We start from the raw sequence: 72,089 nt of genomic DNA on the forward strand, positions 1-72,089 counted from the left end.
CAATGTATGTGAAACAATGAAAAGAATTGTGCAGCCGCCTTTCCTTCTCACCTGAACTTGAAAATATGATTGGCAGAATCGTAGAAATGCTGGATCAAGATCGTCTAGGGGCTCGAATCGAGATCGCGATCTTTTTACGATTAATTGTGCAGCTCTATACCGCTAGCGGAAGCAGGACGTCAGCGCGAGGAGTGATTGTCGCTGAAGTAGCAGTGCCGCGAAATTTTCAGCGCTGGGTCTATTTTTGCCACGCTGCTTATGCTCAATTAAAGTGACAGTGCACTGATAATGACCAATAACACATTGAATGATAGTAAAAAGTAGCAATTTTACCCAATAAATGCAGCAATATTATCAACTGATTTAGATTTAGGAAATCAAATGAATCAAATGTAAATCAATTTTAGAATCAGTTTTGCTTAAGTTGCACACTAGTGTTGAAGGAGAGGGGAAATAGAAGTGGCCGCTTTAAGACTGCTATTTATGGGAGTTGTAGTCCATAGCGAAGTGTATTGTGGGTAGTGTAGTTCGACACGCATGCTGAATGATGTGAGCTCGCTGTGTGCTGTGCAGTTGAAGCAATGGAATAAAGTTTTATTCGCCTTTGTTTTATGTTGACTCAAGTTATTCCTCAGCATGAAAATAAGTAAAAGAAGGTCATGCATTGATTACTTTTGTCCGTCCCATCTTTTGCACGAGCATGAATTGATAAGCTCTGCCGCTGGACATCGCTGAAGCAGAGAAAGCAACACTAGTTTGATCATGTATAAATATTAGTATAACTATATTGTAAAAATATTATAATTATTATTATTATATAGGCCTACAACATCCTGACAATCAAAAACAAAATCACATGATGTCACAGGCGATTGTCTTCTGAGTGCACCAGACATGAATGACCCTCCTTATAGAGCTCGAGAAACATACAGCACTGTGTGATCTATATAATTTGTAAAATAAAGACCTGCAGGTTAAGGAAACAGCATAGGAGGAAGTTGCCACGGGCCTTGGTGCAGATGAAAAGTTAGAAAAATATATGTATTTATATATAGAGGAGAGAGATAGGTAACTAGATACATATAACTATAACTAGTTATAACTAGTTACATATAACTAGAGATAGAATAATCTGTGCAACATCTGCCAAAGAGCTGCGCACTACAGACACAGTCGGTGTAAATGGCAAACGCCTGCGTGCTGCTTCTGCTCTCCATACGCGCTGCGCACACACAGAGCACGCTTGCGATGTAAAACAGGCATAAGGCCCTGTTTACACTAATACGTTTTAGTTTTAAAACGCATAAATTTTGCTACAGTTATGCTTCTGTCCACACTACCCCAGAGTTTGAGCCTCAAAAACAAATCTTTTTGAAAATGCTGAAGAAGCCATTTTAGTTTGAAAACGCTGCTGCTCTGTGTCAGTGTGAATCGGAAAACGGAGACATCTGAAAACGAAGGCATGGCTGCAGACATTTGACGTTTGATTGGGGCTTTTTCCTCAATATTAAGTGCAAATATTTCACTCTTGCATGCTTTCCTTAAGTTCAGTCTTCGCAAGTTTGACATGGAAAACAAACTCCCGAGGACACCAAGTAAAAACAGTGCAAGTTACTTCCACTGAGTGGTACGGTACGGTACGGTTTGGTTTGGTATACTTTTATAGCCGTTTCCACTGTCAAAAAGCGTACCGAACCGAACCGTACCGTACCGTACTACTTTTTCAGCACCCTTTCGAAAGGGTACCAAACACAAGAAAGGGTACCGAAAGGCGGAGCTAGACGCGCAGCTGAACGCTATTGGTTTACAGAGATACTTCATTCGCTTACGCAACAAGCCAGAATGAAAACAAAAAACCGCCATATTTAAAATACACGCACAGCCGAGAGATTACAGCGGAATTATTTATACGTCTAATAACGAGCCATGGTCGACCCGGGCTCAAACAAACCTTGTCGTCGTCTTGATAAACAGCCACAAAGCCATGGAGTAGAGCAGATTTACCCTGTGCCGCGTAGTTTTTTTACGAGGCAGTCTGAAGTGTGAGCGGTTTCGCTTTCTTCCTTGTGCTCGCCGTGCGTCTATACCTGAAATAACAAACCTCTTGAGCTGATGATAATAACATGCGCTTTATTATTGACCTGCTTTTGAAACCCGATACTGTCAGACACTGACAAACGCGAGAGTGAAGCGCGGAAAAAACAAAGGAGAAGCCGGAAAAAAGGAGCACATTCTTTTTTCAGCAAACGTGAACAAACTGCCTTGTTTAACTATTATTGTTATTATCAGCTTTTGAACTATTATGAACTCTGAATGATGGAATTGTACTCTAACAGAGGCTACATGTGCTGCTGAAGATTATAGACACAGATGAGAGGTTTACACTGACTGTAGGCTATATATTGTGTTGTTTTTGAACCGAAATAAGGACGAAATGTCTGTTGTGTGTAGATATTCTGTAATTGATAACATATCAGAGAGTGTAAGGGGCTGTTTGTGTTTATATATGTTCATTTATTTTTCATTTTTTGAAAAATACGTAAAAAATACCATACCGTCTCTGCTAAATATCAAGTTTTAATAATCAATAATGGCCATTATAAAATAATAACATACAATAAGTTTATACAATATAGAAAAAAAGTCAAGCAATCAGTCAATATGCAGAATCAATGAAGGCTACATGGTTATCTTATCTTTGCACTCAGCCAAAAACCCATTACCTGAGAACAAGTAATAGATTGAAAAGACCATTAGATAGAGACCAGATGAATTAAATATCACGTTTAACTATAGTGAGATGAAATCCAGTGAAAGATCCTTGATGAGGCCTGAAGAACCCAATTATCCTGCCCAAAGACTCACACACGAAGCCACATGCTTTCAAAATTGAGTCAGATACTCTGGTTGCCATCTGCCAATTCCTCTGCTAGAAAATAATAAAATCATGTGTCTTCTGTGACGAACACAGGCTAAAGCTGGAGAACAAAAAATGGCCAACCAACCAGAGGACTGTGTTGCTCCAGACCTACCACCTTATGGGCATTGACTATTTCAGACCTATCGGCCGTCATATTCACCTGTCTAACAAGCAGAGCTATTCACCTAAGGGCCTACTCCCACTATGCTATCCGAAATGTGCCCAGGCCTGTTTCCCGGATCGTTTGAGAAGTGTGCCCGGTTGGAAGAGGTGTGCCAGAGCCCGGTTCACTTGGGCTTTGGCGCTGTATGCTTGTGTGTGAGTGTAAAACACAGCAAGGCCCGAAACTGAAAGCGAGACGTGACTTTTAAGGGACTGTTTTATATGCGTTTATTAATTGTTCTTACTGTTCAATGAACGCAAACTGTCGTAGTTATTGAAGACACAAACCCCTCACTGCACAATAGCTCTGCACCTTCAGCAAACCTCCTAATACCTGCAGCACGAGGAATTTATGATTGTTTATGAGTGTCAAAAGTGGCTGATCTGTTCAGCGAAATATTTGACTGCATGTCACTGCATATCAAATGACTTTAATGACGATATAACTAAAGAAATCTCCACTGTGCTGAGTGAGAGAGCTTCTGACCAGTGCATCATCGATGACGTAAGCGTGCCCAGGCCCGAATGTATAAGAGTGCGAGCCGTCGGGGGAAACGGGAGGGGGGACAAGCGTGCTTTGGCCAAGTTCAAGGCAACTGTACATAATGTGAGTACACCCTTAAAGTGGCCAGTACACTAGACACAGATTGTTGCATCAATACTATTTGGCAGTTCGTGGCACCAATTTTGCAAGTGTACAAAGGGAATTGAAAGTCAGTTTGAACCAGATGGACCATCAGAAGATTCAAGATGCACTGTTGAGCAGTCAAGTCAAATGGATATTCAATCCACCATTTGCAGTTCACTTTGGACAGATCTGGGAAAACTTATCAGACTGGTAAAAAAAACAATGCTTTCATTGCTAAAACAACAAACATAGGATGATGATATGCTTCAAACAGCTTTGTGTGAAGTATTTTATAAAAAGGTTGTAAAAATGTTTTTATTTATGCGTTTAATATTTGTGGCCTCAAATGTGACACACTGCCACCCTGTGTGGGGTGGGGGTTGTTGTTGTTTGTTTGTTTGTTTGTTTGTTTTCTCTCTCTCTCCCCCCATCTTTTGGGAGCAGTAGGGAGGCGTATGCCAATTTTTGTTTGCTATGTTTTATTTTTCTCCCGTTTATGGTAGAGAGACAGCAAGGTAAGAACTCTGTTTTTCATTTTTTATTTTAGTTTGCGAGTTTAAAAAGTTGCTTCCTGAATGTACTGGGCAAAATTTTATTCTTTTTTTAGTATTCTCCCCTTTATGTTAATTTGTTGCCTGTTTCTCTGGCCCTAAAAAAAAAAAAAAAATAGGGTGGGGGGGTGGGGGGGGGGGGCACGTAACAAAAGTTAAATGCATTCTCACTGATCGCCCAATTATCAAGTGACCCAAATGACCTTGAGCCCCTAATCATCTCTTGCAATTGAAATCTAAACCTTTTCTACCCTCTGGACTTTTCAGTAAGAACAACTTGTACATGAGGAGGCGATGGATACCTTGCTGACCTCTTCTGGCAAATACGGACCACTGAATATCTGTCTTCAATGCAGCAATGACAAAAAATGAGAAGTATATGTATGTGCAGACTTTGAGTGTATATGTGGTGTAAAATTGAAAAGCACATACTATGGCGTGCCCACACACCATTACATATTTTTGCATACATGCACTTTACAATTTTACACCAAATATACACTCAAAGTCTGCAAACCTGCATACCTTTAAGTTTTAGAATATAATATATAATAAAATATATTATATAATATATAATAAAATATATTATATAATATATAAAAGGCTAATATAAAGCATTAGACGCTACATAGTACAAAAGCCAAAACTGACCAAACATCACAGTCTAATAATTAGTACAGACCAATTAATATGTTGGGTAAAATATTTTCATTAAAAGTTTTAAAAAATTATAAAAGTTTGATCACCTAAAGAATAAACTACAAAATTTGACCAAAATTTTTGTTTCTCTTGATTCTTCCTTTTTATTAAAATTGTATTAAATACAGGGTATGTACATAACTTCTTTAGTTGAATTCAATACCTTTTACTACCTTTTTTACTACCTTCAAAAAATTATTTAATACCAGCAGGACTTGCAACTGTAGTGACGTAAATGAAATACCTTTCCAAATTAAATAACACATTGCAGATAACATATACATTTAAGTAAAGCAGAGGGATTAATCAAGGTGTCACAATGGGCCTTTGTCTATAGTTTTTAATCAATGTCATATATGTCATCAATGTCAATAGTCGCTCTTCTAAGAACAGTTCAGTATAGTTACAGTTGTTTCTCCACTGAGCCTGGAACAGTGTGGCATGATTACAAACTGTTCTCGGCCCCGAATTCTTGCGACAGTTAGACAACCGTGCTGAACTGTGCTGATAAATTTTGTGTCAGGGCTCGAAATTAACTTTTTTCCTTGGTAGCACTGGTGCTCCCAACTTCAAATATTTAGAAGCTCCAGAAAAAATTTAGGAGCACCCACCAAAAATTAATCAGTGCCACTGCAAACTGTATATTATGGGATTTATTGTATTTGAAAACAACAATCAGGACTAACAAAAACAAGAAACAACAATCTAACTAATGCTGTGATGACTTATTGATATTTGTGCAATAATTACAAAACGAATGTCTAATAATTATAAAATATTAATGGTGATGATGATGACAATAATCGTAACAATGAATTACATTTCTAATGATCATGCTGCCTTGAATATGCCTGAATGCGAGTTATCTGCTATAGAGAGAGAAAGTTTTAATTGTATTGCCATTTCAGCTTCTCTGGCTGTCAGGGCAAAATAAAAAAATAAAAAAACATCAAGTTTACCACATTTTATAAATAACACTTTTCTATAATTATAAAAATATTCTAACAATTAAAAGTCATCAACAGTATGGTCGTCTTCTTGAATCGCGGCTGTTGCCAACTACAGGCCTAGGCCAGTCTTTAAATCTTGAGTCCTCCAGCCAGAGGTCTGAAAACTTGCATTTCCCCATGTTTTAATTTAATTAATGAATGAAAGCAATCTCGCCTATGTGGCTGGCAGCAAGCCAGCTGGGTACCCGGTTTGTTTCAGAGCGCGGGCAAACACCACCTCATGTGACAGCGCTCAGGTCCTACTCTCAACATAAAAATAAATTCACGCAAAATTTAAAATAAAGGCCTGCACTTAACACAAATCAAAAATTTATCTAAATAATTGGGTTTATACCTCGTCTTAAATACCTCGTCAGATGGCGTTTATTACTTTTTAATGCCCTTAATTTTGGGTAATTTAATGTACTACCTTTTACAACCCCGCGAACACCCTGTATATATTTTTGCGCAACATATTAGTTTTGGTGTGTAGCTTAGGCTACAAATTTTTGGACTGTGATTTTTTGATAGATCAGTTACAGTTTCGTCTTTGATACTGACTAATCTAATGCATACATCTATACAAATACTAATTTAAAAGAGAGATCTGTGAAGGGTGTGCTCATTTAAACTGAGCAAAAACACATATACTGTATATATATATATATATATATATATATATATATATATATATATATATATATATATATATATATATATATATATATATATATATATGTAACGGAATACATGTACTGGCGGTGCGTATTTAGAATACTATTCATGAGTAACTCTATTCCGTTACAGTTACTATTTTTAAACAGGGTATTTAGAATAAAGTTACTTTCCTAATACCATTGGAATACTTTGGACGATGCGTGTCTGGCCCATAATAATATTACTAAATTGCTGCCGAAACCATAGAAACAGAAGCTACCGTCCAGACTGCAATCACCAGCGTTAACTCAGTGACACTCACGCAAATGACCCTGTTCTCAGGCTCTCACGCCACACCTCCATTTTCTCACGCAGCAAAAAGGACGATCGCAAACAACGAACAACAACCATGATTTTCAAATAAACTGCATTTTTTGCCGTCATTGTTCGTGAATTCGCTGCTTGATGTTTCGTTTGCGCTTTTAGAGGTTTCGTTTACGCTTCTTAAATTTACGTTCGCTTTTCTAACACAAATGTGGGCGGGACTTATGGGCACCTTGAGTGTACAAATATGGAGGATTCAGAGCAGGAGCTCGAGGGGTTGGACCCGCAACCGAAGCAACTTTCTAGCAGCAGTAAAGGAAAAAATGCATTCACGTCTTGGAAGTTCAAGCATTTTTTCTCTTTAAAGAATGAGAGGGGTGAGCGAAACCTGACAATGCATTGTAATCTTTGCCTGCCAGCTAACAACCTGCTAGCTGCGTCAAAAGATTCAACGTCGAATCTGAAGAAACACCTTAAAGCAAGTTTTTTTTATACACTGTGTCTGTCTATTTTTGCTTTTTTAGTGCATTTGACAGTGCTAGTATCGTGTTAGTCAGGTCATTTTCACAGTTCATGTCGGCCTTCATTGTATCTAAAAAGATGTTTGCTTGATTTAGTGTTGTGATGGGTTTGCCGCAAATAAGGATAAAAGCTTTACATTTGGAATGGGAACGTCAGAAATTAAAATGTTGGATAGAACCTGTTACATTATCTGGGTTTTACATAAAATGTTTTGAAGTTTTTCTTTTCTTGTATACCTGATATTTTTCTGTGAAGACTCTGAAATACAAAGGGTAAGCAAAACTGCATATGATATACATATACTGTATATTACAGACAGTAATGCTCTCTATGTTCAAGCAGTTTTTATCTTTACTACAGAAATTGAATTTGTTGACGCTTTGATAAATAAACATTATTTAATAAACAATTATATTGTTTTATATATTTTTCCCTGTCAGTCAGTAATGTTTAGCATTAGAGGCCCTCTGTTTTCCTGCAGAGATTGCTACCAACACATAGTGTGACATTTAACAGACTTGTAGGCTGTTTTCAAGGGGAAGTATTCCAAGTATTTAGAATACAGTACCAGGATTAAGCAAAGTAACGGAATACGTAACAAAATACATTTTAAAGCAGGTATTCTGTATTCTGTAACTAAATACATTTACAAAGTATTCTCCCCAACACTGTATGTATGTATGTATGTATGTATGTATATATATATATATATATATATATATATATTTTTTTTTTTTTTTTTTTTTTTCTGCTACATTCATCATTCCATGGCGGGGCGCCACACCAAAATTCATCCCACCATGGCTACATTACAGCTTCTCATTCAAAACATTGAGTAATTGTTGTTTTTTTAATGGTGAGTTATAAATCTCACCAAAACACATTAAAAGGTAAGTGAATTATAACAGCACAAACTTTTCTGTCATTGTAATAGTGCTGTGCGTTATTTGTTTAACTTTAAGGTGACATGCTGATTGACTGACTGTCAGGTGCGTGATGCGTGGGGCTAGCAAACACAACGTAGGTTTCAGTTATGATGAACACAGTTTCTATAATTATACTTTATAGATAAAAGTCTATGGTTCTGCATACAATGACTTTATCTTGCTGGAGTTTATGGCCGTTTCACTTTACTTCAGAAAGCATTAATACCGCTCTGTAGGTCTATTGGAGAAATTCATATATATTATTAGCAAATCTTATAAATGTTGGAGACATACTTGTTACATAAACGCACTAAATCGCACTTCAGCAGCGTTTATTTGAAGGCGCACAGGAAAATCTGAGCTTGAGCAGCGTATATTTGAGGGCGTGCAAGAAGTTGTGCGCACGAGCAGAGGAAATCGACGCACAAGCACAGAGATTCACATGCTCATGTTACATAAATGCAATCTCGACTTGTAATACTGCGCTCACAACATTTCTCCATTTGTCATTGCAATAACGCCATAGGTAGTTGGTAGATTTGTGTAAAAGACCTGCTGCCAAAGCTGGAAAAAATCCTAGAGGAAACATATATATATATATAGCTACTTATGTAGAGATAACTAGCAATTTCCTGTCAGTCTTCTTTGCAGCCATAGCTTTTGATTATTATATATATATATAAATTATTATATGTTGAACTAAAAAAAAGTTGCTCACTTGCAGTGAACATTTCTGCTCTTTCTTAGTAGCATACAACAAAATTGATGCATCTACGCTCAACCCTCAGGGTTTAATGTGCACAAGCAGTTATCTAGATTATTTAAACTGAGCTCAGATTAGTTAGATAAAATGATCTTCAACTTGCTGTTTGGTTATTTAAGCGAAGATGTTTAGTTCGGCTTATTCTTGTTAGGCTTTGGACTTTAAATCCCTACTTTTCTACTTCATCCTTATGAAAGCCCCGTTTCCACATCTAAAGTGAACAATATTATGTTAAGCGTTATCCACTAAGATGTTGCTGGGGATGTCAACGGTATATATACGAGCACATTTGTTTGACAGCAGAAAGAGTTTAAGCCATCATGAAAAAACTTGAAAGTTTTTCCCCAGTTGTTGTTTCTTACATTAAGCCTTTCTTTCTGGATCTTAATGAGGTAGAAAACACTTCACGTGTTATTGTTCACTTTATCTAGCATGGAATCAGGACTGGTTCATTTAGTGTTAATCACAAGTAAAGTTTGACAGAGATTTGGTTTTCCCTGGTCTGTGTTAAGACATGTTAAGTGGTTCCCTTATAATAGGGGAGAATAAAGTTTAAAGTTATATTGTTAACTTTATACACTAAAATAACAGCTTGTTCTTTTGACAGCATAAATACCATGAGTATATTTATACAGAAAATTTTTATTCAGTTGTTGTTAATCACAGTAAGCTATAATCATGGACTTCAACAGCGATAACATGCTTAGCATGACACTGTTCACTTTATTTACGGAATCAGAACTCGTTCTTTTGATATTACTTAGTGTAAATTACAAGCAATGTAATATAGTGTAAATGCCAGGATTCTGTTAAGGTACGTTAAGCCACATTAAGCTTTTTCCTTATAATGTACTTCAATGGGAGAAAACGCTTAACGTGATAATTTCCACTCACTAAAATAAGAGCTCATACTTTTGACATAAGAAATTATGTCATCATGAGTAAAAGCCGAAAGAAATTTGGTTTTCCCCTCTTATTGTTAAAGTGCAGCAAGCCACGTTAATCTGTTTCCTTATAATGACATTCAAATGGGGAGAAAACGTTTAATGCGGTATATTAACTTTTTCTGTGGAATTGGGGCTCGTTCTTTGTACAATATTTAGTATTAATTATGAGTGAAGTTTGACAGAAAGTTTTTCTTGTTGATGGTTAGGTAACACAACATCAAGCCACGTTAAGCTTTTTTCATGTAAGTTAAGCGTTTCCATGTCCCGCAAATGAGAGACCATTGCAAATGAAGAATCGGATAAGCAGGCATTGCTGTAAACATGAACGTAGAACTTTGAATGCCACGGAGTCAAAACAAAGTTATAATGAGGTGGAATATTTCAGCACATAGTAGCTGCTGGCTCATACTAACATTTCCCATTGGTATTAAACCCGTGCACAACTACATTAGCATTAGCTTACTTCGTTCATGTGATTTAACATCAAAACAAAGAAAGATTTAATAATGATTGGAATCGCATTAACCTTGTTTTAGTCTAGAAACAATCTGGACGTTTGTGGTAATACAGAATCTTCGAAATGTTTTAAATTTAAACTCACCAGTCTAGTGATGTTACGTATGACACTGAAGCTTCTATTCGCGTATTGCGCATGCGACAGTTTCCAAGAGTCACGTGATCGATGACGATCCACATAAATTCATTACCGCCTCCTATCTCTCAAATGGACCATTAGCCGCGTTTCCGCAAAACTACAAAAATTACATTGTTCTGTTTGCCTTCTTATTTTCAGATAATGATATTGTATTTAAATGATGACTACATTTTTTTGCACACAAAAAAAAACTAATCAGGAAAATATTTTGGTATTAGTAAATGTACATTTTGAATAACAGAATTTTAGAAAACTCTGACTGATGTCCCAGGCAGTTTAGGGAGCAAAGTATGTTTGTACTCTAAAAATCCTGCTGCTTGTGTGTGCACATTTCCGCTGTCGCGCCGTCTGGAGGCTTTTTAATTGCAAAAATACAGTTGACGTGTTAACAATCTTTGTATATAATACACAAAAAGTCAATTACATTGTCAATGAAAACTAGATACAAAGAGACAGTAAGAAAGAAAAAAAAAGAACATGATTATAAATTTGAATAAAACCAAAGTGAATTACTTTAGGAAAGGCAGTGTTTTAACCAATTAATATATATTTTTTTATTAATAGTTGTAAAATCAAGAACATTGAGTCCACCTTTAGAAAAGGTTCTAATTATTGTTTTTCTTTTTTACATATTCTGTCCTATTTTTCCAATTAAACTTAAGTAGAGCCCTATCAATCTCTGTACACATTTTGGGATTAACTTATAAGGAGAAAGCGGGATAGACCAGCCTTGATATTTCTTCAGCCTTGGAAAGTAGAACATATCCAGGGATAGTCAGGTTCCTCTGAGACTAGTAATTAATATAGTTTTTACTTTCTTTAAACATTTAGAAAAGTTATTTTCAACCCTTTCAGAGAAACGTTTATTGATTGTAATACCTAAATATGTAATGGTTTGCTTGACCTTAATTCCACAAACTTCTGAGATATCAGAATGATAAATTGTCAAAATTTCAGATTTTTTCTGATTAACAGAAAGGCCAGAAGCATTGGCATATAATTGTAATGTCTGTAATATTTTAGGGACTTGTTTTTTATTATGTAAAAAGATATATGTATTGCAAGTTGACTTATTAAAAAAGTGTGGTCCACTATTTGAATACCTTCAACATTCATTTACCAATTTACCAAGCAATTTAAATACCTTACAGCTTAAAGCTGCGGTCACACTTGACTTTTCTTCCCATAGACTTCCATTCATACGCACGCGAATGCGTCAGACCAGAAACGCAAGGTCATGCATCAAGTTTCGCATATCGCTGCGGTGCAAAGTTCAAGCTTGGTGAATTCTACACGACAGAATTTCGCACACACAAAGCCCAGTGTGACCGCAGCTTAAAGCTGCAGTCACATTAGAGTTTGAGTTTGCGATATTCTGTCGTGCGGCGCTGCAAAAAGGGGCGGGATTAAACAAGCCTATTAGACATTTAAAAAAGCGAGCGATTTCTCCATGTTTTACATTTCTGCCGAGAGAGGTCGTGTTTTATTCCTCAATTGGTCTCATGCAGTCAAGTGATGCAATTTAGCAGGTTAGAGTTCACCAAGCTTGAACTTTGCACCGCAGCAACCTGCAAAACTTCACGCATGACCCTGCGTTTCCGGTCTAGCTGTGGTCACACTGGGCTTTTCCTCCCATAGACTTCCATTCATACGCACGCGAATGCGTCAGACCGGAAACGCAAGGTCATGCGTCAAGTTTCGCATGTTGCTGTGGTGCGAAGTTCAAGCTTGGTGAACTCTGACCTGCGAAATCGCATCACTTGACTGCGTGAGACCAATCGAGGATCAAAACAGGACCTCTCTGGACAGAAATTTAAAACATGGAGCAATCGCTCGCTTTTTTTAATGTCTAATCATCTTGTTTAATCCCGCCCCTTTTCGCAGCGCCGCACGTCAGAATTTTGACACACAAAGCCCGGTGTGACCGTAGCTTTAAACGTGTGTGGTTCTGCGGGCCTGCTGCTGGATATTCTGGAAATTCTGTCGTGCGGCACTACGTAAAGCGCAATACGTTTCAAGCTGGAACTTTGCACTGCAGCAACATGCGAAACTTGACGCATGACCTTGCGTTTCCGGTCTGACGCATTCGCGTGCGTATGAATGGAAGTCTATGGGAAGAAAAGCCCAGTGTGACCGCAGCTTTACGAGTAGTTGGTGTAGTGTAGTGTAGGCCTGTGTGTGGTGTTTCTTTCCCTCTCTCTCTCTGACTGTCTTTCTTTCGCTCTCTCTCATTGCTAAGTATTTGCAGGTGCAGCGTATTACGTTGGATTGGATCATGATTGGCTTTCGAGAGCATGGATTCGATGGCTTCCCGCTCTCTCTCGATTCCCCGCTTCATCTAAGTGGAGATAATATGATCAAGTGATAAAATGAGTGTTCGTTGCTGATATCTCTTATGTGGCGTTTTGTGAGATGTTAATTCTAACCGGAGAAACCCGGTTGTCTGTCTCCCTGTCTGGCTTGGAGCATGGTAGGAAGGTTTGGTGCCCTTTGGTTTATTATTTTAGTTTTTTCCTTTGTTTGTTAGTAGGGAGGTAAGTTTTCTGTATTTTATTTTATTATCTATTTTCTAGGGAAGTTTGATCTAATTTAGTTAGCTTTGTTTATTGTCTTTTATTTATTATTGATGTTACTTTTGCTCCATATTTCTGTAAAATAAATCATATTTTCTTGTTAAATCTCAGTGGTTGTGTTTTGGTTTATATTTGCTGAGAGAGCGGGATTTTTTTTTTTTTAATCCCTGTTATTTTTGTTACGTTTTGGTTAAACCTCTCATTGAATAAGGATTTTTAATTTAATTCGTAACAATTGGGGGCTCGTCCATTTGATTTTTGTTTGTATAAATAACAATTGAGGCCCTGTTTGCTTTTTGAGCGTATACAATTGTTGTTTATGTAGTTTATCTAATTTTGGATTTGTTTGTTATTGGCACTCTCAATTATGCTGTATCTGATATTTATCAGTTAAATCTGTTTATTCAATGATTTGAAAAGGAATTTCAGATGTATGTCTTGATTCGTTATGGCGTTAGATATTAATGAATGCATTTCAAATCCAAGTGTGCAGCAGTTTAATAAATTCCGTAAGAGAGATTTATTGCAGATTGCAAATGTTTTGAATATCTCTGTTGTAAGTACAGCTTCTAAAGAAGTAATTAAATCTGCTGTATTTGTTGAATTGGTTAAACAAGGGTTGTTGTGTGAAGAGAGTGAGCAAGAAATTGAGATAGAGAAGAGCGCTGTTGAGGCGGCTGTGTCAGCTGATTCTGTTACATTTGAATCTGATCTTGTGTTACAAATAAAACTTAAAGAATTAGAGTTGCAAATTAAACGGCAGGAACACGAAAATCATGTTCTGCAAATTCATGAACTTGAGATGACTCAAAAGGAAGAAAAAGATTGTTTACTAATTGATCCACCTGCTAGAGATGAATGTACATGAGCTGTTTTGTTCTATCCATGTAAGCATATCAAGCTTGTCCCTCTTTTCAGAGAGTCAGAGGTTGACATATTTTATTGCGTTTGAGCAAATCGCTGCAAAGCTGAAGTGGCCTAAGGATATGTGGGCATTAATGCTGCAATGCAGTTCAGTAGGTAAGGCGCAGGAGGTTTGTTCTTCTTTACCCATTGAAGAGTCTTTGAATTATGACTCGGTGAAAGCTGCAGTGTTGCGGGTTTATGAACTTGTCCCCGAAGCGTATAGACAAAAGTTTCGCAACTACACTAATTCTGTGAAGCAGACATTTGTTGATTTTGCACGCGACAAGAAAGTTTTGCTGGGGAAGTGGTGCGCAGCATCTAAAAAAACTACTTTTGAGCAGTTAAAAGAACTAATTCTGCTAGAAGATTTTAAAAGTTGTTTGCCTGACAATTTAGTCATTTGCCTTAATAAACAAAAAGTAAATTCTATTTCAGCTGCGGCAGTGTTGGCAGACGAATACACACTCACTCATAAAAGTGCTTTTTCCTCAGCTTCTAGCCAAAGTTCTGGTGTGCCAGTGCTCGAGTACACCGAGAAGCCTTTGTTCACGCACTCAAAGTTTGGTGCGCGCTCCAAGTTGCGTAAAGAACAGGGTAAGAGTAATGAAAATAGAAGGGTTTGTTTCTATTGTTTAGACTCGAATCACTTGATTGCTGACTGTAAATCATGGAAGAAGAAAAACAACACTGTAAAATCTAAAAGTGTAGCTAATGTGGTTTTTGAGACAGTGTCTGACAGTCATAATCAAAGTTTTTCAAATGCTTCTGTTTTCTCTCCCTTTGTGTTTAAAGGCACTGTATCAGTTAATCCTGATTCTGCGATGAAAATCATTAACATCTTGCAAGACACAGGTGCTGCTCAATCTTTTATACTTGATAACGTGTTACCTTTTTCAAGTGAAACTTATTCAGGGACTTATGTGCTGGTTCGTGGCATAGAGTTGGGCTGTGTAAAAGTTTCTCTTCATAATGTGTGTTTGACATCTGATTTGGTTTCAGGTCCAGTTCAGTTGGGAGTACGTTCAAAACTGCCAGTAGAGAGTGTCAGTTTAATTTTGGGGAATGACCTGGCTGGTGGTAAGGTCTTTAGTCATCCAGTGGTGGCCCCACGCCCTGTTTGTAAGGTAAAACTTGGTACCCGATTTCCTTCAACATTCTGTGCGTGCACAGTTACTCGTGCACAGGCGCGAAACAGTGGTGGTGATATTGATTTATCTGACACATTTATGTCTTTTGCAGACAATCCAACGAAGTTTAAATTATCTATTCAACCTAGTGTGTTTAAAACAGGTGATCATACTGGTTACGAGGCTTTATCGATGGGGAGAGAACAACTTGGAAAAGCCCAAAAGTCTGATCCTTCTCTTGTGCGCTGTGTTGAAGCTGCCAAGGGAAGAGAGCGACACAGATGATGGGGTACAATACTTCTGGGAAAGAGGCATTCTAATGCGTAAGTGGCTGTCACAAAAAGCTAAAGATGTGGGTTTTAGTCCAGATTGCCAAATAGTGTTGCCTTCTGAGTATCGAACAGCAGTTCTTAAACTTGCTCATGATCACACTCTATCTGGTCATTTGGGCTTTAATAAAACGTTTACACGAGTGGCTAAGTATTTTTATTGGCCTGGTTTACGTTCTGCTGTGTCAGATTTTTGTCGTGCATGTCACGTTTGTCAGATTGCTGGGAAACCCAATCAAAACATCCCTCCAGCTCCTTTGCAGCCCATTCCAGTGATGGGAGAGCCCTTTGAGCACCTCATTTTAGATTGTATTGGCCCTTTACCAAAATCAAAAAGTGGTTATCAGTATATTTTGACGTTAGTGTGCGCTGCAACGCGCTATCCTGAGGCAATACCATTACGAAGTCTTAAAGCAAAAACCATCGTGAAAGAGCTGATAAAGTTTTGCTCTACTTTTGGTTTACCTCTTGTTATTCAGACGGACCAGGGAACAAATTTTAAATCAAAATTGTTCGAACAAGTGTTGCAAGAAATTTCAGTCAATCATGTAGTGTCAAGTGCATACCATCCACAGTTGCAGGGTGCCCTTGAGCGATTTCATCAAACGCTCAAATCAATGATGCGCGCTCATTGTGTGGAGTCCAATTCAGACTGGGCTGAAGACCTTCCTTTACTGATGTTTGCGATCAGGGAGACCTGCTGAGCTTATTTTTGCACATAGTTTACGCGGACCTTTAAAATTATTAAGCGAACAATTGGTTGCTGACAACGTATCTCACTATCACGGAGCGACAGAGGAGGCTGACCCGGGGTCTATGTATGTACTGTGGTGCCGACGGACATGTCAGGCTGGACTGTCCCATTCGTCCAGCACGTCCCTTGGTGAGTGTGTTCAGTTCTCCCATTGAAAAAATGCATCCTCTCACCACCAATGTCCAGTTAACTACCCCTTCTGTATCTGTTTCAGTCACGGCCCTCATCGACTCCGGGTCAGCTGGAAACTTCATCTCGTACGCCCTCTGTCGCCACCTACAACTTAACACCGAAGCCTCGACGTACGTCTACCAGATCCAACCCATAACCAACGCTATCCATTCCCAGGCACGTATCCATCGCAAATGTGAACCTATCAATCTCCAAGTGGGATTACTCCACAAGGAGGAGATCCAATTTCTGGTTCTGGAGGGTGCATCGATGGACATCATTCTAGGGCGCCCGTGGCTGGTGAAGCACGATCCCATCCTCTCTTGGGGCACAGGAGAAATAAGGAGATGGGGTGAAGACTGCAAAACCAGATGTTTTCCCGACCTACCTGTTCAACGTCAGAGACCCCTTACCATCTATGTCACGTCTGTCGAAAGTCCAGTCGCTAAACGATCCATTCAAATCCCGAAGATCTACTCCGCATATGAAGACGTTTTTTGCCCCAAGAGAGCTTCCCAGCTACCTCCGCATCGGCCATGGGACTGCGCAATAGACCTGCTTCCAGATGCTCCTATGCCCAAAGGTAGGATCTACCCGTTGTCCCTTCCGGAAACTAAGGCCATGGAGGAGTATATTCAGGAGGCACTGAGTCAGGGGTATATCCGCCAGTCCACGTCACCCGCTGCCTCAAGTTTCTTTTTTGTGGCCAAGATCATCGATTATCGAGTTCTGAATCAAGGTACCGTTAAATTCCGGTATCCCCTTCCTCTCGTCCCTGCGGCCCTGGAACAACTCCGATCAGCCAAGGTATTCACAAAGTTGGACCTCCGTAGCGCGTACAATCTGGTTAGAATACGCGAGGGGGACGAGTGGAAGACGGCGTTTGTGACCCCTACAGGGCACTACGAATACCTGGTCATGCCCTATGGTCTGGTCAACGCCCCCTCCGTATTCCAGAACTTCATTCACGAAGTCCTCCGGGAGTTCCTCCATATCTCCGTCATAGTCTATATTGATGACATCCTGATTTACTCCCGGAGTGAGGCCGAACACCGCCACCACGTTGCGGAGGTCCTACAAACCCTCAGAGAACATCAGTTGTACCTCAAGGCTGAAAAATGCTCCTTCCACCTACCATCTGTTCAGTTCTTGGGGTACATCATTGATCAGAAAGGGGTTCGCATGGACGAGGGGAAGGTCACCGCCGTTGTCTCCTGGCCAGAACCAACAACTGTTAAAGAACTCCAACGATTTCTAGGGTTTGCCAATTTCTATCGACGTTTTATCCACAATTACAGTCTCATCACCGCTCCGCTGACCAACCTACTCAGAAACCAACCCAAGAAACTCTCCTGGCCTCCCGAAGCCGCCGCAGCTTTCCAAACCCTCAAGCAATCCTTCACTCAAGCTCCACTCCTGACTCACCCAGATCCTGAACAACCGTTCGTGGTCGAGGTAGATGCATCGACCACTGGAGTGGGAGCCGTCCTATCACAACATCATGGCACACCAGCATTACTCCATCCATGCGCCTATTTCTCAAGGAAGCTCAGCCCGGCGGAAAGAAACTATGACATCGGAAATCGAGAGCTACTGGCTATCAAGCTTGCCCTGGAAGAATGGCGACACTGGCTGGAGGGAGCCAGACATCCTTTCCAGGTGATTACAGACCACAAAAATCTCCAGTACCTCAAAGAAGCCAAGAGACTCTGTCCTCGTCAGGCCCGATGGTCCCTGTTCTTCTCCCGATTCCAATTCTCAATATCTTACCGACCGGGGCCAAAGAACATCCGAGCCGACGCACTTTCCCGAATTTATGATCAGCCGGAAATCATGGAGACCCCAGCCAGAATCCTCCCAGAGCAGATCACAGTCTGTCCCATCACCTGGTCCGCTCCTACAGTCGTCGCCACTCCCGAATCCAGGACTCCGCCGGGCTGTCCCCCCAATCGTCGCTTCATTCCTGAAAACCAACGGGTAGATCTGATTCATTCCACCCATACATCCTTGGGCACAGGGCATCCCGGGGCCAACAACACCCTCTCGCTGCTATCCCAACGCTTTTGGTGGCCGAACATGGCGAGGGATGTGAGGAGATATGTTCAAGGCTGTAGAGAGTGCGCTATATCGAAGAGTCCTCGCCATCTACCTGCAGGTAAACTCCATCCCTTGCCCATCCCGAACCGCCCCTGGTCACACCTAGGAGTTGACTTCATGACAGATCTCCCATCATCTGAAGGTAATACCTGCATTTTAGTCATTGTCGATCGATTTTCCAAATTCTGCCGTCTGATTCCTTTGAAGGGTCTGCCCACAGCCCTAGAAACCGCCGAAAACCTATTCAACCATGTCTTTCGATGCTTTGGAGTACCTGAAGATATAGTCTCGGACCGAGGACCCCAGTTCATCTCCAGACTTTGGAAAGCCTTCTTCAGACTCCTAGGTGTGACCGTCAGCCTCTCGTCTGGCTACCATCCACAAACCAACGGCCAGACAGAGAGGAAGATCCAAGAAGTGGGGCGGTTCCTCAGAACATTCTGTCACGGCCATCAAAACTCCTGGAGCCAGTTTCTGGGCTGGGCGGAATACGCCCAGAATTCCCTGCGGCAACCTACCACCGGACTTACGCCATTCCAGTGCATTCTGGGCTTCCAACCTCCACTCTTTCCCTGGGATGGCGAACCTTCTGATGTCCCCGCAGTGGATTACTGGTTCCGGGAGAGCGAGAGGGTCTGGGACGACGCTCATCACCACCTACAGAGGGCAGTTCGCAGAGCCAAGGAGGTCTCCGACAAGAGGAGAATTCCAGGTCCTATCTATGCGCCGGGGCAGAAGGTTTGGCTCTCCACCAGAGACATCCGCTTGCGACTGCCCTCCCGAAAACTTAGTCCCAGATTTGTTGGTCCCTTCACCATCCTGGAACAGGTCAACCCAGTCACTTACAAATTACAGTTACCACCACAATACAGAATCCACCCCACATTCCACGTGTCACTCCTCAAACCCTTTCACGATCCTCTGATCCCCTCCACAGAGCCTGGCCATGAAGAGGAACCTCCTCCCCCACTGATGTCGGAAGTCGGATCCATCTATAAGATCAAGGACATTCTACGGTCCCGACGTCGTGGTGGTCATCTGGAATATCTTGTCGACTGGGAGGGATACGGTCCGGAGGAGAGGTCTTGGGTCCCCAGATCAGATATATTAGATCCCGCACTTATGGAAGAGTTCCACTCCAATCACCCCGAGTTTCCAGCACCTCGTGGACGTGGTAGACCACCACGGCGTCGGAGGTATAGGCCCTCAGGAGCGGGCCCTGGGGAGGGGGGTAATGTCACGGATTGGCCAGGCTCTTCCACCAGCATCACTCAACGATCACCGTCACCTGAGTATTAACCACACACAGCTGCACCCAATCACTCAGACTCACTACATAAGCACACACCTCACTTCACTCAGTGTCCGGTCTCGTTCCTACGAAGCGGACTCTGAGTGAACACCTCCTGGTAATCACTCACCCTCGATATCAGCAAACTATACTTACCTTCTCTCTGTTTCTCCTAGTCTGTCCAGTGTTCCCGGTATCCTGTCTACCTTGTGTCTATCGTCAGTCTGTCTTCCCCGCAAGCCCTCTGGTGTGTGCATTCGGTCTCCTTCAGTGTCTGTCAGCCAACCTGCCACCAAGGACCATCAGATTAACCAAACTCCAGTCACTTCTCATCAGTTCTCCTTGTGTGCTCCACTGTTGTAAATAAACACCGTAAATAATCTAATCACCTTGTTTGTCCGTCTGCTTCCCGTAACAGTATCACTGGTACCCGTGTCTGAATATGTGAGTTCTATTAGAGAACGTCTTCGTAATGATTGTGAAAAAGCAAGGATTAATTTAGCGGTCCATGTCAATATGCTGAAGGTGATGTGAAATGTGAAAGGTGATGCTGATCTACCTGCTGTCAAACCGAGTTTAATTGTGTCCTCTGTAGCTGAGTTTGATCAGGATTTCTCTGTACCCTGCGGTCGTTTGACAAATTTTTTATATTAAATGACTTGGATTCTCATTTAAGTTATTTATCTTCAGATCAGAAAAGCGATATTGTTGAGTTACTTGAAAATCATCGCTCTCTCTTTAGTGACATTCCTTCCCAAACCACTGTGCTTATGCATGACATAGATGTTGGTGATGCACGACCGATAAAACAACATCCTTATCATCTTAATCCGAAAAAATGTGACCTGATGAAAGCTCAGGTTGAGTATTTTGAGTTGAGTATGAGTCCCAGTTTGAGTGCATGGAGTACAATTTGTCTGTTAGTCCCCAAGACTGACTTGTCGGTTCGTTTCTGCACTGACTATAGGAAAGTCAATGCAGTCACAAAGCCTGATTAATTCCCATTGCCACGTATGGGAGACTGCATAGATCAAGTCGGTCCTGCCAGGTTTGTGACAAAGTTAGATCTTCTTAAGGGTTATTGGCAAATTCCCCTTACGTCACGAGCCTCAGAAATATCAGCCTTTGTGACCCCTGACAATTTTATGCAGTACTCCGTAATGGCTTTCGGGATGCGCAACGCACCATCAACATTTCAGCGATTAATGCGCATTGTGTTAAGTGGTGTTGAGAAATGCGAAGCTTATCTCGACGATATTGTGATCTATTCTTCTTGCTAGGAGGAGCATATGGTTTCTTTACGTTAAGTGTTTTCACGTCTGGTTAATGCCTCTCCAACTCTAAATCTAGCTAAATGTGAATTTGCCAAGGCCACAGTAGTGTACTTAGGAAAAAAGGTAGGTCAGGGACATGTGTGTCCAGTTGATGCAAAAATTGCGTCTATTGTGGAATTCCCAGTGCCAGGGAATAAAAGACAGTTGCGTCGATTTTTAGGTATGTCAGGATACTACAGAGGATTCTGCCATAACTTTGCTAGTGTTGTGTCACCACTAACTGATCTTCTGAGCACCGAAAGAGTTTTTGTATGGTCTGTTGCGTGTGATTAGGCTTTTCGAGCAGCAAAGGATTTGCTGTGTAACGCTCCTATTCTTTCAGCACCGGACTTTGAACGTCCCTTTAAATTGGAAGTGGATGCTTCTACTATGGGGGCTGGAGCTGTTCTAGTTCAGGAAAGTGCGATGGGTATTGATCATCCAGTGTGCTATTTCTCAAAAAATTCAGATGCATGTCAACGCAGATATAGTACGATCGAAAAGGAGGCTTTAGCACTGCTTTTAGCGTTTTAAGGTTTATTTGGGTGGAAGTTCGTTCCCAATTTGTGTGCTGATCATAATCCTCTTGTTTTTTTGGATAGGATGCGCAATTCAAACCAGCGATTAATGCGTTGGTCTTTGAAAGTCCAGGAATTTAATTTGGATATACAGCACAAGAAAGGTTCGCAAAATGTGGTTGCGGATGCGCTGTCCAGAGTTTGTGGTGCTGAAGTTGAGGTTGGAGTTAGGTGTGTAGATACAAACTGCTTGTTTGCATCTTTTTGGTGGGGAGGTGTTATGAGTAGTTGTTGTAGTGTAGTGTAGGCCTGTGTGTGGTATTTCTTTCCCTCTCTCTCTCTGTCTGTCTTTCTCTCACTCTCTCTCATTGCTAAGTATTTGCAGGTGCAGCGTATGGATCGGATCATGAATGGCGATTGGATTGGCGGCGGCTGTATTTAAATCTTTCGAGAGCATGGATTCGATGGCTCCCCGCTCTCTCTCTCGATTCCCCGCTTCATCTCAGTGGAGATATTATTGATCAAGTGATAAAATGAGTGTTCGTTGCTGATATCTCTTATGTGGCGTTTTGTGAGATGCCGATGTGACGTTGTTAATTCTAACCGGAGAAACCCGGTTGTCTGTCTCCCTGTCTGGCTTGGAGCATGGTAGGGAGGTTAGGTACCTTTTGGTTTATTATTTTCGTTTTTTCCTGTGTTTGTTAGTAGGGAGGTAAATTTTCTGTATTTTATTTTATTATCTATTTTCTAGGGAATGTTTGATCTAATTTAGTTAGCTTTGTTTATTGTCATTTATTTTGGCTGAACCTCACTCGATGTTATTTTTGCTCCTTATTTCTGTAAAATAAATAATATTTTCTTGTTAAATCTCAGTGGTTGTTTTTTGGTTTATATTTGCGGAGAGAGAGCGTGGGGGCACCAGGGATTATATTTTTTTTAATCCCTGTTATTTTTGTTACGTTTTGGTTAAACCTCTTTTTGAATAAGGATTTTTTATTTAATTCGTAACACTGGACAGCAATCGCTTGCTTTTTTAATGTCTAAACATCTTGTTTAATCCCGCCCCTTTTCGCAGCGCCGCACGACAGAATTTCGCACACACAAAGCCCAATGTGTGACCGTAGCTTTAAGCTGCGGTCACACTGGGCTTTTCCTCCCACAGACTTTCATTCATATGCACGCGAATGCATCAGACTGGAAACGCAAGGTTATGAGTCACGTTTCGTGCGAAAATCTGCGAAATTGCATTACTTGACTGCGTGAGACCAATCGAGGGTCAAAACAGGACCTCTCTGGACAGAAATTTAAAACATGGAGCAATCGCTCGCTTTTTTAATGTCTAATCATTTTGTTAAATCCCGCACCTTTTCGCAGCGCAGTACGACAGAATTTCGCACACACAAAGCCCAGTGTGACTGTAGCTTTATACTCTCACATGACGTCATGAACTGCGTCATCCGTATAGGTGTTTTAACCTGATTGGTTAACACACAGATAGACTAGAAAATTTCCACGTGGGTGCGTGCGTACAATTCCACAACAATATCTCAAGCATATAAACATCAGACATCCACTAGACTCTTTACATCTCACTCCAGACCTGTGAAACGGATCCACAATCAAATAGAACACACACAGTTAAAGTACAATCTGTTTCTTACCCAAGGCTGATTGTACTCTCAGCCGTCTTTATCAAAACTGGGTAAAAACCGGTATCATATACATTCAGGCAGTTATAATATCCTTACTACACAAAGTCTATCTTGAATAAAAAGTAGAATCACTTTAAAAGAATTAACCATAAAAATAGCAAAATCACTTTAGACGTTTTAGATAGTATTAACTCATAGAAATAACAATAGGAACAGTTGTTTCCAGTCAGCAGCCTTAAGTTCCACTCGAGGTCTCTGTGACCTCTTAGCTAGTTTGGTGGCTCCTGAAAATTGTTATTAGAGATTAATATATTAAGCAGTGTGTTAACCTTATTAATTAATCAAATAATCGTACTAATAAAGTAATGAGAAACAGACTGATAAGAAAATGATTAATACTGACCCATGCTGAGACATATTGGGAGGTAGTAAACCAAATCCTTTACAGTCACAAACCTAAGGGCTACAGTGATGGAGACACACTGACATCAAGAATCAGGATATGAACCTCAATCATGGTTGCTATAAAGAAAAAAGCTGCATAATTCATTCATGCCTCAATGCATGCTGGGTGCCAGCATAGGACAAAACTCACAGCATGCATTTGCAACATGAATAAATTATGCAGGTTTATGTTCTTACATTTTCTTTGACTGCCCTTGTTTTATGTTTCAGTAGATTTTTTTTGTATTGTTCTGGGTTGTTTTTTATTAGATTTTTATTTTTTGTTTGTCACCATTATTGAGATTCAAAGACTAATTGTTGACGTCTGCATGTATTCAAGACATCCTTGTTTTACAAACGTTCTCACTATGAATGTATAACAGCTGTTAACAACCATTGATTGCAAAAGCTCCAGTGGTTACAATAATAATAGTACTCTCTCTCACAATTAATGAAATTTAGAATAAGTACACAAATAGGCAAGGGTGTTTATGATCTCATAAGATTGATTACTGTTTTTTTTTTGGTTTATCATGCTATACATATTGTGTGAATTACACAAATAATTATAGCAACCAAAAAAAAAACTATTTTTAAAACAAGAAGTTCAAGAGCCCAACTAAAGCAGACGGAGACCTTCATCATAATGATTTCAAAGAGCTTTTGTTCACGTGACAGAAATAAAGTCAAAGTTCAATAATAAGTGAAGCTCCTGATGTATGTGGAGTTGTTTAATGATCTCTGCTGAGATCTTGAGAAAATCCATTTTATTGCGTAATTATTTTTATTTTTATTAATTATAATTTTATTTAGAGTTTTATTTTCAGCTGATTTCATCTTTAGATTTGGCTGTAATTTGTGTTATTTGGTCTTGTTGTTCTTTCCTTCAGTGATTCTGCTTGTTGTTCATCGATAATTCTCAATCCTCCTTTAGACACTTAATTATCTCATTAACTTCATCACTGCCTGATTGTTCAACCCTCTGTAGTGAGGACGCTAGTGAGGATTTTGCGCTGGGATTTGATGGGGTTAAATGTGTTGGATGAAAAATACAGACTGTGAAATGTATCATTAACAGAAATATTTTGTAAATTGAATTTAAACTAAAATAAAATAAAATTAATTTATAACAAAACAGGTTTTTTTTTTTTGTAAAGACCGATTCATACTTACCAAAACTAATATCTTTAAAGTAATTGTACAACATAATGACAATTCCAAAATAAATGAAACATAGTTTCTGTATGAAATTGACAAAATGAACATTTTACATCAACATTAGATTTGAACTATTCATAAAGTGTTTTATTAGGATAAATTTGTTGATAAACTTAAAAAGATACTTCTTTGGCCATGTTGGTGAGGAAATGTTTTTGTTGCAAAGACCATTTTTTTTTTCCATTTCCAATCTCTATGTATATTATTACAATGTGAGATCATAGGGGACAATGTAACAATCTTTTCAATTAAAAAAAGATATCTAATTTGTAATTTCTATCTTTTTTATTAGAAAAAACATCTCTGCCGGATCAGAAAAAAAGCTTTTTTCTAGGAGGGGGGTGATTGCTATTAAAGAGCATAGTGATTCCTGATGTTATATAGCTCATAATAAAATGGAGAAATTATTTGTACTTACTGTATGTGATATTCTGAAATAAAGTCAAAGTAATTCATTAAAAAAGCAAACTATTATCAAACCATTGATTGGAAAACAAAGATTTATTTGTATAGAAAATATTTTGAAATAAAATGATACCAAATAAAAAATATATGACGAGCAAAAGTGTTTATTATAGGCCAAAAGAAATTTTAAATATTTAATGCCTCCAACAAATGAAAATACTTCTTTGAAAACATATTCCAAATTGAATCTTCCTTAGATACTAGTTACGCTAATTTATTTTGAAAGCATAATTTGAAGAACAGAAATCATTACAATTAAGACCTCATTTATTATAAGAATTTAGTATAACAGACTTTTTCATATAGTGGATTTTATCTTGCCAGACAATCTGTTAAAGTTTTGTCAATTAGTTTACATGTAGGCTTAGGTACAGAAATTGAGCCGCGTAACAGGGATGAGCCAGACCCTCTGCGTTGGTGAGCAAAATTCTTCCTTTAGGAGACAGATCTCTTTGAAGCAAACTATTCAACTAAATTTTCTTTTAGTTTGCAATGATTGGATTAAAGTTAGCATCACAACTGGTTTTATCATTAGCTATATTTATGCCAAGGTATGATACTGAGCCTTTAACAACTACATCACACATTGAAGAAACAACTATTTTTAATGGGTAGTAATTAACATTTATTTAAGTTAAGATTTAAACAGAGGCATTGGAAAAAGTTTGGAGGGTGTTTCAAGCAGCTGCCACTTCAGATGAATCTTTCTTTAATAAGCATGAAATTTTTTTAAAATAAAAACATTTTCTAAAGTGTCAAAGGCTTCACTGTAAAACTTTGCTGTGAAACAAACAGCGACATTCTACAGTAAAATTGAGTATTTTCACTAAAACAGTAATATTCTGTACACAGCTCAGAGTCGACAATCAGAGTCAGTGTATGAAATCACACTTTGTGCCCCTTGTTCACTATTATGTACACGAATCACTATAGTTCACGTCACAGAGTTATGAACACAAATAAGTAATTTCAGACACTGATGATGCTGTTAATGTTGACAATCGCTAAAGAAAAGAGAAGCAATAAACACAAACAGTGACTCCAGTTGCAGCATTAAATAAAATCCAGTAAAATAAAATATCTTTAGTCTCAGCAGAGGATAATTAAACAACTCCACAAACAGCATCAGCAGATTCACTTATTACTGACCCTTGACTACTAAACAGCTCTCATTGAGAATTAACAGAGGTTTAGGTGTTTTATTTAGTTTAGTGTCACATAATGGAGGTCAGCGACTACTTTAGTTGGGCTCTTTACAGTTGACTTTTTAACTTTAGCTTTCTCTGGATGCTGTATCTTATAGTTTATAAAACACCTGTGTTATAAAGTCTTGCTCTGATTGGAACAGACTTATTAAAATCATAATAGTGTGATTTGCGGTGTGACAAACGTTCCACCGCAAATTAGTAGTGATGACTTCATGATTTTTTTTCAGTGATAAAATAGAAGGCTTTAGACAGAAAATAGGAGATATTAAACTTCCTGCACTGCCTTATACTTCAGATCCAGTACAAACAACGCCTCTGAATCTAAATAACCTACAGTGCTTTAAAATCATAGAACAGGAAGAGCTAGACAAAATTATAAATAGCTCTAAATCAGCTACGTGTATATTGGACCCAATTCCAACAAAGTTACTGAAAGAATTGCTACCTGTTATAGGAGAACCTCTTCTTAACATTATCAACTCTTCTTTATCCTTAGGCCATGTTCCAAATCCTTACAAGTTAGCTGTTATTAAACCTATTATTAAGAAACCACAACTGGAACCCAGCAACTTAGCTAATTATAGGCCTATTTCAAACCTTCCATTTATATCTAAAATACTAGAAAAAGTTGTTTCTGCTCAATTATGCTCCTTTCTGCAGACCAACTATTTTTTTTGAAGTGTTTCATTCAGGTTTCAGAGCTCATCACAGTACAGAAACTGCATTAGTGGAAATAACCAACGATTTACTCTTAGCTGCTGACCAAGGGTGCATCTCGCTATTAGTTCTACTCGATCTTAGTGCGGCATTTGACACCATTGACCATGGTATCCTTATTAATCGCTTAAAGTCTACAGGTGTCCAGGGACATGCCCATACAATGGTTTAAGTCATACTTATCTGACCGTTACCCAGTTTGTGAATATTAAATGGACAGCCTTCACAAATCAGCCCAGTAAATACGGGGTGCCTCAAGGATCAGTTTAGGCCCTTTGCTGTTTACAATATACATGCTCCCCCCTGGGAGAGACATTATTAGAAGACATGGGATCAGCTTTCACTGCTATGCAGATGATACTCAATTATATATTTCAACTAAACCTGACGAGACGTCTAATCTGTCCAAGCTAACTGAGTGTATTAAAGATGTTAAAGACTGGATGACCAACAATTATCTTCTCTTAAACTCAGACAAACAGAATTATTACTTTATTGGGCCAAAATCCTGTACACAGCAGATCTCACAACTCGACCTACAATTAGAGGGATACAAAGTTAGCGTTAGCTCTACTATAATAAAAGATCTGGGTGTCATATTAGACAGCAATTTAACTTTTAAAAATCATATATCCCATGTCACAAAACTGCTTTCTGTTCATCTGAGAAATATCGCTAAGTTACGAAGTATGCTATCCATCTCAGATGCAGAAAAGCTAGTCCTGCTTTTATGACTTCTGGCTGGACTACTGTAATGCTCTGTTTGCTGGCTGCCCAGCATCCTCTATTAACAAACTTCAATTAGTACAAAATGCAGCTGCCAGAGTTCTTACCAGGTCTAGAAAATTTGATCACATCACCCCAATTTTATCCTCCTTACATTGGCTGCCTGTTAAGTTTCGCATTGAATTTAAAATATTGCTTCTTACATATAAAGCTTTAAATAATCTAGCTCCTGTTTATCTAACCAATCTTCTGTCTCGCTACAATCCAACTCGCTCTTTAAGGTCTCAAAACTCAGGGCTTCTGGTAGTACCTAGAATAGCAAAGTCGAGTAAAGGAGGTCGAGCCTTCTCATTTATAGCTCCTAAACTCTGGAATAGCCTTCCTGATAAAGTCCGAGGCTCAGACACACTCTCCCAATTTAAAACTAGATTAAAGACCTATCTGTTCAGTAAAGCATATACTTTGTGCACCACTTAGGGGGCTTCCACACAGGTTATGCATCTTGTTGATATACACTGTGAACATCAGCTACGCTAACTATTTTCTTTATTCTCCATTTCCACCTGGGGATACTCTTCCCGAGGCCCTCAGACTATGCAGAGTCACTGATTCGATCCAAGACCAACGACGAGATGATCCCAAGGTTTTTTATATCCTGGACCTGGCCGAATCCTGAGCAGCTACTGTGATGGTCATGGAAGAGTGGAGAACATGAGACTGATTCCTGTGACGCTCCAGAGACAGACGAGTCTTCGCTGAGGCCAGCTTCCAGCCTCTGCCACTGAGACTGCAGCTCTGCACAAGACGTTTGGCCAGCGGAGAAATTAAAATGGTCGTGCCCAACTGAGCCTGGTTTCTCTCAAGGTTTTTTTTCTTCACTTCCGCCTTTAGTGAAGTTTTTTTTCCCTCTCCGCTGTCGCCACTGGCTTGCATGGTTCGGGATCTGTAAAGCTGCGCATCGTTGGATTTGCTCTTCAGTATTTGGACTCTCAGTAGTGATTATTAAACCACACTGAACTGAGCTAAACTGAACTTAAACACTACAAACTGAACTACACTGTTCCTATTTACTGTTACCTTTTATGTGAAGCTGCTTTGACACAATCTACATTGTATAAGCGCTATACAAATAAAGGTGAATTGAATTGAATTGAAATTACCCTACCTTTCCAGAAATTAGCCGGGATTGGACGCAGGTTATGATGATCCACGTTTAATCTGTATGGTATGGAAAGCTGGTTTTCCTATTAAACAAAAATATATAGGATATATATCTTATCATAATGTCACAATGTGAAACTAATAGACTTCCCAGCAAGCAATAGCCGTCATTTCACCGGCTAGGTGAAGTGTAGACCAGATCTAGCCCGGCTACGTGTAACCCAATTTTAGCCCGAATAACCTTAAATTTGGTTGCATGTTGTGTTTTTGCTAAATAAAGCTTATATATGTATGATACTCTATCATGTAAGAAAAGTCAATAACGTTTATGAGGTTCCTGCAAGTAATAGACGTAGTTTCAGTTTCTCGGTGAAGTATAGACCCAATCTAGTCCGGCTATGTGTAACCCATCTCTAGCCCAAAAAAAATTAAGTTTGCTTACCTGTTTTTTTTTTGGCAAAATACCTTGTGATATGTATGGTATTCCTTTAAGTAAGGAAAGTCAATCGCATATAAGGTGTTTGGGCTTTTAAATATATATGCTATTTTCATAGTCTAAGCGTAGCCTTGAATTAGCTCGTCATCCGGCCGGCTATTTATAGTCCACTGATAGCCTAAACTGATTCACTGTATTTGGCCGTGCAGCGCGTGGATCACGCACGCATTATCAGTAAGTGTTAAGGTGTAATTTCGTGACATGTTCTATTTGTAACCATAATTTAGCTTTGAATTAGATGGGCTTTACCCACCTCGCAAAATTGACATAAAAAATTAATTGTAGACTTACTGCCTTTTTATTTTTAATTAAAAATGAATATGGTATAATATATCTTATTTATAATATATTACATATATCTTACAGTAAAACAAGCCAGATCTAATCAGTTAAGAAAAATCAATGCAGTTCCGTACTCCATACGATAGATGGCGGTATTGCACATTGTCAAGTCGGCTCGGCTGAAATGGACCAAACAAATCAAGAGGAGGAAGCTGTTGCGGTTTGAAATTTGTAGCGCTAAGGATTGCGAGCGCGTGAAGACAGCTGGATTGTGACTGGTGCGATAATGGCGGAAGGAAAGTGTGGATTTCGGAAGTGATCCGGAAATGGAGGATGAGATGGTGGATGTAAATAGTGGTGGCAATGAATGGAAAAGTAGTAGAAAATCGTAACAGAAAGAAGTTGGGCACAAATATCTGAAACAGACAGTGAAAAGAGAAATCATAAGGCGAGAAGGAGAAGAGAAGAGTATAAGGTAATGCTGAAGTTTGATAATGATTCTGTGAAAGCCATCAATCCTTTGAAGCTTACAAAAACTCTCAAAGAAATGTTAGGAACGATTGAACATGTTAAACCTTAAGAGATGGGAAACTGATACTGTATTGTAAAGAACAAAAGCAACAGAAGATGGCCCTGGCTATGAAGACATTATTAGGACATAAGTAATGTGTTCAATCCCAGAAGAAAAAAAATGGATTAGAGGAGTTATAACAGGAATCCCAACTGATGTAACAGTTCAGAAAATCAAACGAAATATCACTGGGGCAGCAGTAAAAGAGGTCAAACGACTAAAATGCGTTAGAAATAACGAAAAAAGTAGACAGCCTTTCAGTAATGATCCATTTTGATGAAAACAAACTACCGGAGAGGGTGTATTTAGGATATTTGAGCTACAACGTAAGACTATATGTCCCACCACCAGTACGGTGTTACAAATGCCAAAAGTTTGGACACGTAGCGGCAGTTTGTAGAGGGAAACAGAGATGTGCGAGATGTGGGGGAGATCATGAATATGGTAAATGTGGGCAGGATGTAAAGCCAAGGTGTTGTAATTGCGGAGGAGAACACAGTGCGGGCTATGGAGGATGTCAAGTTAGGAAAAATGCAGTACAAGTCCAAAATGTACGATTGACCGAGGGAATTTCATATGCTGAAGCTATAAAGAAAGTAAAACAGAGAGAGAAACAGAAACCAGAGGAACAGAATCACAACAAAAAACAGTGACAAAAGATCATAATAAAGACAATGAAGTATGTATAGACAAAGTTTCATTCATTACATTTATAGCAGAAGTGGTAAATTGCTCTGCTCAGACTGAAAGCAGGACTGAAAGAATTAAAATCATTATCAGAGCTGCTGCAAAGTATTTGGAATTAGAGGATGTTACGTTGGAAATGATAAATGACAGACTCAAGATGCAATCAGGAACCAGTCAGACAGTATACAGTCAACCATGTGGAAATATATAATGGTATTAATAATTCTTCAATGGAACGCTAGAAGCTTAATTGCTAATGGACAAGAATTTAAAAAATTCATAGTAGATCAAGAAAATAGTCCTGACATTATTTGTGTTCAGGAAACTTGGCTCAAATCACATTTAGATTTTGTAATAAATGGATACACCTCTGTCAGAAAAGATAGAGACAAATGTAATGGTGGTGGGGTAGCTACATTTATTAAACAGAGTATCGGGTTTAGAGCAGTTGAGGTCACTGGGGAACAAGAGGTTGTGGTAGTAGAAGTATGGGAAGGAACTCAGAAAGTTAGAATGATAAATTATTATAATCCATGTGGTAAATTAAGTAAGGATAATCTAGAACTTATACTAGGGAATGAAGATCATAAAATGTGTGGTGTGGGGGATTTTAATGCTCATAACACGTTATGGGGGAGTAATAAAACAGATCACAATGGACTAATTATAGAAGATATGCTGGATTGGGGAGGACTGGTATGTATTAATGATGGAGGTTACACTAGAGTGGAGTTAATAAATGGAAAATACTCAAATTTAGATTTAACATTAGTTTCTGAAAGCCTAGCTGGAAGATGTGATTGGAAAGTATTAAAGCAAAACACAATCGGTAGTGACCATTTTCCAATAATAAGTACAATTGGATAGAGGTAGTTCGAAATGTGGGGAAAAGAATGCCAAGATGGAAATTTAGAACAGCTGACTGGGAAAATTTTAAGGAAATATGTAATAATAGAATGTCTGAATTAGATAGATGTGAGGATGAGGTGGAGGTTATTAATTCTAAACTTTGTGAAATTCTTCAGAGTACTGCTGAAGAAGTAATAGGAAAAAAGAAAGTCAATGGTAAGAAGAAAGCAGTTCCTTGGTGGAACGATGAATGTAGTGAAGCAGTAAGTAAAAGGAATAAAGCTCTCAAAAGAGTAAGAAGGACATTAAATTACAGTGACTTTATCAGTTATAAAAGAGCTCAGGCAATAGTGAGAAAAATAATTAGAATGGCTAAAAAGAAATATTGGAGAGAATATTGCGACAGTATTGGTGAAGATATTAATGTATCTGACATATGGAGGATGATAAGGAAAATGGCAGGAAAGCAAAGAAATAATAATAAACCTACATTGACAGAAAATAATAGATTAGTAATTTCTGATGTGGAGAAAGCTGAAATTTTAGCAAAAAACTTTGCCAGAATTCATAGTAATGCTAACCTAACTAAAGAAATAAGAGAAAATAGAGAACAGATCTTGATCAGGAATCCGCGGCTGTTGGATGACAAAGGACTATCTGGAGATACATTAGATAGGGAGTTTACATTATTTGAGTTTAAAAAAGCATTGGCAGGAGTAAAGAGAACCTCCCCTGGAAGAGATGAGATTTGCTATGAAATGATTAAACATTTATCAGATTATTCATTATGTATAATACTAAAACTATTTAATAAAGTATGGGAATCAGGGATTTTACCAGCAGAATGGAAACATGGTGTCATAGTACCAATTGCAAAACCCGGTAAGGATCATTCTCAACCTAATAACTACAGGCCTATAGCGCTAACCTCAAATATATGTAAATTAATGGAGCGTATGGTAATGAACAGATTGGTTTATGTCATTGAGAAGGAAAACCTCTTCTCCGCTTATCAAAGTGGTTTCCGGAAAGGGCAAAATACAATGCATTCTGTGATTTGTTTGGAAGCAGAAATTAGAAAGGCACAAGTTAATAAGGAAGTGTTGATTGGAGTATTTTTAGATGTCGAAAAGCATATGACATGATGTGGAGAGAAGGACTTTTAATCAAATTAGAAAAAATGGAAATTAAAGGGAAAAATGTATAATTGGATCAAGAATTTTTTGCTCAAGAGAACAATACAAGTTAGAGTGGGTTCTGCATTCTCCCAAGTATATATGGTAGAGAATGGAACTCCACAACGAAGTGTTAGTAGCCCCATTTTATTTAACATAATGATCAATGACATTTTTTCAAAAATAGAGTTAGGGATTGGAAGATCACTATATGCAGATGATGGTGCGTTATGGAAGAGGGGGAGAAATGTAGAACATGTAGAAAGGTGTATGCAGAATGCAGTTAATGTAGTAAAAGATTGGGCAGATGAGTGGGAGTTTAGATTTTCTATTGATAAGACTGAAGTTATTTGCTTTTCAAAAAAGAAAATGAACCCAAGTATAAGTATTAAATTATATGGACAGAAAATAGAGCAGGTATCGGTAATCAGATTTCTAGGAATGTGGATGGATGTAAAATTGAATTTTAATGTACAGTACATACTCAGAAAATAATAGATAAATGTAAAAAAGGAATAAATGTAATGAGATGTTTGGCAGGAGCTGAATGGGGAGCATGTCGTTTCTCTCTTAAAAGAATATATAATGCATTGGTAAGATCAACTATCGATTATGGATGTATGGTATATAGTTCAGCAGCTAAAACTCAATTATTGAGAATTGAAGCAATTCAGTCTCAGGCATTGAGAATATGTTGCGGAGCATTAAGAACAACACCAATTACAGCAATACAAGTAGAGATGGGTGAAATGCCTCTAAAATTAAGAAGGCTTAAAATAAAGACAAGATATTGGGTCAGCATAAAAAGCCAAATAGAAAATCATCCAGTAAAGGCAGTATTGAAAGAATGCTGGGAATATGGACAAAAAAAGATGGATAGTTTTGGATGGACAGCAAATGAGACGGCTCAAAATATGGGCATAAGTGACATCAATATAGCCCCAGCTGTGCCAACTCCTGCAATTCCTCCTTGGCTTTTTAATATACCAGTAATTGATTTATATTTATATGAGGAAAAACACAACTTGGATTTAAATATGCTAAATGAAAAAACATTGCAACAGTATATAAATCAATCATACTGCAACTATGTACAGATCTATACGGATGGTTCAAAAAATCCTAAATACGAGAAAACCGCAGTAGCAGTATATATCCCAAAATTCCAAGTTAAAATATCAAAAAGAATTTCAGACTGTCTTTCTGTCTTTAGTACAGAAATAGTAGCTATGCTTCTTGCTCTTCAGTGGATAGAGGAAGTGCAACCTTTAAGATCAGTATATGCACAGACTCTATGTCAGTATTAAACAGCTTAACTACTGGAACATCTAACGAACAAGACAGGACATGGTGAATGAGGTGATGCAAAATTTATTTAGAATCCGCAATGTGGACTTTTGTGAGCTTCTTGTGGATTCCTGGCCACATGGGAGTAGTAGGAAATGAAGAGGCAGATCAACTTGCAAAGAAAGCATTGCAACATACTCAAATAGAAATAAAAATAAAAATAAGTAAGTCAGAGATGAAAAGCATGATTTGCAAAGGAAATAAGTAGAGAATGGCAGAGGGAGTGGGAAAATGGAGAAAAAGGCAGGCATTGCATAGTATTCAAGGATGTGTGGTGTTATTAGAAATAGTTTGGAATAGAAGGAATGATGTAGTGATAACTAGGTTGCGTGTTGGTCATTGTTTGCTAAACCAGTATAAGTTTAGAATAGAAAAGCATGAGACGGCTGCTGTGACAAATGTGGGGAAATAGAAACATTAGAACATGTAATTAAAGAATGTGTTGCATATGAAAAACAGAGAAGTCAATTAATTAAAGAATTAAACATTTACGGGATAAAATATCTGTCATTTCAGACCTTATTAGGAAATGGTGCAAATCAAGGTAAAATAATACTCCAATTAATTAATTACTTAAAAGAAACAAAATTGATTAATAGAATTTGAGAATAGTTTAGCAAAATAAAGAAATTGTAAATTTATTTAGATTTTAAACTTTAAATTTGATTTATTTTATTTTTTTTTTTTTATGTAATTTTCCTCCTATCTTCTCCTTCCTGTTCGCTTTTCCCTCTGGTAAATCTCATCCCCTCCATTCTTATATATAATCTTTTGTTCCCATGCTTTTTCCTACATTATGCGCTCCACACTCCTATCCAGTAGGTGGCGGGAATGCACCATGTAAGTTGGTCTGCCAACCGCCATTAACCCCACAAGAAGAAGAAGAAGAATTGCGAGCGCGTGTGGCCTGCAAGGTAAGTGTAATCTGCTTTAATATCATGTTTTTTGGCAATGTTTTTTATTATATGTGCGAGATTTAAGATAGTATTATGCTAATATCAATGGACAGGTACTCTTTATTCCAAAAATCTTAGACAACAAAAACGGTGTGAGGGAGAGTTACAAACATTTTAAATACGCAAAATGAAACACTTATTAAGCAAAGTTCGGTGATTAAGAGCATTTAGTGTGTACATTGCGAGTTGTCTTAATTAAATTTCCCCATGAAGTCAATGGAAAAAGTCAGTCATGCGATGAAACTTCTGCAGTTCTGGCTTTTAAATCTATTTGCTTGTGATTTCATAACAAGAGACTTTTAAACACAAACACCAAGTTAATTCTGTTTTTAGAAAATCAGTTCAGTTAATTTCAGATTTTTTCTTGATTTATATTTTATAAATAAACTATATATAATACTATGTTATGGAAAATGTGTTTTTTTTAGTAATATGAGTAACTGTATTTTGACTTGTCACAGTAAAATCTAGTATACAGTATGCTGATTACTATGAAGTAAGTTATTATTATTACTGTTATTATTGTAATGCTTCACTAATATTTGTAATTATTTGTTTTTCTCCACAGATATTTGAGTGTGGCTATGTAAAATGAGCAGTCTAGCAGGTATGAGTTGCTTAAACACTTTAGACTAAAACATTTACACTATGACCACATTTGCTGGTTTCCCTGTCCATATGCAGATTGCCCATGTGCATTCACAAGCTGGATGGAGCTTTCGAGTCACATCAAACACACAGAATGAATATTAAACAATATGTATGTATTATCCACATAACTGCTGTTGACATAAAGAAACATTGAATATAACACATTGATACTAAAATAGTTAAAATAAGTAAATAAATAATTGAATTTAAAATGTGTAAATAAGTAATCAGCTTTAAGCTGTAAACCTGTGACTATTATTTTTTTATGTTGATAGGTGTTTTTTTTTCTTCTAGTTTTAATGCGTAACCATCAAGTGTGATTGTGTCCTGAAAGCATTTGAAGAGTGTGTGCATCTACCTCAATGAAGACTTGTAAAAACAGTATGTGGTAAGTGTCAACCTATCTTCCTTTCATAAATGTATTTGTAAACTCACAGTCACAGGACTGAGTTTAGAACACATCTCCATATTTTCACTCCTTTTTCTGCAGGACTGAAAGTGCAGTGGCTGAATCTCAAAATGCACACACAACAGTGGAGATCTTTATCGTTTGGGCTGAGGATGCTGGTCCTGGGGACAGACCTACAGATGTTGGTGTAGAAGTTTTGCAGAACCTGCTGAGTGTCACATATAGAATGGATGGACTTTTTGGGGTTCATGTACACTTAAAGGGTTTTTTTTACCAGAAATGAAAACGTTTAATTATCGTGTCATACCAAACATTGATTTGTCTTCAAAGTACAAGTTAAGATACTTCAGGTGAAATCTGAGAGCTCTCTCATTCTCTTTAGACAGCAATGGTCCCAACTTGTTTAAAGTCCAGAGAAATACCTAAAACATCCTCAAAACAGACCACATGCTTTCAGTTCAATCAGAATATTTTTAAGCTACGACAATAATTTTGAGTGCATATAAAGCCAAAATAGCAGCCTTAGAGTTTCTTTATTCTGTTGAACAAGATATTTTGAAGAAAGCTAAATACCTGTAACCATTGGTGTATAACCTGTACTTCCATGGTATGTTTTTTACAGGTTTTCAGCTTTCTTAAAATATCTTCTGTGTTCAGCAGGAAAAAAAAAAAGTTTTTATCTTATTTGTTTTGTCATAACTTTGACATTTTATATATATTATTTTGTATTGTTTAATGTTTTTAATATTGTTAATGTTGCTTTCCAATAAAAGCTTTGTTTAATTAGTTTGAATGGATTGCATTTTTGAGACCTGTTGATCAAAAATGTTGATATGTATATGTGTATTTTTGTTGTTTATTAAATGTACAAACATAATCATTCATTAGCTGAAATTTTAATGACCTTATTTATGCTTGGGCTGTACTTGGACATCTATTAGGTTTTCACTGACAGCCCAAATTTAACCATTATTTAGCCTAGACCTAAATTCACCGGCTTTTAGACGTATATATGTAGCCGTTGAAAAGGCGTCTAAATCACGTCTAGTCTAATCTTGGGCTATGGTTAGACGTCTATTAGATTTTCACTGACAGCCCAAATTTAGCCGTGATTTAGCCTAGACATCTAGGCTATGTTTAGACGTCTAATAGACGTCTTTTAGACCAAAAATGCTTGCTGGGTTACTTTCAATAATGAGATATTTCTTGTAATAATTAATCTCATAATAATGACTATTCTGACTGTCATGACCAAGTCATCCCAGCAAGCATTTTTTTGGTTTAAAAGACGTCTTTAGACGTCTAAACATAGCCTAGAAGTCCTAGGCTAAATCACGGCTAAATTTGGGCTGTCAGTGAAAATCTAATAGACGTCTAACCATAGCCCAAGATTAGACTAGACATGATCTAGACTCCTTTCAACAACTCATATATACGTCTTATAGCCGGTGAATTTTGGTCTAGGCTAAATAATGGTTAAATTTGGGCTGGCAGTGAAAATCTAATAGACGTCTAAGTACAGCCCAAGCATAAACAAGTCATCAAAATTTCAGCTAATGAATGATTGTTTCTACATTTAAGAAACAACAAAAATACACATATACATAAATATTTTTGATCAACAGTTTCTCAAAAATGCTATCCATTCAAACGGATTAAAGTTTGTATTAATAAAAGCAACATTAACAATATTAAAAACATTAAACAATACAAAATAAATATATATAAAATGTCAAAACAAAAGTTATGACAAAACAAATAACATAAAAACTAAGATTTAAGATTCCTGTTGAACACAGAAGATATTTTGAAGAAAGCTGAAAACCTGTAAAAAATATACCATGGAAGTACAGGTTATATACCAATGGTTATTCAGCTTTCTTCAAAATATCTTGTGTTCAACAGAATAAGAAACCCAAAGACTGTTATTTTTGCTTTATATGCACTCAATATTATTCTTGTAGCTTAAACATATTCTGATTGAACAACTGAAAACATGTGGTCTGTTTTGAGGATGTTTTAGGTTTTATCTGGACTTTAAATAAGTTGGGACCATTGCCGTCTATAGAGAATGAGAGAGCGCTTAGATTTCACCTGAAGTATCTTCATTTGTACTTCGAAGACAAATCAATGTTTAATACGACATTAATAATTAAACGTTTTTATTTCTGGTTAAAGAAACCCTTTAAGTGTACATAAACCCAAAAAGTCCATCAAATATATATGTGACACTCAGCAGGTTCTGCAGAACTTCTACACCAACATCTGTAGGTCAGTCCCCAGGAACAGCATCCTCAGCCCAAATAATAAAGATCTCCACTGTTGTGTGTGCATATTGAGATTTAGCCACTGCACTTTCAGTCCTGGAGAAAAGGGAGAGAAAATACTGAGATGTGTTCCAAACTCAGTCCTGTGACTGTGAGTTTTACACTTACCACATATTCTTTTACAAGTCTTCATTGAGGTAGATGCACACACTCTTCAAATGAGGTAGGTCTTCAGGACAAAATCACGCTTGATGGTTACGTATTAAAACAAGAAAAAAAACACCTATTAACATAAAAAATAATTAGCCACTGGTTTACAGCTTAAGGCTAATTACTTATTTACACATTTCAAATCAATTATTTATTCACTTTAACTATTTTAGTATCAATGTGTTATATTCAATGTTTCTTTGTCAACAGCAGTTTTATGGATAATGCATAAATATTGTTTAAAATATTCATTCTGTGTGTTTGATGTGACTTGAAAGCTGCTTCCAGCTTGTGAATGTACATGGGCAATCTGCATAAGGACAGGGAAACCAGCAAATGTGGTCATAGTGTAAATGTTTTAGTCTAAAATGTTTAAGCAACTCATACCTGCTAGACTGCTCATTTTACACACAGCCACACTCAAATATCTGCGGAGAAAACAAATAGTTACAAATATTAGAGAAGCATAATAATAATAATAATAATAATAATAATAATAATAATATCAGCCTACTTTTTTACCGTGACAAGTCAAAATACAGTTACTCATATTACTAAAAAAATAAACATTTCCATAACATAGTAAAATTTATCAAATCTAAATCAATTAAAAAAAACAGAATTAACTTAATTGATTCTCTAAAAACAGAATTAACTTGGTGTTTGTGTTTAAAAGTCTCTTGTTTCGAAATCACAAGCAAACAAGATTTAAAAGTTGGAATTGCAGAAGTTTCATCTCATGACTGACTTTTTAAATTTACTTCATGGGGCAATTTAATGAAGAGGACTCGCATGTACACAATAAATGCTCTTAATCACCGAACTTTGCTTAATAAGTGTTTAATTTTGCGTGTTTAAAATGTTGTAACACTCCCTCACACCGTTTTTATGTTTGTCTAAGATTTTTGGAATAAAGGGTGCCTGTGCATTGATATTAACGTAACGCTATATTAAAACTCGCACATATAATTAAAAACATTGGCAAACAACATGATATTAAAGCAGATTACTCTTACCTTGCAGGCCACTCGCGTTTGCAATCCTTAGCACTACAAATTTCAAACCAAAACAGCTTCTTCCTGTTCTTCTGTGGTATTTTATTGGCAGCTTGCAAACTTAGTGCATTACCGCCACCCTTCTGGACTGAGATGTGATCATTAGGGATGTGTGTATATATATATATATATATATATATATATATATATATATATATATATATATATATATATATATATATATATATATATATATATATATATTTATGTACTGTAATAAAAAAATTCTAAATCCTGCTAGCTGTGTTTATTTTAGAAAACTGTATTAACTGTTGAACTTACTCCAGACTCAATATGTATGGAGAGAGATTAGACTTAATAATAATTCACGCAAAAGACACGATGTACACGTGTGTAGCCAAATTCACGTACCGTAAAATATTAATTTATACTTACAAAAACAATTCACATGCACAAAATAAAATACATTTTCATAAATACGTTTCACAAATGCAAAACACCATTTTGCAATATATAAGAGTGTACAAAAAGTTTTGAATGTTTAAAATTCATCCTGAATGAGAATGTGCAAATCCTCTCTCACGTACGACTCACCCTGATACGAGTGTGTGCATTTTTGAGACTTCCTGTCAGCACACACCTCCCACGTGAGTCACTCGTGCCCTGTAGCCAATAAGATGCGAGCTTACTGTTCAACCAATCACAACTCACCATTTGCGCAGTCTGACTTAGTTAACGGAGATGTCCTCTAAGAAGAAGAATACTCCTCTATTTAGCATGGCAGGTGAAGAGCGGGATGCGCGGGTAAGTGGTTTATGTATGCAAAGATTAAGTATCAAACGTTTGTTAAAGCAATGGCTGCTGTTGTTTATAATGTAAACTTTATAACGTAAATTAAGATCATCTCCGTTAACTAAGTCAGACTGCGCAAATGGTGAGTTGTGATTGGTTGTGATTGGTTGAACAGTAAGCTCGCATCTTATTGGCTACAGGGCACGAGTGACTCACGTGGGAGGTGTGTGCTGACAGGAAAGTCTCAAAACTGCACACACTCGTATTCAGGGTGAGTCGTACGTGAGAGAGGATTTGCACATTCTCATTCAGGATGAACTCGTGAATTTTAAACATTCAAAACTTTTGTACACTCTTATATATTTGCAAATGATGTTTTGCATTTGTGAAAACGTATTTTATGAAAATGTATTTTTATTTTGTGCATGTGAATTGTTTTTGTAAGTATAAATAAATATTTTACGTACGTGAATTTGGCTACGCACGTGTACATCGTGTCTTTTGCGTGAATTATTATTGAGTCTAATCTCTCTCCATAAATATGTGCTTTAACGTCATGTTCCTAAATACTTTCTGTAATTGTTCTCGTTCTTCTCAATATTTTCTACAAGGACAGTATAATGTGTTTTACGGATTCTGGTTTATTACAATATGCACACATTCCATTTTGATGTTTCCATATAATACATAATCCACTGTTTAACCCTGTATGTCCTATTCTTAATCTTGTAAACCATGTTTCCTCCTGCCATATTAGTAAATTGTTCTTTTTTGACTATTACCTCCTGTTGAATTTCGAATAAATGTCTGCCTTTTTCATCTTTGTCCCATTTCTCTTGCCATAATCTATTTACCATCTTTAATTATTGTTTTAATTTCTGATTTGCTAAGATGAACCTGTATTTCTATTTGATTTGATTTAATAGCTTCTTTTGCCAGTTTATCTACCATCTCATTACCCTCAATACCAGAATGAGCTGGGACCCATACAAACTGTATATGAATACTTTGTTGACTCAATTGGAATATCGGGTCTTTGTCAGGTGACGACACCCTCGTAAACACCGAATTGCACCGACATTGCCGCCATTCGTTTTGTATCCAAGTTAACGTGAGCTGTTTCATGGGTTTTAGCGTCTTTCACAGAGTAAATACAGTTTTACGTTCTTGTAGTGTTAAGGGCTGTAAGTTAATAGCAAATCATGCGATCGAAAAGGTTAACAAATTATCACGACGACAGATATATTAAATTTCCCACTCAGAAGAAAGGACATTGACAGACTGTAGCAGTGCATCAGGTGCCCTGGCCTGCAGCATGAGATGCAAAATATATCTTTGCTGGCATAGCTCCGTTTTCTGCTCTCGACATTTTCATATAGGTAAGTACGAAAGAACATTTAAGTAACTTTACAATTGTCATTGAGCTTCTAATACTTTTTTAATTCAGTGTAACACTTTAGTTACTTCTTCGCATTGGAGCAACGCGAAGTGGAATCTGGATTACAGAGACTGATGCTGCAGTTGTTATATAAAAGGATTTGTAGAGATTACGGACGTTCTTTCATGTGCATACGGAGCAAACTCCACGTGAAACTTATTGCGGAAAACGAAAGTGAAAGTAAGTTCGTCTTGGAATATTTTGAACATAAAGACTTTTAAACTTGCTCCTGCAGTTTGAAACTTTTTACAACGTAAGGGATACTTTTTCTGCTGCATTTTGCAAGTGTTTTCTCCCAAATTATTGTGTAATTATGGAGGATGCAAGTGAAACTGCTGACTCAGATAAGGATGGCCACAAAGAGGGCGGTCAAGTACACACATAAGCGCTGGAGGAGCGTTTTAACAGACTTGTTAATTCAAGAAAGTCAAAGATGGCTCAAATTACCATTCATATGAATGAAATTGAGAAATTAAAGAAAATGATGAAAATGTAGAAAAGATAGAAAAAGAAGTACTTGCAAAGCTTACAACATTGTATCAGGAATTCATTGAAATAAATGATAACATGTAAGAGCTGTTGCTGGATGAAGAAAAAGAAGATGATAAGCGTATTTGGTTTGAACCCAAGTCATCAAAATCAAAAAAAAAAATTTCAGGCTACTGAACAGTGGATTGGAAGGGTAATAGATGCAAGTGCTGCAAAAAAATTATGACATTGAACCAGGTGACAGTGTTTCAGAAGTTGCTATGACAGTGAGAAAAAAGAGCAGAGTGGGTTCATCAGCTGGACGTTCTATTGCATTTTCAGCCACCAGTTTAAGTTCAATTCTACGGATGAAGAGGAAGCAGAAAAAGCAGCTCTGTTTGCCAAAGCTGCTTCTTTATAAAAAAAAACAAGCTTTGCAACTAGAAGAGATGAACTTGAAAGTTAAAATGGAGGAATTAGAGCTACAGACAGCAATTGCCATTTCTGATGCAAAATTAAAAGTGTACGATGAACGTGAAAATATCACTAAATCAAAGCAAGAATATTTTCAACCAAAGCAAGCAGTGGATCAGAGAAGATCCGGGTTTAAGCAAGATTCCGATGAGGAAAATTCTGACGCTGAGCTTACAACTAGACAAAAACAACAGCCTGTTGCCAAGACTGTCAGCCAGAATGTTCCAAAAAGTGAAAATTCAGACGACGGTGTGTTTCAAATAATGAAGAGGCAAAATGACATCACTCAAATGTGGTAAAGCAACAAAATCTGTCTCAGTTACCCCAAAGAGATGTACCAGTCCTTCTTTGGCGATCCTCTTAACTTCAGATCATTTATGCGAGCCTTTGATAATGCCATAGACAGTAAGACTGAGAATGCTAAGGACAAGCTGTTCTACTTGAGCAATTCACCAGCGGTGAACCACAAGACCTGGTAAGTAGCTGTGGGACATATGAATGCTGAAAATGGATATAAAGATGCAAGAAGATTACTACAACATCATTACGGAGATGAACTTAAAATTGCTTCAGTATACATTGAAAAGGCAATGAATGGCCTCAGATCAATCAGAGGATGGAAGATGCTTAGTACACATGCACTTTTTCTTGACTGGATGCCACAATGTAATGCAGGAGGTGGATTACATGGCTGAAATGGATAACCCAACTAACATGAGGGCTATCATCTCCAAACTCCCCTACAAAATGAGAGAGAGTTGGAGAATGTTGCATATGACATTCATGAAAGAGTAGCCAGAAGAGCTCGGTTTTCAGACTTGGTGGCATATATTGATCGCCAAGCCAAAGTAAAAAATGACCCCTTGTTTGGAGACATCAGGAGTTAACTGACACAAATGTTGGGAAGAAAATCAAATCTCTTGACTTTAAGTACAAAAAGGCTAGTCCTAAAGGAAGTAGCTTTGCCACAAGTGTCTGTACTGAAAGAAAGAAGCAAGGTGACATGAAGAAAGAAACAAAATCTCTACGTGAACAAACATCTTGCGTTACATGCACGTTCTATCAAAAGAACCATGATTTAAATTCTTGTTTCACATTTAAGGAGCAAGCACACAAGACAAAATTGAGTTTTGAAAACAAAAGGACTGTGCTTTGGATGTCTCACAAAGGGGCATTTAAGCAAAAGCTGTAAGAAAAGACTTACATGTCACGTATGTTCCAAATGCACCCCAGCATTTTGCACATTATATGGAGAACAGTACCAATCTAGCAGCTGTGATGAGAATGACGCCAAAATAACAGCAGCTTCAAGAGACCATGAAACTTGTGGATACACTGGGGCCGGTAACAGTGAATGCATCCTAGCTATAGTCCCAGTGAAGATCAAGTCTAAGAAGTGTGACAAGGTAGTAAAGACTTACGCCTTTATTGACCCAGGAAGCTCTGCAACGTTTTGCACCGAGGCATTAATGAGAGATTTAAACTTGAAAGGCAGAAAGACAGAGATTCTTCTTCGCACTATGGGACAGGAAAAATCTGTGTACAGCAATATTCTGTCAGATTTGGAAATATGTGGCTTGGAGTGTGAAAACTACATGGAACTTCCTAGAGTGTTCACTCAAAAAGAGATACCAGTGAAACATGAGAATATCCCTCAACAAAGGGATCTGGAAAAATGGCCCTATCTGGATCAAGTTAAACTCCCTCATCTCAAAGCAGAAATAGGTGTGCTGATTGGTGCCAATGTGCATAAAGCAATAGAACCATGGCAAGTGATAAATAGTGAAGGAAACGGACCTTATGCTATCAGGACAGCATTAGGATGGATAGTTAATGGGCCTCTGCGAACTGACAAAAGCACAGAATTAGAGTATGGTAAAACATCAAGTTTCACTGTAAACAGGATTGCAGTTGCAGACATTGAAACTTTGTTGGTAGAGCAGTTCAATGCAGACTTCCCTGAACGTAATTACTGTGACAAAACAGAAATGTCACGAGAAGACCAGAAATTCATGCAATCTGTTGAGCAGTCAATTCAGTATAATGATGGACATTATTGTATTGGATTGCCCTACAAAAATGATCCTGCAAGGCTCCCCAAAAACAGATGCATAGCAGAACAAAGAGCTAATGGCCTTAAAAGAAAGCTCCGTAAAAACCCAGACTTCTACAAAGACTATAATGCCTTTATGACAGACATAATTAAAAAAGGCTATGCCGAAAAAGTGCCTCTAGAACAATTGGAATGCCCATCCAAAGTGTGGTATATCCCACATCATGGCATATATCACCCGAAAAAGAACAAACTAAGAGTTGTCTTTGACTGCACAGCAACTTACCAGAACTTCTCATTAAATAGTCAACTAATGCAGGGACCTGACCTGACCAACACCCTCATAGGTGTACTGAACCGCTTCAGACAGGAGCCAGTTGCTATCATGGCAGACATCGAATCAGTGTTCTACCAAGTGAGAGTCCCTGAAGCTGATGCAGATCTTTTGAGATTTTTGTGGTGGCCAGAAGGAGATCTTAGTAAGCCCATGGCGGAATACAGAATGAAAGTTCACCTGTTTGGGGCAACTTCGTCTCCCAGTTGTGCATGTTTTGCATTACGAAAGACTGCAATGGATGAAAAAACAGAAGGAACAGCAGAAGCGATCAATACTATTCTGCAAAACTTTACATGGATGATTGCTTAAAATCTGTGGCATCTGAGGATGCAGCAATCCAACTAGCACAAAGTCTAATGTCTGTGTGCTCTAAGGTGGATTCCACTTGACAAAGTGGGTGAGTAATAGCAGGGCAGTTCTGTTATCACTGCCCGAAAAGGAACGATCCAAAGAAGTCAAGGACTTAGATTTCAACAAAAGCAACCTGCCGGTTGAAAGGGCTTTGGGAATACGGTGGTGCACGGAAACGGATACATTCAGATTTGCCCTAAATGTACAAGAAAGACCTACTACCAGAAGAGGAATACTTTCTGTAGTGAGCTCCATATTTGATCCTCTTGGTCTTGTAGCACCCTGCATTCTCCCAGCGAAACTCATTCTGAGACAGCTGTGCAAAGACAAGTTGGGCTGGGACCAGGATATTCCAGAAAAACAAGCACAAAAATGGTTGCTATGGAAAAAAGAAAATTGAAAATTTGTCAAGCTTCAGTGTGAGTAGATGCTTCAAGCCAACCGACTTTGGACCTACCATGTCTGCTCAACTGCATCATTTCGCAGACGCAAGTGAGAATGGCTATGGTACAGCATCCTACCTGCTAATAGCAAATGAGCTTGGAGAAAAGCACTGTTCATTCGTAATGGGTAAATCCAGAGTCGCGCCACTGAAGCAGATAACAATCCCTAGAATGGAGTTGACTGCAGCAGTCGTTGCAGCAAACATGGACAGAATGTTAAAGCAAGAGCTACAGCTGCAGCTTGAAGACTGTTTTGGACTGATAGCCTTACAGTACTGCAGTGCATTGAGAATGAAGCCTCACGCTTTAAAACATACGTTGCTAACAGGGTTTCCTTCATCAGAGAAGCTTCTGAGCCCTCACAGTGGAATTATGTTGTCACATCATTAAATCCAGCAGATATGGCTTCCCGAGGCACCAAAGTGGAAAACTTCCTGAAAAAAGAAAGTTGGATTAAAGGTCCTGAATTCCTTTACAAACACAAGAGTGAATGGCCCGTGCGACCAGACCAGGCAGGTGAAGTGGAAGTTGAATTGAAAAAATCAGCTGTGGTAAATTGCGTCGCTACTAGAGGAAAGAAAAAACCTTTGGATAAACTGATTGAGTATTACTCAGAATGGTACAGACTAAAGAGAGCAGTTGCTTGGATGTTGCGCCTGAAGGACATACTACATCACCTATCAAGGAAGAGACAAGAATTTCAAGCTGTCATAAGACAATCTGAAAATGATCCAACCAAGCAACAAGCACAGTTGCAAACTCAAATGCTCAAATTGATACAGGCATTGCCAAAAAACCCTCTTTCAGTCAAAGACATTGAAAATGGTGAATTAAGTCTAATCCGCTACAACCAGAGACAGACATTTCCTGACGAGTTCAAGTCACTACAAAAAAGTAACCACGTCAACAGATGTAGTGTTCTGTATAAACTTGACCCAGTAGTCCAAGATGGTGTACTACGAGTAGGCGGTCGTTTAAATCGATCTGCAATGCCAGAGACTGCCAAACATCCAGCAATCCTTGATAAGAGGCATCACATGGCTTGGTTAATTCTGAAGGATATACATCACAACACAGGCCATAGTGGCAGAAATCATATTCTTTCAAACCTCCGAAGTAAATTCTGGGTTGTAGCTGCCAATACAGCCATAAGAAAGCTGATCTCCAAATGCACAGTATGTCAAAGGTTACATGCAAAAGTCAATGACCAGAAAATCGCAGATCTACCAAAAGATCGTGTTGTGCCAGATAACCCACCTTTTACACACATGGGTGTGGATTATTTTGGTCCGTTCCTAATAAAACGAGGATGAAGCTTGGTGAAAAGGTATGGAGTGCTGTTTACATGTCTAACTGTGAGAGCAGTTCATATTGAAGTGGCCAACAGCCTTGATACTTCATCGTGCATAAATGCCATACGGCGCTTCATCTGCAGAAGAGGGCAGGTATCTACGATTCGTTCGGACAATGGTACAAACTTCATTGGGGCTGTAAGGGAGCTTAAAGAAGCTATGCGAGACTTAGATCAGTCGAAAATAGCTGAGTCCCTTGTCCGAAAGGGAATTAAGTGGACTAACTAATGCATCGGATGACCCAAACGACTTAGAGCCTTTGACTCCAAATCATCTCCTGATTATGAAAAGACAACCAGTCATGCCTCCAGGAGTGTTTGTAAAAGAGGACTGTTATTCACGCAGAAGATGGAGACAGGTTCAATATATGGCAGACCTCTTCTGGTCCAGATGGACTAAGGAATACCTGCCGCTACTGCAGGAACGACAAAAGTGGCAGAAACTGAAACGAAATTTGGTACCTGGAGACATTGTTCTCATTGTTGATCATTCTGCCCCCAGAAATTCTTGGATTATGGGTAGAATTCTGAAGACCACACCCGATGCTTCTGGCATTGTTCGACGTGCTTGTGTTCAGACAAAGACTTGTCAGTTGGATAGACCAATAACGAAACTTTGCTTATTGCAAGAAGCAGAAAAGGATTAAGAATTTGCTTTAAGAAAGTAAATATAAACAGTGGACTTTTCAAAAAGACTGTTTAAGGAAGGAGAACTATTTAAGGCTCCATTTAAGCATTTGAAAAAGATAATTGTTATGCATCAGGCATAGACAATTAGGGGCCGGAATGTTAGAGCCATAAAGAGCACTAGAGATTTGTCTTTTTATTTTTGTAATATTTTTCTATAATATTATATTATTTGTATTGGGATACAAAGTTAGTGCTATTTGATACAGTATTTAATATTATTATTTGTGATATTATAATATGTGCATGACGTTTTATGTGTTCAGTAACGCTATACGTCATATGTATGCGTAAGCACCAGGAAAAAAGGATCAGAAAGAAGGAAGGGGCTTGATGATAGACAGTCTTTTGACCATTCTAAAACCATATTTATTTCGAAGCTTGATAAAGTGTACATAGTTCTTTTGTTTGTATTTTGATTATTGTTGTTCTCGACAAACAAAAAAGTAAACTGTTGCATTGCAAGTTTTTAGTTTTGCGCGTCAAATGCTTTGTGCCGAGCCCCTATGGAAATGGTGAAGAAATTGAAGAATTAGATCGCCATTACATTGGATGACAAAGGGGATGAGTAAATTATCAGTAAATGTTCTTTCTGGGAGATAATGTTTAAAAGTTTAAAGTTTAATTCACGTTTGCTCAAACTGTCATATTTCCATAAGCATGTAGCATTATAGTACATTTATTTTTACTTATTCTTTCTATGTGTAATTTTTTGCAGTATATACATTTCTAACTTTGTCATTGCCAGCCAACCTGCATATGAGATGATGGAAACTGACCCAGACTGAGCACCATCTCTACATCTGGGCCACACAGATACTACACAGACAGACACTGCACACTCTGCAATACAAACTAAGAGAAGGAAATAAAACCAACACTGCAGTCAGCTGAAGATGTGGACGAACAACATGCAGAGGAGGAGACACGTGAGGTCGAAGATGGTGAGAGACACAGATGAGGAGACACACAACACTAAGGAGGTAGCCGAGACAAACTGAGTGTAAATTGTGTATGGACAGATGTGTAGAAGTAAACCGCCTGTTGGAGGAGAACTGACAGCTGCTGTGTGAACTTGAAGAATACAGGATGTCTGATGGATTTTGTGACAAGAATGATGCTCAAGTACCAAACAGTAAAAAAAACACAAAATCTTAATAACAAGCACTGACCCATCAACATGATACTGCCTTGTGAAGGTGAAGATGTCACATTACAGCATAGGATTGTAACTATCTGTTGTGCTCAACAAACCAATGTCCAACTGTAGTGTAGAAGAGCTGTAGTTGTCAATAAGAGTTAAAAGCCCAGGTCTATAAATGCATTCTGTGCTTAATTGATACATTCTGTGCAAATTCCTTCCCATTTTTGTAGCTTTGCTTCTTTCGCTGTGTGTATGAGTGTGTTTTGCTGATGTTTCATCCTGTCTTTTGTAAACAATATGATGCATTCCTCCAGAAATGAATTTTCCCTCAGTGCCTATATAAAAATATCACGTGTATAAATGTAAATAAATGGAGGATGACTTAAAATTTGTTGTTAACTCATTTATTGTTCTTCAAAATAACAAAACTGGTACATCAAAACGCAAGGTAAGTTATTACTTAAACTGAATAACCCTTTAAAGAACTGAGACGAGTGCTTTTGCTCAAAGTTAAACATTAGATCAATCAGTAGTTTGAGCTGAATAGATATTTCACCCACAAATTTAAAGTGACTTACTATTTACTTGCCATCAAGTGGTTCTAAACCTTTATGAGGTTATTTTTTGTCTTTATACTAATAAAGATATGACGAAGGCTGAAAATCTGTAACCACTGACTCCATAGTAGGAAAATCAACAAATACAATGGAAGTCAATGGTTACAGGTTTTCAGCTTTCATCATAATATTGTTATGGGAAGCAGACGGACAAGGAAGGTGAGTAAGTTATTAACGATGTTTATTTACAACATATGAGCACATAAGGAGAACGGAGGAGAAGTGAGTGGAGTCTGGTTGTTCTGATGATCCTTTGTGGCAGGTTGGATGACTGATACCCATAGAGACTGTGTCTGTTCCTCGTATTATTAGATCAAGAACCAAACGTACTGTATGCTCCAGAAATAATCTATTAAGAATTAAACCAGAAAAAACACTAAAAAGTGAAAATACAAATTTCATGAAGCTTGGTCTCCTAAACATCAGGTCACTAGCACCTAAAGCACTTATCATAAATGAAATAATAACAGATAACAATCTTAATGCACTCTGTCTCACTGAAACCTGGCTGAAACAAAATGACTATATTAGTTTAAATGAGGCAACTCCTCCAGGATTCTTATATAAACATGAGGCTCGTCAAACTGGTCGTGGTGGTGGAGTCGCGTCAATCTTTAGTGATATTCTTAATGTTAATCAGAGAAACGGACTTATGTTTAGCTCCTTTGAAGTACTAGCGCTTAATGTTGTCCTTCCAAACACTATGCAAAAACCTATGTTATCTCTTGCTCTAATCACCATATATAGACCTCCAGGACCCTATGTCAATTTTCTAAAGAGTTTTCCTGATTTTATCTCTGACTTACTAGTTAAAACTGATAAAATACTAATTGTAGGAGACTTTAACATCCACATAGATGACGCTAACGACACATTAGGGCTCGCGTTTACGGACTTGCTGGTCTCACTAGGAATAAAGCAAAATGTTATTGGTCCAACTCATCGCCTAAAGCATACACTAGATCTAATTCTGTCTTATGGAATTGAGGTCACTGATGTAGACATTATACCACAAAGTGATGATATTACAGACCACTACCTCTTACTATATAAGCTGTGTTTACCTGAAATTAGCAGATCCGCTCCGATATATCGTCCTAGTAGAACTATTGTTCCATCCACTAAAGATGAATTTATAAATAACTTACCTGATCTTTCTCTACTTCGAAATGCACCCGCAAACGCAAATGACCTTGATGTAGTAACCAGCAGTATGGATGCCATTTTTACTAGTACTTTAAATACTGTGGCACCCATCAAACTAAAAAAGGCTAGAGAGAATAAAACTACACCGTGGTATAATAGTCATACCCGCGCTCTCAAAACAGCAACCCGTGCCCTGGAACGTAAATGGAAAAAAACTAATTTAGAAGTCTTTAAAATTGCATACAAAGACAGTATGTCCAGCTATAGGAGGGCTTTAAAATCTGCCAGGGCTGAGCACCTCCGCCAACTGATAGAAAATAATCAAAACAATCCTAGATTCTTATTTAACACCATCGCTAAATTAACAAATAATCAATCATCTTTGGAACAAAACGTTCCACCCGCAAATTAGTAGTGATGACTTCATGAATTTTTTTCAGTGATAAAATAGAAGGCTTTAGACAGAAAATAGGAGATATTAAACTTTCTGCACCGCCTTATACTTCAGATCCAGTAAACACGCCCTCTGAATCTAAATAACCTACAGTGCTTTAAAATCATAGAACAGGAAGAGCTAGACAAAATTATAAATAGCTCTAAATCAGCTACGTGTATATTGGACCCAATTCCAACAAAGTTACTGAAAGAATTGCTACCTGTTATAGGAGAACCTCTTCTTAACATTATCAACTCTTCTTTATCTTTAGGCCATGTTCCAAATCCCTACAAGTTAGCTGTTATTAAACCTATTATTAAGAAACCACAACTGGAACCCAGCAACTTAGCTAATTATAGGCCTATTTCAAACCTTCCATTTATATCTAAAATACTAGAAAAAGTTGTTCTGCTCAATTATGCTCCTTTCTGCAGACCAACAATGTTTTTGAAGTGTTTCAGTCAGGTTTCAGAGCTCATCACAGTACAGAAACTGCATTAGTGAAAATAACCAACGATTTACTCTTAGCTGCTGACCAAGGGTGCATCTCGCTATTAGTTCTACTCGATCTTAGTGCGGCATTTGACACCATTGACCATGGTATCCTTATTAATCGCTTAAAGTCTACAGGTGTCCAGGGACAGGCCCTACAATGGTTTAAGTCATACTTATCTGACCGTTACCAGTTTGTAAATATAAATGGACAGCCTTCACAAATCAGCCCAGTAAAATACGGGGTGCCTCAAGGATCAGTTTTAGGCCCTTTACTGTTTACAATATACATGCTACCCCTGGGAGACATTATTAGAAGACATGGGATCAGCTTTCACTGCTATGCAGATGATACTCAATTATATATTTCAACTAAACCTGACGAGACGTCTAATCTGTCCAAGCTAACTGAGTGTATTAAAGATGTTAAAGACTGGATGACCAACAATTATCTTCTCTTAAACTCAGACAAAACAGAATTATTACTTATTGGGCCTAAATCCTGTACACAGCAGATCTCACAACTCGATCTACAATTAGAGGGATACAAAGTTAGCGTTAGTTCTACTATAAAAGATCTGGGTGTCATATTAGACAGCAATTTAACTTTTAAAAATCATATTTCCCATGTCACAAAAACTGCTTTCTTTCATCTGAGAAATATAGCTAAGTTACGAAGTATGCTATCCATCTCAGATGCAGAAAAGCTAGTCCATGCTTTTATGACTTCTAGGCTGGACTACTGTAATGCTCTGTTTGCTGGCTGCCCAGCATCCTCTATTAACAAACTTCAATTAGTACAAAATGCAGCTGCCAGAGTTCTAACCAGGTCTAGAAAATTTGATCACATCACCCCAATTTTATCCTCCTTACACTGGCTGCCTGTTAAGTTTCGTATTGAATTTAAAATATTGCTTCTTACATATAAAGCTTTAAATAATCTAGCTCCTGCTTATCTAACCAATCTTCTGTCTCGCTACAATCCAACTCGCTCTTTAAGATCTCAAAACTCAGGACTTCTGCTAGTACCTAGAATAGCAAAGTCGAGTAAAGGAGGTCGAGCCTTCTCATTTATAGCTCCTAAACTCTGGAATAGCCTTCCTGATAACGTCCGAGGCTCAGACACACTCTCCCAATTCAAAACTAGATTAAAGACCTATCTGTTCAGTAAAGCATACACTTAGTGCACCACTTAGGGGGCTTCCACACAGGTTATGCATCTTGCTGATATACACTGTGAACATCAGCTACGCTAATTATTTTCTTTATTCTCCATTTCCACCTGGGGATACTCTTCCCGAGGCCCTCAGACTATGCAGAGTCACTGATTCGATCCAAGACCAACGATGAGATGATCCCAAGGTTTCCATATCCTGGACCTGGCCGAATCCTGAACAACTACTGCGATGGTCATGGAAGAGTGGAGAACATGAGACTGTTTCCTATGACGCTCCAGAGACAGACGAGTCTTCGCTGAGGCCAGCTTCCAGCCTCCGCCACTGAGACTGCAGCTCTGCACAAGACGTTTGGCCAGCGGAGAAATTAAAATGGTCGTGCCCAACTGAGCCTGGTTTCTCTCAAGGTTTTTTTTCTTCACTTCCGCCTTTAGTGAAGTTTTTTTTCCCTCTCCGCTGTCGCCACTGGCTTGCATGGTTCAGGATCTGTAGAGCTGTGCATCGTTGGATTTGCTCTTCAGTGTTTGGACTCTCAGTAGTGATTATTAAACCACACTGAACTGAGCTAAACTGAACTGAACTTAAACACTACAAACTTAACTACACTGTTCCTATTTACTGTGACCTTTCATGTGAAGCTGCTTTGACACAATCTACATTGTATAAGCACTATACAAATAAAGGTGAATTGAATTGAATTGAATACTGAGGGAGACCGAATGCACACACCAGAGGGCTTGCGGGGAAGACAGACTGATGATAAACACATGGCAGACAGGATACCGGGAACACTGGACAAACTAGGAGAGACAGAGAGCAGATAAGTACAATATACTGAGATCGAATGCTAGTGATTACCAGGAGGTGTTCACTCAGAGTCCGCTTCGTAGGAACGAGACCGGACACTGAGTGAAGTGAGGTGTGTGCTTATGTAGTGACTATAAGTGATTGGGTGCAGCTGTGTGTGGTTAATACTCAGGTGATGGTGATCTTTGCGTGATGCTGGTGGAAGAGCCTGGCCAATCCGTGACATTACCCCCCTCCCCAGGGCCCGCTCCTGAGGGCCTATACCTCCGACGCCGTGGTGGTCTACCACGTCCACGAGGTGCTGGAAACTCGGGGTGATTGGAGTGGAACTCCTTCATAAGTGCGGGATCTAATATATCTGATCTGGGGATCCATGACCTCTCCTCCAGACCGTATCCTTCCCAGTCGACAAGGTATTCCAGCTGACCACCACGACGTCGGGACCGTAGAATGTACTTGACCTTGTAAATGGATCCGACTTCCGACATTAGTGGGGGAGGAGGTTCCTCTTCATGGCCAGGCTCTGTGGAGGGAATCAGAGGGTTGTGAAAGGGTTTGAGGAGTGACACGTGGAATGTGGGGTGGATTCTATATTGTGGTGGTAACTGTAACTTAAACGTGACGGGGTTGACCTGCTCCAGGATGGTGAAGGGACCAACAAATCTGGGACTAAGTTTTCGGGAGGGCACTCGCAAGCGGATGTCCCTGGTGGAGAGCCAAACTTTCTGCCCCGGCGCATAGCTAGGACCTGGAATCCTCCTCTTGTCGGAGACCTCCTTGGCTCTGCGAACTGCCCTCTGGAGATGGTGATGAGCATCGTCCCAGACCCTCTCGCTCTCCCGGAACCAGTAATCCACTGTGTGAACATCAGAAGGTTCGCCATCCCAGGGAAAGAGTGGAGGTTGGAATCCCAGAATACACTGGAATGGCGTAAGTCCGGTGGTAGGTTGCCGCAGGGAATTCTGGGCGTATTCCGCCCAGCCCAGAAACTGGCTCCAGGAGTTTTGATGACCGTGACAGAATGTTCTGAGGAACTGCCCCACTTCTTGGATCTTCCTCTCTGTCTGGCCGTTGGTCTGTGGATGATAGCCAGACGGGAGGCTGACGGTCACACCTAGGAGTCTGAAGAAGGCTTTCCATAGTCTGGAGATAAACTGGGGTCCTCGGTCCGAGACTATATCTTCAGGTAACCCAAAGCATCGGAAGACATGGTTGAATAGGGTTTCGGCGGTTTCTAGGGCTGTGGGTAGACCCTTCAAGGGAATCAGACGGCAGAATTTGGAAAATCGATCGACAATGACTAAAATGCAGGTATTACCTTCCGATGATGGGAGATCTGTCATGAAGTCAACTCCTAGGTGTGACCAGGGGCGGTTCGGGATGGGCAAGAGATGGAGTTTACCTGCAGGTAGATGGCGAGGACTCTTCGACACTCTCTACAGCCTTGAACATATCTCCTCACATCCCTCGCCATGTGCGGCCACCAAAAGCGTTGGATAGCAGCGAGAGGGTGTTGTTGGCCCCGGGATGCCCTGTGCCCAAAGATGTATGGGTGGAATGAATCAGATCTACCCGTTGGTTTTCAGGAATGAAACGACGATTGGGGGGACAGCCCGGCGGAGTCCTGGATTCGGGAGTGGCGACGACTGTAGGAGCGGACTAGGTGATGGGACAGACCGTGATCTGTTCTGGGAGGATTCTGGCTGGGGTCTCCATGATTTCCGGCTGATCATAAATTCGGGAAAGTGCGTCCGCTCGGATGTTCTTTGACCCAGGTCGGTAAGATATGGAGAATTGGAATCGGGAGAAGAACAGGGACCATCGGGCCTGACGAGGACAGAGTCTTTTGGCTTCTTTGAGGTACTGGAGATTCTTATGGTCTGTAATCACCTGGAAAGGATGTTTGGCTCCCTCCAGCCAGTGTCGCCATTCTTCTAGGGCAAGCTTGATAGCCAATAGCTCCCGATTTCCGATGTCATAGTTTCTCTCCGCCGGGCTGAGCTTCCTTGAGAAATAGGTGCATGGATGGAGTAATGCTGGTGTATCATGATGTTGTGATAGGATGGCTCCCACTCCAGTTGTCGAGGCATTTACCTCGACCACGAACGGGATTTCAGGATCTGGGTGAGTCAGGAGTGGAGCTTGAGTGAAGGATCGTTTGAGGGTTTGGAAGGCTGCATCGGCTTCGGGAGGCCAGGAGAGTTTCTTGGGTTGGTTTTTGAGTAGGTTGGTCAGCGGAGCGGTAATGAGACTGTAGTTGTGGATGAAACGTCGATAGAAATTGGCAAACCCTAGAAATCGTTGGAGTTCTTTAACAGTTGTTGGTTTTGGTCAGGAGACAACGGCAGTGACCTTCCCCTCGTCCATGCGAACCCCTTTCTGATCAATGATGTACCCCAAGAACTGAACAGACGGTAAGTGGAAGGAGCATTTTTCAGCCTTGAGGTACAATTGATGGTCTCTGAGGGTTTGTAGGACCTCCGCAATGTGGTGGCGGTGTTCGGCCTCACTCCGGGAGTAAATCAGGATGTCATCAATGTAGACTATGACGGAGATATGGAGGAACTCCCGGAGGACTTCGTGAATGAAGTTCTGGAATACGGAGGGGGCGTTGACCAGACCATAGGGCATGACCAGGTATTCGTAGTGCCCTGTAGGGGTCACAAACGCCGTCTTCCACTCGTCCCCCTCACGTATTCTAACCAGATTGTAGGCGCTGCGGAGGTCTAACTTCGTGAATACCTTGGCGGATCGGAGTTGTTCCAGGGCCGCAGGGACGAGAGGAAGGGGATACCGGAACTTTATTGTTCCTTGATTCAGAACTCAATAGTCGATGCAAGGACGCAGCCCTCCATCCTTCTTGGCCACAAAGAAAAAGCTTGAGGCAGCGGGTGACGTGGACTGGCGGATATACCCCTGACTCAGTGCTTCCTGAATATACTCCTCCATGGCCTTAGTTTCCGGAAGGGACAACGGGTAGATCCTACCTTTGGGCATAGGAGCGTCTGGCAGCAGGTCTATGGCGCAGTCCCATGGCCGATGTGGAGGTAGCTGGGAAGCTCTCTTGGGGCAAAAAACGTCTTCATATGCGGAGTAGATCTTCGGGATTTGAATGGATCGGTTATTGACTGGACTTTCGACAGACGTGACATAGGAGGTAAGGGGTTTCTGAAGTTGAACAGGTAGGTCGGGAAAACATCTGGTTTTGCAGTCTTCACCCCATTTCTTTATTTCTCCTGTGCCCCAAGAGAGGATGGGATCGTGCTTCACCAGCCACGGGCGCCCTAGAATGATGTTCATAGATGCACCCTCCAGAACCAGAAATTGGATCTCCTCCTTGTGGAGCAATCCCACTTGGAGATTGATAGGTTCACATTTGCGATGGATACGTGCCTGGGAATGGATTGCGTTGGTTATGGGTTGGATCTGGTAGACGTGCGTCGAGGCTTTGGTGTTAAGTTGGAGCTGGCGACAGAGGGCGTACGAGATGAAATTTCCAGCTGACCCGGAGTCGATGAGGGCCATGACTGAAACAGATACAGAAGGGGTAGTTAACTGGACATTGGTGGTGAGAGGATGCATTTTTTCAATGGGAGAACTGAACACACTCACCAAGGGACGTGCTGGACGAATGGGACAGTCCAGCCTGACATGTCCGTCGGCACCACAGTACATACATAGACCCCGGGTCAGCCTCCTCTGTCGCTCAGTGATGGTGAGTCTACCAGATTCCACGATCATTGGTTCAGGTTCTGGAGGGACTGCTGGCTCTGGCGAACGGAGGAGTGCTTGGGGTACAGGTGGAAGATCGTGCTGGTAGGCCCTCAGACGATCTGAACAGCGGAGGGATTGTTGGATGAATTTCTCCAACCCTATGGTATCGTCGAGGGCTGCTAGCTGTAGTCGGAGGCTGGGCTCCAGTCCGAGCCGGTAGGTGGTGAGGAGAGATCGCTCATTCCATCCGCTAGCAGCAGCCAGAGTACGGAACCGGAGCGCATAATCCTGAGTGGACATGGCTCCCTGTTTGAGATGGTATAACTGTTCTCCAGCTGCTACTTCTGCATCTGCGCGACCAAAAACCTCCTTAAAGTACTTGATGAATGCTTGAATGGAGCTGGTTACCGGCCCAGACTGTTGCCAGATGGTTTCTGCCCACCGAAGAGCCGATCCAGAGAGAAGGGAGATGATGAACGCGATTTTGGACCGATCTGTGGGATATAACTCAGGTTGCATGGTGAATATTAGAGAACATTGCAAAAGAAATCCATTGCACTCCTCCGCCCCGCCAGAGTAGGGCGCTGGTCAAGCCATGGGACTGGATGAGTGGGTGGACGGTGAAGAAGTGCTCGGTGCTGGTGGTGCTTCGGGAAGTGGAGTAGATGGCAATAACACTCTCTTCAGTGAGTCCACCAACTCTTGAATGGGATCGTGAGTGCTCATGCTGTTGATTGTAGAGGTCCGGTCTTCTGTTATGGGAAGCAGACGGACAAGGAAGGTGAGTGAGTTATTAACGATGTTTATTTACAACATATGAGCACATAAGGAGAACGGAGGAGAAGTGAGTGGAGTCTGGTTGTTCTGATGATCCTTTGTGGCAGGTTGGATGACTGATACTGAGGGAGACCGAATGCACACACCAGAGGGCTTGCAGGGAAGACAGACTGATGATAAACACAAGGCAGACAGGATACCGGGAACACTGGACAAACTAGGAGAGACAGAGAGCAGATAAGTACAATATACTGAGATCGAATGCTAGTGATTACCAGGAGGTGTTCACTCAGAGTCCGCTTCGTAGGAACGAGACCGGACACTGAGTGAAGTGAGGTGTGTGCTTATGTAGTGACTATAAGTGATTGGGTGCAGCTGTGTGTGGTTAATACTCAGGTGATGGTGATCTTTGTGTGATGCTGGTGGAAGAGCCTGGCCAATCCGTGACAAATATCTGTATTTGTGTTCAACATATCTTAATATTTGGGTGTATTCATTTTATTTAATGTTTTTTGTTCTCTGTGCACTCAGAGAACGTCACTGTCACCGGACGGTAGCTTCGCTGCGTTTGTTTGGAGTTCGCTGCGTTTGTTTGGAGTTTAGATTCGCAATTTACATTTTTATCATAAAATACCTCCTCATTCACTAAATATTTATCTCTCCTACTTGGGGTGAACAATCCCCTAACACACTCATACAAACAAATCTACTTTTAAACGTTCTGTCTCTCGAGCATCCGCTTGGTGTTTGTAGCTTTAGCCTGCTAGCACCGCTGGTCAGCTAAAGCTACCAACCTCTTTCACTTACTTATTTTCTCACTTTCTGGCTTTGCTCTTCACCTTGTACAATGTCGCTTGCGTGTTTGTCCTTGAGTGCAGGAGAAGCATCGATGGAGGAGCTGGAAGCGGTGGAGTCCCAGATTCGCTCGCTGGAGACGAAGCGAGAGGGCATCAGGGCTCTGCTCTTAACCCGTACTCGCTCATCTGAGGTAAGTGTTCGATACAACGACAATCTCCCAGTTTCCTCAACCCTGTGTGCTTCTCTGTCCAGGCCTAGCGCACCGAGGACGCGGTGCACCCAGGCGTCGTTCACGCCGACTCCCGCCTACCACGGCCCCTGGGTGCAGCCGCGTAAGGTGCTTACCAGGTCCCGGGGCAGAACTTCTCCTCCTCCGGTGTTCGAGATCCCCACGGAGAACCGCTTCGCCCCTCTCCGCGAGACGGGTCGCGATGTTGCCATCATTGGCGACTCAATCGTGCGCCACGTCCGCTCCACTTCCTCCAAAGGTACCAAAGTACGCACTTTCTGCTTCCCTGGTGCCCGAGTTAAGAATATTTCTGCACAGATACCTACTATCCTGAGCGCTGCCGAGAGCCTCTGTGCCGTCGTCCTCCACGTGGGGACGAACGACACCGGGCTCCGGCAGACGGAGATCCTGAAGAAGGACTTCAGGAGCCTGATCGAGACGGTTCGACGCACCTCGCCTGCCACGCAGATCCTCGTTTCTGGACCGCTTCCTACCTACCGCCGAGGAAATGAAAGGTTCAGTAGACTTTTTGCTCTGAATGAATGGCTATTAACATGGTGTGAAGAACAGAAATTGCTCTTTGCCAATAACTGGAATCTTTTCTGGGAGCGTCCTAGGCTTTTCCGCGCTGATGGGCTGCACCCCAGTCGAGCTGGAGCTGAACTCCTGTCGGACAACATCACCAGAATACTTCGCTCTATCTGACTAGTAAGTAAAAATTCACAAAATTCACAATTTAGCCACACAGACTCCTATTCGTCCCACATAAATAACAGTAATGCATACCTAGCTAACCCCATAGAGACTGTGTCTGTTCCTCGTATTATTAGATCAAGAAACAAACGTACTGTGTGCTCCAGAAATAATCTATTAAGAATTAAACCAGAAAAAACACTAAAAAGTGAAAATACAAATTTCATGAAGCTTGGTCTCCTAAACATCAGGTCACTAGCACCTAAAGCACTTATCATAAATGAAATAATAACAGATAACAATCTTAATGCACTCTGTCTCACTGAAACCTGGCTGAAACAAAATGACTATATTAGTTTAAATGAAGCAACTCCTCCAGGATTCTTATATAAGCATGAGGCTCGTCAAACTGGTCGTGGTGGTGGAGTCGCGTCAATCTTTAGTGATATTCTTAATGTTAATCAAAGAAACGGACTTATGTTTAGCTCCTTTGAAGTACTAGCGCTTAATGTTATCCTTCCAAACACTATGCAAAAACCTATGTTATCTCTCGCTCTAATCACCATATATAGACCCCCAGGACCCTATGTCAATTTTCTAAAAGAGTTTTCTGATTTTATCTCTGACTTACTAGTTAAAACTGATAAAATACTAATTGTAGGAGACTTTAACATCCACATAGATAACGCTAACGACACATTAGGGCTCGCGTTTATGGACTTGCTGGTCTATCTAGGAATAAAGCAAAATGTTATTGGTCCAACCTATCGCCTAAAGCATACACTAGATCTAATTCTGTCTTATGGAATTGAGGTCATTGATGTAGACATTATACCACAAAGTGATGATATTACAGACCACTACCTCTTACTATATAAGCTGTGTTTACCTGAAATTAGCAGATCCGCTCCGATATATCGCCCTAGTAGAACTATTGTTCCATCCACTAAAGATGAATTTATAAATAACTTACCTGATCTTTCTCTACTTCGAAATGCACCCGCAAACGCAAATGACCTTTATGTAGTAACCAGCAGTATGGATGCCATCTTTACTAGCACTTTAAATACTGTGGCACCCATCAAACTAAAAAAGGCTAGAGAGAATAAAACTACACCGTGGTATAATAGTCATACCCGCGCTCTCAAAACAGCAACCCGTGCCCTGGAACGTAAATGGAAAAAAACTAATTTAGAAGTCTTTAGAATTGCATACAAAGACAGTATGTCCAGCTATAGGAGGGCTATAAAATCTGCCAGGGCTGAGCACCTCTGCAAACTGATAGAAAATAATCATAACAATCCTATATTCTTAGTTAACACCATTGCTAAATTAACAAATAATCGGTCATCTATGGAACAAAACGTTCCACCGCAAATTAGTAGTGATGACTTCATGAATTTTTTCAGTGATAAAATAGAAGGCTTTAGACAGAAAATAGGAGATATTAAACTTTCTGCACCGCCTTATACTTCAGATCCAGTAAACACGCCTCTGAATCTAAATAACCTACAGTGCTTTAAAATCATAGAACAGGAAGAGCTAGACAAAATTATAAATAGCTCTAAATCAGCTACGTGTATATTGGACCCAATTCCAACAAAGTTACTGAAAGAGTTGCTACCTGTTATAGGAGAACCTCTTCTTAACATTATCAACTCTTCTTTATCTTTAGGCCATGTTCCAAATCCTTACAAGTTAGCTGTTATTAAACCTATTATTAAGAAACCACAACTGGAACCCAGCAACTTAGCTAATTATAGGCCTATTTCAAACCTTCCATTTATATCTAAAATACTAGAAAAAGTTGTTTCTGCTCAATTATGCTCCTTTCTGCAGACCAACAATGTTTTTGAAGTGTTTCAGTCAGGTTTCAGAGCTCATCACAGTACAGAAACTGCATTAGTAAAAATAACCAACGATTTACTCTTAGCTGCTGACCAAGAGTGCATCTCGCTATTAGTTCTACTCGATCTTAGTGCGGCATTTGACACCATTGACCATGGTATCCCTATTAATCGCTTAAAGTCTACAGGTGTCCAGGCACAGGCCCTACAATGGTTTAAGTCATACTTATCTGACCGTTACCAGTTTGTGAATATTAATGGACAGCCTTCACAAATCAGCCCAGTAAAATACGGGGTGCCTCAAGGATCAGTTTTAGGCCCTTTACTGTTTACAATATACATGCTACCCCTGGGAGACATTATTAGAAGACATGGGATCAGCTTTCACTGCTATGCAGATGATACTCAATTATATATTTCAACTAAACCTGACGAGACGTCTAATCTGTCCAAGCTAACTGAGTGTATTAAAGATGTTAAAGACTGGATGACCAACAATTATCTTCTCTTAAACTCAGACAAAACAGAATTATTACTTATTGGGCCTAAATCCTGTACACAGCAGATCTCACAACTCGACCTACAATTAGAGGGATACAAAGTTAGTGTTAGCTCTACTATAAAAGATCTGGGTGTCATATTAGACAGCAATTTAACTTTTAAAAATCATATATCCCATGTCACAAAAACTGCTTTCTTTCATCTGAGAAATATCGCTAAGTTACGAAGTATGCTATCCATCTCAGATGCAGAAAAGCTAGTCCATGCTTTTATGACTTCTAGGCTGGACTACTGTAATACTTTAAATAATCTAGCTCCTGTTTATCTAACCAATCTTCTGTCTCGCTACAATCCAACTCGTTCTTTAAGGTCTCAAAACTCAGGGCTTCTGGTAGTACCTAGAATAGCAAAGTCGAGTAAAGGAGGTCGAGCCTTCTCATTTATAGCTCCTAAACTCGGGAATAGCCTTCCTGATAACGTCCGAGGCTCAGACACACTCTCCCAATTCAAAACTAGATTAAAGACCTATCTGTTCAGTAAAGCATACACTTAGTGCACCACTTAGGGGGCTTCCACACAGGTTATGCATCTTGCTGATATACACTGTGAACATCAGCTATGCTAATTATTTTCTTTATTCATTTCCACCTGGGGATACTCTTTCCGAGGCCCTCAGACTATGCAGAGTCACTGATTCGATCCAAGACCAACGACGAGATGATCCCAAGGTTTCCATATCCTGGACCTGGCCGAATCCTGAGCAGCTACTGCGATGGTCATGGAAGAGTGGAGAACATGAGACTGATTCCTGTGACGCTCCAGAGACAGACGAGTCTTCACTGAGGCCAGATTCCAGCCTCCGCCACTGAGACTGCAGCTCTGCACAAGACGTTTGGCCAGCGGAGAAATTAAAATGATCGTGCCCAACTGAGCCTGGTTTCTCTCAAGGTTTTTTTTCTTCACTTCCGCCTTTAGTGAAGTTTTTTTTCCCTCTCCGCTGTCGCCACTGGCTTGCATGGTTCGGGATCTGTAGAGGTGCGCATCGTTGGATTTGCTCTTCAGTGTTTGGACTCTCACTTGTGATTATTAAACCACACTGAACTGAGCTCAACTGAACTGAACTTAAACACTACAAACTGAATTACACTGTTCCTATTTACTGTGACCTTTTATGTGAAGCTGCTTTGACACAATCTACATTGTATAAGCGCTATACAAATAAAGGTGAATTGAATTGAATTGAATTCAGTGTATTTTACTAAATAAAATTATAATAGTATTTGCATGTTTTGTTCTGTTGCTTTCATTACATTTATTGTTCATATTTGTAAAATACTTTGGATACATCTTTCCAATAGTTTGTTATGTAAATATTATATGTAACTAATGAAATAAAACAAAAAACTGCAATAAATAATTAAAAAATACTTACTGTGGTTTAATTGTGTTTAAACTAAAACAACGTATATTAAGACATTGATGATATACAGTATGACATGTCAGCAATGGGAAGGCGGCAGAGCACTCCCTTGGTTTGCAATTAATTTAAACGGATGTATATCCTGAATGTAAGACAGTTTTAAAAATGACGATCACTGGCATCTTTGTTTAGTTTATTGCAGTCCCGTGTACACTCGATTTTCTTGTACTTCTCCAGCTTGACCTTTTTTTGCCATGGATCTCTCTTCCGTTATTATGTGTCTCTTAAGTTGTCTCGGGAAGCGATACCACCAAAATGGCGCAGGTGTGACGTCACACACAACAAACGCACGTGACTGACAAAGACCGATTGGCTGATGTACTTCGTTTAAAAGATCCTGCCTGCAAGCAGATTTCCCACTTTGGATACTCAACAGAGATGACATTAAGTCTGAACAGATCACTGGTTTGTATGGCTTGACTTTCTCTACCCATTGTAGTGCTATTATAATAGCCATCATTTCAGCAGAGTAAATGGAGAGGTGATTTGAGGTTCGTTTTTGTATTTTAGCTCTATATTTGGGAATGTATACTGCCGCTCCAGTTTTACCAGTTGATTCTTTTGATACGTCTGTATTTGTACTGTTTCATTATACATTATTTCTAAATACTGCTTAACATTTTGATTTTCTCTTTTTGACTTAATTACCTTCTTTATTTCTAGATTTATTACAGGAAACCAAAACAACCAAGGTGGAATTGTACTTATATAGTTATTTTTACTACAAGAGATATTACTGATCCCCATTTCTTCTGCCTCTTTGCTACTGTTCCATCCAAAGCTTCTACTACTAGTGCGACCATATTCCCAACATTCATTTAATACCATTTTTGTGGGGTGTGTAGCTGCTTGTCCTTTTAGATTTACCCAATATGTTGAAGAGAGTTGTAATCTCCTGAGATTTAATGGCATCTCCCCTGTTTCAACTTGCAGTGCTGGGATTGGAGAGGTTCTAAAAGCTCCGCAACATATTCAAAGTGCTTTGGCCTGAATCCTGTCAAGTTCAGCTAATGTGGTTTTTGCTGCTGATTTATACACTACACTTCCATAATCAAATACTGAATGGATTATGGCAATGTATATCTTTTTCAAAGATGACCCTGTTGCCCCCCAATTATATCCTGCCAAACATTTTAGGATATTAATTGCTTTCTTACATTTATCTATCATTTTCTGAATGTGATTTTTGAAGGTAAGCTTACAATCTAACCATACCCCTAAATATCTTATTTCACTAGCTTGTTTAAGATGTTGTTACATACAGTTTAAGGTTTATTTCGGGTTTTTAAATTTTTTTGGAAAAACGGATAAATTGAGTTTTTTCCACTGATAGATGAAATCCTCATTCAAATGACCATTTGTCAACCTGACTAATTGCTGACTGCATTCTGTTCTGTAAGTTATCAATTTTACGGCCCCTTACCCACAATGCACCATCATCTGCATATAGTGCTCTATTTATCCTATGTTCCACTCCATCGAAAACATAATTTATCATTATATTAAATAGAACTGGGCTACACACACTTCCTTGTGGGGTGCCATTTTCTACTGAATATGTGCCTGATGTCCTGTTCCCTATTCGAACTTCTATGGTTCTTTCCATTAAAAAATCTTTAATCCAATTGAACATTTTAACACCTACTCCAATTTTATTCAGTTTAATTAACAATCCCTCTTTCCATAGCATATCCATAGCATATAGTGATTTTATTCCATAGGTTTCACAGTTGTCACGTCTAATGTAAATGTAAACTTTATATTTGGTAGGTATTTAAATGAACGGTTATCATCTTCTTCATACATAATAATTTTAATATTGTGTAATAATCCGTCTAAACCTTTTGTTTACATAGCACTGAAAGCCACGCACAACTCACAGCAACAGTGTGAGACGTGTTCTACTGGGTGCGCCTGTATTGGCATATATTCTTACATTGGAAATAAACTTGCGCGCGGAAAAGACGCGATATATGTATTGAGGTAAAGGTGGTTTTATATTCGCACATTTTGACTTTCTCCTCAATAATCTTATTAAAGTATTCTTTGCAAATTCTAAATGGTGAAACAATATTAGCAGCCAATGACAATCAAAATACAACATTGTTCACAGTCAAATAAACAGTGCTAATGTTGTTTTAAAGTCATATTTACATGTGATTTCAGACCGCATATTCAAAGTACTATAGTAAACAATAAAGGGAGCTTGTCAAAAGTTGTCATTGAATGAATGTGGAATGTAAAACCAACTTTACCTCAATGCAATATGTGAACAGCCCGCTGCTATACACAGTAAAAAATAATCTGTAAAATTTAAGGAAATTACTGGCAGCTATGTTTGCCAGAACTTTTTTGTAAAAAATACAGATTTTTTTTGTATTTTTAACAGAAGAAAAAGTTATTCATTAACTGATGCAATGATAATTTACTAACATTTGAGGTAATTATTTATTTTTTCAGAAAGCAACTATATTTTAATTGGCGTTTACTGGCATTAAAATCAGTATTTTAAATGTCTAAGTAATATATCTGAGCATATTGATATTGAGAACCATTGAACATCAGTTCACTACAAAAACCTTTTAAATATTGTCATTAATAGGTCATTAAATGCATTATTGTGTTCTTGTGTGACTGTAATTAACAAACTTTCACTGCATTAGTAACTAAACAGTTACATTTAAACAAAAGAAGATGCAGAATTTCTTTTAGATTCTTTTAGTTCATCTTGGACTGATGCTACTATCCTCCACAATGGTGACACAAAATTGTTTTACAGAATTTTGCTGTTGTTTTTCTTGATTTTACAAAAAATACTGGCAGCTGTGGTTGCCAGTAATCTACTGTTTTTAACATTTCACATTCGTAAACACATTTACAACACATTTAACCACTCAAATCCCAGTACAAACTCCTCACTAGTGTCCTCACTACAGAGGGTTGAACACTCAGGCAGTGATGAAGTTAATGAGATAATTAAGTGTCTAAATAAAGGAGGATTAATAATTATTGATGAACAACTGTTAACAAGCAAAATCACTGAAGGAAAGAAAAACACAAATTACAGTCAAAACCAAAGATGAAACCAACTGAAAATAAAACTCTAAATAAAAATAATAATTAATAAAAATAATTGCACAATAAAACTTTTTCAAGATCTCAGCAGAGATCATTAAACAACTCCACAAACATCAGGAGCTTCACTTATTACTGAGCTCTTAATGAATTTTCTGTTTTTTATATTGAGGTCACCATGATGGAGGACAGAGTCTGCTTTAGTCGGGATCTTTAACTTCTTGTTTTAAAATGGTTGTTAATTTGGTTGCTATAATAAATATTTTTAATCTCACTATTTGCATAGCATGAAAAGCCAAAATAAAATGTAAAACTTTGTATGATAAGATTAACTATCATATCAAAGCCACCCTTGCCTTCTTGTGTTCTTGTTGAATATCATGTTAAGTGTGAAAATTGAATAATATACATAAATGAAACCACTGGAGCTTCAGCAGTCAATGACAGTTTTACAGGTCTAAATACACCAGTCATAATGAGAATGTTAGAACTATGGCACAACTTGAAAACACACAGACATCAACAATTAGTCTTTGAATCTCAACAATTGTGACAAACAAAAAATAAAAATCAAATAAAAAGTCAACCCAGAACAATACAAAACACTCTACTAAAATATTACACCCCAAAAACAAAATAAATTAAAGGCAAAGAAAGAAATGTTAAGAACGTAAATCTACATAATTTATTCATGCTGCAATGCATGCTGGGAGTTTTGTACTATTCTGGTACCCAGCATGCATTGTGGAATGAATGGATTATGCAGCTTTTTTTTTTTTTTAGCAACCATGGTTGAGGTTCATGTCCTGATTCTTGATCTCTGTGTGTCTTAAATGAGTTAGTAAAGCTCTCAAGGTTTTCTGAATAAAACTCTAAATATTAATTCCTTCATAATAGTTTGGTGACCTTTCTGGAAGTTGTACTACTGTCCTAAATAACATCACATAAAATAAACAACAAAAATTGCACATTTTTGTCACATAAAATTAAATCTTATTAAATACACAATGTTTTTCATCGCTGTTGATCTCCATGATGGTGAGGTCAAATCAAACATTTTCAATAAAAATATAACCTAATATCAAATTATTAAATTTTCTTGCAGATATGAGAGAATTTAAGTCAAACTTTAATCAGTGAAGCTGCTAATGCTGTTATTTAATGGAGTTGTTTAATCCTCTGTTTTAATTCAGTTGGTTTGGTGTGTGGTGGTGTCTGTAGTTTTATTTCTTGTTCTGTCCTTCAGTGATTGGGCTTGTTAACAGCAGCTGTTCATAATTCAGTCATTTGTGGTCATTCACTCTGTCTACTCTGTCTAAATTGACTAATATAGGGTCTAGTGAATGAGGGTGTATGGGGAGATTTCAGACACTCTGATTAGTTTCTTGAAAACAAAGGTTGGATCTATGACAGCTATTTTCCGTATTTTGTACAGAAACGAGCTGTTAATCATTTAACAGGTTTTCACTGTAGATTGTACAGACTTTTACTGTTAAAATCACAGACATTTTTTTACAGTGTAGTTAATCCAGTGTGTGTGCATATTAGCCGTGGTGTAAGTTCGGCCCGCGCGCTGCCAATTGAATAGCCCTGCATTAGGCCTTGTCTTGCTATTTTGCTGGAAAGGGGTGATAAATTACGATAAAATAGGCACTCACTACTGGATTAAAAACCAAATAGGTTATTCAATCTCCTCCCCACCCATAAATTTTGTCCAAATAGCTTTACGTTACTCAAAGTTATTTACGAAAGCTATTTTTAATGTTACTCAAATGTAGCGATATGCAAAAGACAAATGAACAGCTAACTTTAGCTTATCTTGGCTTAATTTTGAAATTAATAATTTCAGGATAAAAAAAATATTAAACAAAGCAATAATGATTACATGAATGCACAGATAAAACATATTTACCGTTTTCCGATCTGCGGGCTCCTGCTGCTTCACTCTGACGACTGCACTCTGTGACCGCGAGGCGGGGCATATAGACCTTTTTCACAGCGGAATTGAATACAGGAAGCGCCCTCCGAAGCAATGTTTTGCTTATTCCGGTTTCGCGAGCAGTCGCAGAAACATGACAGCCTCAGGACATTGGATGACATTTTACCTGTCAACTTTGCCATAATTTGGACAAGAACACGTTGTTTGCTTGGTTAATGTGTAAAACTGACGTAGCCTAAATAAATTCCACATTTAAAAGGAATTTGTGCAGAAAATGTGTCTTACACGAAGCGTTTGCAACGTTAGGTTACAGTAAGGTGCGCAGTCAACAGCATAAGATCTGCTAACTCAAGCCATTCGTTAGTAAAAATAACTACTAAACATCCAGCAGGATTAGTTTTATGTTAGTAGTTGTCCGTAAGCTGTGCTAACCCCCTCCTTCCTTTGTATTCAGGGTCAGATACGGGCGAGTTGCTAGCGGTCAATGCGAAAGAACAAGGAGCCCCATAATGACAGGTTGCTTAATGATCGTAAGGTTTACTCAAGTCTGGAAACATAATTTAGCTCCAACTCGCCGGAAAAAAATAAAGATATTTGTTGTTGTGTTTAGTGTTTAAATACGATTCTATTAAAGCACTTTAGTTTTCCACTAATTACTAAATTTGTAAATTTTAAAGCAAATATCTTCAAAACAGTCAGTCTGTAGCATATAGGGTGTTTCTGAATCTTCAGGTTAAAGTTAGTTCATGTTTCAGTTAATTTTGTTCATCTGCTTTGAATGTTTTTAATATTTATTTAAAGAACTGCAAATAACATTTTACAACACAAAAAAATATACATGCCAGGGGGTAATTATAAATACAATACAAATACTTCAAATGCACAATACGTACAAATGCTTCCTTGTTTAAAGAGTCTCTGATGCTGGTAATATACAAGCATATTTCAGTAATCAATACCTTAAAATTTGGTTGCTTATTAGTAAATTTACATTTATGAATGTACAATTTTATTAACAATAAAAGTAAATTAAATTAAAACAATTTTCCTCTTGATAAGGATAGACAGTAACGCCAAAAAGTACATTTTCCCACAATGATGAAAGAGGTTTTGAACACTGAAAATTGTTGTTAATTTTTTGCACCTCTTCCTTTTGACTGAGTATGTACAATGCCAAAATAAGTGTAAAACCGTCTCCTCGTATTCATTACAGAAATACAATTTACATCAATTCCACTTTAAAATTTTTGTAAATAATGCTTTGCTGGATAAAATCTGTGGAGAAGTTTATAGGATATTTCTATAATTTTGTTTCTAACCTGTGGTAACAGCCACACTTTTTTTCAGCAAATCAAGTCACCCTTTAATAAAGACATCCAATAAAATTGTAAATAAGGAACAGTAGTGATTTCTTTTTGGAAAAGAGTTCGAAAAGCTCTATTATTACTCTTGGTATTTACTGTAAAACAACATAAGATTTAGTAAAATCAAAAGACAATGGTCTTGATTAATACCACTAAATAACATATGGGCCTCTGAAAAAATTGAACCAATAACAGTTGAAAACTTGCAGGGTTATTGAAATACTGTAATAAGAAAGGAATTCATTGTAAGAAAAGTATACCATCTTTATTATAAAACTGACTAACCAAATTAATTTTGTTGTAAAAAAAATGCATTTGTATCATAATAAAACTAAGACCACCAATATTTGATAAAACATAATGATCTCCGCTTTGAAGTGCATACTGCACATGAGCGTACTCTGGCATATAACTTGAAACGAAGGACATTCATTTCGTCTAATTAATTTCACCCATGATTTCCTTTGTCTTATAGTGGAAATTGAGGTAAGGATGTTGTTTTTTTTTTAAGCTGGAGCAGCCGGAAACGCTGCAATAACAGCGACGAGACGACTCTGCCATTCTATCTTACTCTGTTGCAATGCAACCGGATGTTGTGATACGCCGTTTCGCTTACCGGAACCAGGAAGTGTGAAAAAGGCCTATTGTTGGCGAATAGCCAAACTGATTCTGACAGCATAGCGGAGCTGGCGACTTGATGGTGGATCTGCCCCAGAGTCTTTTGCTATCAGGGAAACAGCATGTGGAAAAAAGTAGGCATACTGAGTATACGCGAGTATAGCAAGGACTACACCTCTGCTCTCCTCCTGTGACCGTTTGCTTATGTTTCTGTATGGTGGCCTTAAACCCTTTAGTTTCCAACCTATTACTTTCTTTAAAACTGGATCCTGTCTTTGGTGCTCTATGAAACTTGATTCTGAAGTAGCCAGCTGTAACCTAAGAGATGGAGTTCTCTCAATCTCCTGATCCACACAGGCAGATAAGGTTGGTGAAACATGGGTTATTCTGACCAGGGCTTAAAAACGAAAAAAAAAATCCAATCAGTTCACTCCAAGCAGAATTGATATTTTTTCGTTTCTGTTCTTGTGTTCCTTATTAAACAAAATATTCCGAAAACGGTTTTCTAGAAAAA

This window comes from Danio aesculapii, chromosome 11 (assembly GCF_903798145.1).
Source record: "Danio aesculapii chromosome 11, fDanAes4.1, whole genome shotgun sequence".
Taxonomy (NCBI): domain Eukaryota; kingdom Metazoa; phylum Chordata; class Actinopteri; order Cypriniformes; family Danionidae; genus Danio; species Danio aesculapii.